This window comes from Sorex fumeus, unplaced genomic scaffold (assembly GCF_029834395.1).
Source record: "Sorex fumeus unplaced genomic scaffold, SorFum_2.1 ptg000013l, whole genome shotgun sequence".
Lineage (NCBI taxonomy): Eukaryota > Metazoa > Chordata > Mammalia > Eulipotyphla > Soricidae > Sorex > Sorex fumeus.
This window is the reverse complement of record NW_026606070.1, coordinates 29,852,532-29,924,620: the sequence shown is the minus strand read 5'-3', so window position 1 is coordinate 29,924,620 and position 72,089 is coordinate 29,852,532. Positions and strand designations below refer to the sequence as shown.

Here is a 72,089-nt window from a genome sequence, read left to right as displayed (position 1 = left end):
ATGAGAATAGTCATTTTATTGTGCTGTATTAAATGGTTTAAATTTTTTATTTACATAGGTCAGAATCATATAGTAATCATTAATTTGCTCTTAATGATTCTATTTGCCAGTTCTTAAAGTTTTGTTGGAATATATAAGCAATATAAAGTAAATTTGTTATGTGCCTAAGGGGGTAGATTGGGATTGGGAGAAAAACTGGGAACATTTGTAAAGGAACAGTCACACTGGTGGTGTTGGAACACTAAATGCTTGAAACAACTGTATAATGAACAGTTCTGTAAATCATGATGTTTTTAATAAAAATTAATAAAACAATTTTCAAAGTACCCAATGACTCTCCACCACATCTGTAGATGTCACACCCAATCTTTTGTCCTGATTTACCTCCCCTTCAATTCCTCTCCCTTCCAGTGACCACTAAGTGGTCTTATAATCCACAAGTTTATTTTTGTTTGGTTTAGCTCATCCATTTACAAAAGCAGTCTGAGATGAAAACAAACATGGTAACAAAATGTGTTTATTTATTTAGTCAACAATTATTTATCCAGCATTCCTCAGAGGTCAGGCAACATTCTTGCTGGGAATTAGAATGGTCACACCGATTGCCAATTTCATGGGCAAAATATTCTCAAGGAAGACATACCACACGACAGTGCTGGTCCCCTCAGCACTGCCAGGGGTGATCCCTGAGTGCTGAGCCAGGAGAAAGTTCTGAGTACTGACATGTGTGGCACATGAACTAAAAAAGCAGAAAAGGTAGGAGAGAGACAAGGTAGAGGGACAAATTCAGAGGGCTGGGAACAATTTCATCGATGCAGATACACGTATGCTGAGTCCTGACAAGAAGAGTTGGTTGTTCCAGGCAGAAACAGAAATTTTAAAAGGCCCCAAAGGAGGTTGATACTTTGAATTTTTGAATAACTATAAAGACCATGCGTGCTGAGTGAAGTTAGTCAGAAGAAGGACAGACATATGAGGGATGTAAAGAAACTTAGTACGGGAATAACAAACATCCAAGGGCAACAGAAACTGAGAATGGGTCTTCAGTAGGAATCTTACCATGGATTGGGGAACAGGACATACTGGGTCAGTGGTAGAAGGAGGCCAACACTCCGGTGGAGGTTGTTGTGGTCCTAGAATGTTTTATGTATGAAACACAAACACTAACAGTATTATAAAACATGGTGCTTAAGTAAATAAATAAGTAAATAAATAAATAAATAAATAAAAAGAGCACGCAGTTGGACTGGAATGGCTGAGATGGTGTGTTGGGTGGTGGAAAATATTGTTTGAAAGTAGGCAAGGTGGAGAGACAGTACAGGGGTCATGGTGCTGACCTTGCATGTGGCCAGGCCAGGTTAGATCTCTGGCACTGACTGGTCCCTGAGCATGCCTGGAGGCTCCCATGGCCCACCAGGTGTGTTTCTGGAGGCCCGTGAGAGGTCCATGAGCATTTCTGGATGGTCTGGGGGATGCTGCAGCTTAGAGACCGCCCAAGCAGGACAGTTTTTCAGGTTGAAACACAGCCCAGTCAGCTGAGAATGGCCACGAGGGGCCCCTAAACCTCGTATTGGGAAATAACCCCCCAAAAATAAACAATAAAAGTAGGCCAGAGCAATTATGTAGGAAATTATGGGAGCTAAGAAGCTATTACAGGGGCTAGAGAGATAGCACAGTGGGTAGGGCATTTGCCTTGCACGCGGCCGACCCGGGTTCGATTCCCAGCATCCCATACGGTCCCCTGAGCACCACTAGGAGTAATTCCTGAGTGCAGAGCCAGGAGTAACCCCTGTACATTGACGGGTGTGACCCCAAAAGCAAAAAAACCAAAAAAAGGAAGAAGAAGCTATTACAGAGCCAGGGAGATTGATCAAAGGGCTGGAGGACATGAGCACTGCTGGAAGTCACTCTAAGCACTGAGCCTAATTAGAGTCACCCAACACCATGGGTATAGCGCCAAAATAAAACAAAAAGAAGCTGTAGAATTGACCAAGGATACAGAAACTTAGACAAAAACCAAAGCAATGAAAGGAAAGGGAAGTTAAAGCAACAAGGAAGTGTTGGGCGGAGTGGGGATGGGAGAAGGGTTTGGGCACACCCAGCAGTGCTCGGAGGCTATTTCTGGCTCTGTGCTCAGGAGAGGCTCCTGGCAGAGCTCTGGGGACCATATGACAATGATGCATTTTGGAGGTAGAATATAGAGAGTATAGAGAGTACGGAAATGGAGAGAAAAATAACTCCTGGGCTCATCATGAGTTTCTGAATAAAAGAAGATGCCACATGCTGAGGTGAGCAAGAATGAAGAGTTTTCATGAGAAGAAACAAGAGTTCTTCTGGACCATCTGGAGTGTTAAAGGCCTATTTGTTACTTAGTTGGTGGAGAGCAAATTTGGCCTCTAGATCTCAATGTATAGCTAAGCAGAAGAGTCAAGTTCCAGCAAGAGTGATCCCTGAGGGATGGGTGTTTGATCATTGTATAACTGCAACCCAAGCACAAAAATTTGTAAGTCTACAACTGTACCTCATGGTGTTTCATTAATAAAAATTAAAAAAAAAAGAGTGAACCCTGAATACAGAACCAGGAGTAGGTCGTGAGCACCACTGAGTGTGACTCAAAAACAAAAAGGAAAAAAAAACACTGAAAATTTAGAGCTGGCAACATAAACCCAAAAGTAGATGATATCTAACCATGGGATTAGGTAAGCAGAAATAGAGTCTTCCTTTTTCAAAAAGTTATCCTTTGCCAAGGACTTGGAGTACTTAGCATTTATAGGCTAAACAAAGGAGAAGGAATAGCAGATAAGGCATGCCTTACATGCAGCAACCTCTGGTTCCATCCTTGGCACCACATGGTACATCAAGCACCACCAGAAGGGATCCCTGGGCACAAAATCAGAAATAGTGCTTGATCATTGCCAGATAAGCCTCCACCCCAATAAGAGAGGAACAAACATGGAAGAAACAGACAGGACAAGGGTCAACAGACTGGTATAGGGCGCTTGACTGCATGTGGCTGGGTGTATTCCCCAGCACCCCATATGGTCCCCCAAGCACCTCCAGGATTAATTTTTGAGTACAGAGTCAGTAGTTACCCCCCTGAGTATCACCAGATGTGCCCCTGAGAGGGAGAGAGAGAGAAAGCAAGAGAGCAAGAGCAAGCAAGTGAGCGAGCAAGCAAGTGAGCGAGAGAGAGAGAGAGAGGGAGGGAGGGAGGGAGAGAGAGAGAGAGAGAGAGAGAGAGAGAGAGAGAGAGAGAGAGAGAGAGAGAGAGAGAGAGGTGGTAAGTTTCTGCCACCAAAGAAGCCCAAAAATGCAGAAGCAGAAACCAAGTGAATGATTCGGAGTGACAAAGAAGTACCACTGACACTGATTTGGCCAAATGGAAGTGTTGATGCTCTTGACGAAGCAGTTGCAGGGGAAGGAAGTGATGTAGGATTCATGGAGAGAAGGTGGAATGTGCAGTTTCTCAGCAGCTCTCTATAAGGTGAATGAACAGAAGGTGAAGTCCAGGGAGAGCTTGAATTTTGTTTTATGGTGGGAGAGGAAAGTGACACATGCTGATGAAAAGGTCCAGGAATAGGAGATGCCTGGTCCTGGACATTTGAAGAATGTGGAGTTGGAACAAGCTTTAACTCTGGAGAGGAAGAGAACATGCATACTCATGAAGTATGGTCAGGCTCTGGGTGCAACCTATTTGACACGTGTGCTAACAAACCAATAATGACATCAGTCAGCACGCATGGTAGGCTCTTCTCCAGCCACTTTCTTTACTCAAATGCCAGCATGGAGCAGAGGGATGACTGTTTTAAACAAGCTGAGAATCCCAGGTGACTAATAGAGAGTAGATGCAAAGAGTTGATGCAATTACAGAGAAGCAGTGGGGTAACTGGCTTTGATGTGTTGAATTCCCAGTGCACAACAAGATGCTTGTGTATTAAATACTTGATGAATGACAAGGATTTAGAATCCAGATGGATCACATCCCAAGACAAGTGACTGAACTTCGACTTAAGTTAAAGCTCCTTTGTAGAATAGGAGCTTTAATAGAAACATACTAGCTTGATGTTTCAGGATTTCATGATTATGATTTTTCAAGTATCTGGTGTTGAGTTAACTACTCATATGTGAGTTTCAGTTCCAATTTACTGTAAAGTAAGAACAATTTATTGGGGTATTTTCCCCCTCTTTTAGTTGTTCAACAACTTAAGTCTGTGTCATACATTCCACTAGGTGCTAAAATAAGACCACAGGCCCCAGTTTTTTTTTAACATTCTGATTATCCTTATGAATATAAAAAATACTGCCTCAAAGTTAAGAAAGTCGGAAACAGAAGAGTTATTTATTAACATAGAGAAGTAAGAAGGTGCTGGCAAATGAGGTTGGTACATCACTGCTATATTCGTGTAAAAAAAAAATTGACCCCACTACTGATTACATTTGACTTCAATGTTACTATTTCTTAGCAAAAATTTTTTTTAAGTCCTAGTCTTATGCCAGATAATTGTACCTTTTGTATGAAAAAGATAGCAGCAGTTCTTGAGTCCCTAGAGCTGCCTTTTTTACTCTTGAGTGAGGCTTGGGCAGTCTCTTGAACATAAACTTAAACTCACAGAATGCCAGTGTCCCACAAGGTCACTCTGTGGCACTGGTGAAGGGGACAAACAGATAAGACCTCCTCATAGTTTTGTCTAAGTTCAGACAGAAATACAGTACCAGATACCCCCTTTCCCCACTTGATGCTTGTGATGGCAGTTTCTTGGCCAATTTCAGCTTTGACTTTATTCTTCGTACCTTTAAGCAATACTCATACGGACATTCACTCCTACCCACTTACTCCTACTCCTATCCACTTACTAGGAGCCCTATTTTGGGGCAACTCGTGCTTCCTTACACTATACCAAATCAAACACAAATTCAAATCCTTAAGGCATTTCCAGAGCTCTTTGATGGTAACACCCATTAGGACTCCCGATACCAGGGATTCTACTTTCAACAAACAATAAATGCAGTTTGGTTCAGCTTTTTGTTGTTGCTGTTCTCTGGTCCAGTGGTATTGCCAGTGGATTATACACATTATGTTATTTCATCCTTACAGCTATTTCTTGAAACAGATATCATAATAACTGTATTTGGCAAAGAGGAAACGGGTTAGTTGTTCAGTAACATTTCCAAAGCCACACAGTTCAAAAGCAGCAGAATCAGAACTGGACTCCAGGTTTGACGTTGGAGGTTTCTTGAGAATTCCTCAGAGAATTGTTCAGAATGGTTAGAAGGCTAGTCTTTCCATTGAACAAAGGGAAACCCAGTTTTTTCTACACTTCCATTTCTTCCCACTTACCTACTATTTAGTGATATTGCCAGGGTTCTTTAACAAATAAATTATCCCTTATTATAGGTTAAGAGAGTTTAGTATTGGCACTAATTTTTCTTTTCTCAGTACTCTATTTGGCAGCTTTGAATAACTGCTCCTCTTCTAAAAATCCTTCAATAACTTCAAGTTAAAATGTTATCACAATACACAAGGTCCCTTCTCCTCTTCCTGGTCTTTCTTAATGTCTTCCTATAATTCATAATTTAACAGATAAGTAATGTGTGCAATCTTTCCCATTTTCTAGTCAGAAGTCTTCATTTTGGGGGAACCCCTTACTTTTGGGGAACATAATGCATTCATCTCTTTCTGCCTCAGTACATATCCATTTGGTTTCATCCATGCCTTTAGAAATCATCTAACCTCCTTTCTGTTAGCCTCACTGACCTTCCCATCGACCATGAAGGCGCTTCTTATGGAGAGCACACCCCCCCACCCATGTACCTTGCTGTGATTGTTAACAAAAAACACACCACCTGCTTACTGTTCCAGTCCCTACTTTTCAAAAGCAGAGAGATGCTATTTTCCTCGATGTCCTTTGTACTTGGCACAATACCTGGAAATGGGCTGAGCTTAATACATGTTCTTTGAATTCTTCATCAAACAGGTTTAAATTCTGACCTTGTAAGGACAATTCAGCTGCCTCCAGTGCCATTTGTAACATTTCTAGCTTTATTGATGGTACTCAAGAAATCTAGACACCTCTTTTGGTAAACTGTGCATTCGCCATAAAGACAAATAGGTGTTTTTAAGATTATTTTCTGAAGATCTACTGCAGGTTGGAAGATGTTAATCACTAAATTTTTCCACTCCCCTCATCTAGAAACAGAAATTCAAAAGTTCTTTTCATTAGAGCAATGTAATGAAGGTAAAAATATTGTGAGAAAAGTTTTTCTTCGTGATTCCATACCATGCTGACTACATGATTTGGAAGCCCAGTATAAAGCAAATGTCTTTGTTAAGTAAAAAAAAAATACTAATAAGTAAAACAATAAAAATGATTACAATGTAGTAGCAAACTGAAGAGAATGACAGTATTATTCTTCTGTACCCTCCAATTTTTAAATTGATGCAAAAAAATCTTTTTAAAGATTTTATAAAACTTAAAATATAGTTCCTGGACGTTAGTTATATAACTGTTGTGATGTAATAGGTAGTTTACTTAATTTATTAAAATATAGTGGATTGTGCTATAAAGCAACAGTTACAAATAGGATAGCTTTTTTTTTAAGTAGATTTAAGGGCCCAAGGGATAGTAAGAGGTTAAGGTGCTTGCTTTGCATGCACTATGGTTCTTGGCTCTGAAAATGGATTGAATCCTGGGACCACACACAGTACCCCAAGGACTCCTGTTCTGGTAGTGGAATGGAGAAACAGCAGGTCAACTAGTTAATCGGTCATTTAAAGTTGCACCTATTGAGAAGGTACCCAGTGAAACAGGTGAGGGATGGTTGAGGGTGGGAGATAACAGGCGATAAAGGAAAGCCCCAGTCAGGCAATGCTCCTTTGGCCCCATGGGCTAAGCCCAGACAGACGGCCTGCAGGGACGTCATCTATGCCTGCAGCTGTGGCCAGATATTAAGGAAAACCAGGGGACAGGAAGCCACTGGAGCACAGCCCTAGAAAGTCCCAGTGACAGGTTATGGAACATCAGACCGCACCAAGGGGACACAGGGTACAGGGTTCCAGTTATAGCTTACAGACCAGGAAACTATACACTGGACAGAAAATGGAGTAGGGAGGATAAGACCAGGTCACTGGAGGTGAACAGGTAGCACAGGGGCACAGCGACTGGACCAGGACATCATAATCTGGAGCAGGCAACAGAGGACAAGATAAGTGATACACATCAGTAAAAGGATAGGCCTGGGTCCTAGGGTGGGATCAAGAGAGAGAGAGAGAGAGAGTGAGAGAGAGAGAGAAGAGAGAGATTTTAAAAGTAGGGCCAGGGCCAGAGAGATAGTACTTCGGGTGTGACGATTTCCTTTCATGTAGTTGACTCTGGCTCAACCCCTGGCATCACACAAGGTGCTCTAAGTCCACCAAAAGTGATCCCTGAGCACAGAGCTAGGCGTTAGTCCTGAGTACGGCCAGGTATGTCCCTAAAACAGAACAGGGCTCCATTTCTTTCTATTTCAGGAAAATAGCATATCATTCCAAATTCATTTATTTCAAGATTTAATTTCATTATTCTGATGACTGGGGGATATCACACACATCTGAGTGTAGTGCTCACATTTTCTTTCAGCTGTGGTGTATGTGTAGGGTTACACATCAGGTTGTGATATTTGTACACTTGGATGAGGTGCCTTAGAGTGGTGCTCCTTCAGATGTGGTGCAGACACACATGTTCACTGAGGGTGGCACTCTAGTTGTGATGCTCGGGCACATTCTGGTGGCAATGTTCAGCAGGACCAGAATAGATTAATGGGAAAACAAAGAAATAATTAAGACATTGTTCATGTTTGCCCATTTGGGTTTGAAGATGTGGCATTCAACAATTAGAACCCGTTTGAAACATGGTTAAGAGAATTTCACACTGTTAGGAGAAAACAGTTCAAGAAAAATTTGGGACTTGAGCTATTAACAGCAAGAGGCCACAGTATTTCCAGTGTCTGCCTCTTCAGGAAGACAACTCCCAAAGTCGGTAAGTTCTGAGTGTACTGGCATTCAATAAAAGGCCTGTTCATAAAAGGATCTTAAAACTGGTTTTTACATTGTATTTTGTAGCTATCTTTTATTGGAAATTTATTTAAAACTATCTTTTTTTTAAACTGCTTAATTTTCAAATTGCACAAGAACAAGCTCTCAAGTGACAGTTTCTGATCAAAAGGCCATCATTTTTTTTAAAAAAGTTTACAAGTTACAACTTTCTGCAAACAGCGAAAAGATTTTAAATCAATATTATACATGTTTGCTTCCTGAAAATATCTTTAATCATGATCTAAAAACATATTTAGCCAAATATAAGGGTCTTTCCTGTCATTTCTCAGACACCAGCAGGCCAATTGCCCTCCTCTGCAGCCTGGTAGTCTGTCACCTTCCTTGAGAATAGAATTCCTAGTTTCAGCACTTCAATTCATCCATTTGTCAGAGAGTATTGCCTCCAAAACCATTTCAAATTCTTCTTAACTTCAAAGGGCTTCCCAAAGTGTGACATTTTGGAAAAAAATAGCAAAATAACAAACTGAAATAAAGTAATCTTATCCTGATCTCTACTGTTAATCAACAAGTGTAACATCCTTATATATTGTTACTCATTATCAAGAAAATTGGTCTCTCTAGGAGGGTGCTAAGCTAGAATGGCAAGTCTGTGGAGAACTGGTTTATTACATAGCTGAGCTGAGCAATGATGCCCAGCCCCCTCCCTTAAACCAAATAGTTTATTACACAGGGGGAAATTTCATGGTGCTTGTGTGCATAGATAATGAAAGTGGAATTCACTGAAATAAATGTCACATATAACCCTTAACTTACACTTTAAAAATAATTAATGGCAAGAAACTAGTATATAGCTGGCATGACATTATTGACTGTTTTTTGCTCAGGAAATGCAATGAGAACACACACACACACACACACACACACACACACACACACAAGCACACAAATCAGTATTTGTAGACCTCCTTTGTAATTTAAAATGTTAATGAAATGTAAATTTTTTCAGCACAAAATTCATGAATGTTCATCTCTAGGCTGCATTGTATCCACCCTTGTAGGAGTCCTTTTTAAATTTTATTAGTACCAAAAGTCCTTCATTGTCCAAGTCCCTTCCCTCTCTCTCAACACCACAAGAAAACACATTTGACAATCACAATCAGAATGGTCACAGTAAAACATAAAATAATTTTCATTTAGAAAACAACACACCCCTTGCTTTTTTTCTTGTTGTTGTTAACAAAATCAAGTTTTTGGGTCCCAAGCTATTCATCATGAAGAGAATGTGTTTAATCTGATGTGAAGTTGGCTCCCCAGCAGTCTAGTCAGGCTGTAGAATGTTTAACTCAGGGGGCTGGTAGGCTGCCAGCCATTCTAAATGTTTTCACACGGACCAGCAATAAATAATTAAATGTGTAACTCACAGCTCACAGGTTATGCAGTCCAGTTAAAATTTCATCACTTGTGTAGATAATTAAGCTCTTTTGGCTTTGGAGGTCCTATAAATTCACCTCTAGAATTTCTAATCATAGGTGAGATGTTAGAGAAACAATTTTGATGCTTTCTGAATTTCAAATGATCGCTTTCAGGATTGATTTGCTACTTGCAAAAAAAAAAAAAGGAAGATGCTATTTGTAGTATTTATTTCTTCAATAAATGTGAAGAAATTTTGTGAACCAGAGTTCATATGCCTGGCTTGATATCTAACACTCTTTGGCTTAGACAACTGACCAACCACCTACATGACTAAGGTGAGAATGGAAGGATGAGGATGGCATGACACAAAAATTCCAAAATGTACATGTCCCCTTCACCTTCTTTCCAAATATGAATGAGGGAATGGCGCAGCTGTGTATTTAAACACAAAATCCCCAGGCTCCCCCATTTGATCCTAATCACCTCCACTGGATATCTCAAGGGGTTAATCCAGCTGAGATTTCAAAAGATCTGGATGAGAGTGTTCAACCTGCTGAAGCCACATGTTTTGTATGCAGGATGTCTCCTAAGCACCATCAGAAGCAACCCTCAGTATCCAGCCCAGAGACCCTGAGTACTGTGTATGCACCTTCTTCCTCCCGTCCCTCCATTCCCCACCCCACCCAAACTCTAATAAAAAGGTAGATACGGATTATGACTAAAGAACAAGACCCAGCGCTTATGAGAATTGGAAAAGATGGTGCTTTTCTCTACACACAATTTCCTCAAAGCTCTTTCCTAATGCAGCCTAATTGGTAATAGTTTTGGTAATAAACTGGCAATAAATCGGTAATAAACACATCATGCCTAATAACCCAATTTAACTTTACTCTTGGCAGCACATCATAGAAGGAATATTTGTCAACTAAGGCAGAGTGGTTACAAACACTTGCATCCTCTCACAAAAGTCGCTCCAAAAAGTAATTACTAGGTTACTAACAAGACTTGGAGGAGTTGGCTTTTCAGAGTTCACAAACCTTAAAATACCTCTGATAAATTCTACCGATCTTTGGAAATTACTCCCACGAAAGGTTTTGTTACCTGCTGGATGCTGCATTTGTTTTATTCATGTTCAGAGGCCTACCTGCATCTTCATGTCAGACTTTCCAAGCATAAAGATTTCAGTGTTTATAGTACTTAAAATCTGTTTCAACAAATAGTACAGCAGGTAATAGTACAGTAGGCCTTGCATGAGGCTGACACCCAGGTTCGATCTCTGGCACCCCAAAGGGTCCCAAGCCCCCCCACACACACACAGGAGTGAACCCTGAGCAGAGGCAGAAGCAAGCCCTGAGCACCTCCAGGAGTGGCCCCAAAATAAATTAATTCCAATCTAGGGGGAGCCCAAAGTTTTCAAATCTAGTATAAAAAGTTGTTCCTTTTATTTTTAATTCCATGCTGTTCTCATTTCTAACAATTCCTTTTGTTGCTGAGTGGGGAAGGATAGCTGATGCTCCAGGATCCAGGGCTACTTCCAGAGGAGCTGGTCATGTGGTACTAAGGACTGAATTCAGGCTCTTGAGCAGAGTCCTGGTCCCTTAATCTAACAATTGTTAGATTAAGTTCTCAACTGTATTAGAAAAAATACTATTCCAATATAGAAACTACCGACAAGGAAATCCAGGTACATTCACCTTTACATTTCCCCATATTAGTCTTTAGGCTAAAATTAATAAAGGCTTTAAAATATTTCAGAACTACACGTAAACCAAGATGGGGGATGGAAGGCAAATATGAACACAGGTTAGATGCTGAGGTTTTATCCGTGAAGTACAGTACTTGATAAGCATCTTTGGGGAAAACTTGTTTTGGGGCCACAGGCAGTCAGGGGTCATTCCTGGTGGGCTTGGGAAACCATATATGGTGCCAGATACCAAATCTCAGTTGGCCATACAAAGGCATGCACCCCACCTGCTGTACTATCATCGCTCAAGTCCTGGGAAGAATTTCAGAAGATACTATATAGGGCAAACCTAGGTTAGATCTCTGGCATCCCCAAGCATTGCCATTGCCAGGAGTAATTCCTGAGTGCAGAGCCAGTAGTAACCCATGAACACCGCTATATGTGGCCCAAAAAAGCCACTATAGGGGGCTGGAGTGATAGCACAGTGGGTAGGGCGTTTGCCTTGCACACAGTCGCCCCGGGTTCGATTCCCCGCATCACATATGGTCCCCTGAGCACCGCCAGGAGTAACTTCTGAGTGCAGAGCCAGGAGTAACCCCTGTGCATCACCAGTTATGACCCCCCCCAAAAAAAGCCACTATATAGAAATGGAAAATTTTCTTTTTAAATTTTTTTTAAAAAAACAGATTTCTTGTATCTGGGCTGGAAAGAGTACAGCAGCCAACACACTTGTCTTGCATGTGGTCAATCCCAGTTCAATCTCCAGCACAACTGGTCCACAAAGCATCCTCAGAAATGATCCTTGAGCAGAACTAGGAACAAACCCTGAGCACCATCAGGTGAAAAATTTTTTATTTCCCACTGGAAGCAGGATAGGCTTCTTGTCCAGATAATTCAACAGCAATAGACTGGGGAAGGGATGTGATTTAGTGGTAGAGTGCCTTACCTTATGTGCGTTAGGCCAAGTTTGATTCCTAGTTCCTCCTACAAGTACAATCACCCCTCTGCTGATGGCACCATCCCCACTCCAAGTCACCAATCGAGATACCCCCAACACACACACACACACACACACACACACACACACACACACACACACATTCACTCTCTCCAGACAAGTGAAGGTAAGGGGAAAACAGACTGATAATTCAGATTTTCACTTTACTGGAGTAACAGTTAAATTTTGTTATTTGTTAATAAGCTGTTCTGACACTGTTATTTTTTCAGCTCCGAAGCACATGGATTTGTTCTTTACTTGAAATGCTTCCCTTGTGATCGATTTTTTAATTTCTTCAGACTTGCATAGCGATTCTTCTTGGTTTTTATATTACTTTTTGATGTTTCTAATTTAAAATACCTAAAAACGCTTTAGGTTCTATCAAGGTATAAGTATTCATGCTTTGATTTATGAAACAAAACCATGTTAACATCCAGCTGTTGAGCAATGGTTTTAAGTAAATCACTAAAAGGGTGTGAGTGTGGCATATCTTCAGTACCTTCAAACAGACAGCAACCTACAAGCTTTTACTGACTCCAGAACAGATCTAGCTGGCTGGAATCTCCTTTCACTGATGGAACGTTTGAGAAGGTTAACCCATAGAACTTCCTTTAAAGATAACATAAACAACATAACCTAAGTAATGCTCTGAGAAGGACTGAAAGATTAAGGGAAGGGCCTCTGGTTTAAATGGTAGAGCCTTGCACTGTGAGGTCTTGGGTTCAACCTGGCCTTGGTGGGTGAAGTCTTAAGGCCAAGGGCAGATCATCTCTTTCCACCTCAGAAGTTTCTCACTTGTTTGATGGTCCCATATTAGTCAATGAGGTCATCAATAGTGTGCCAGCCTGGGTTCCAAAAAGTGGGTGGTCTTTGCGAAGGGAGACGCTTCATTCCCTCTACCTCTGGCTGGAGCCAGTTCCTGCAGCTGGACCTAAGACAGCCCACAGAGTACACTCGGCACATTTCTTCATTTCTCACTTGAGTGCCCTTCTTTAGTTTCCTTTCAACTGCCCACTTTATATCGGCTTCATTACACCACGGCTCTATTTGTAATGTAAATTGGGAAACTCGGGGAAGTTTTTCTTTTGGCCTTGTCTACGGAAGAATACGGAGAGGTATTCAAAACGTATTAACACAAATCAATGGCACCAATAAAAGCAAAATCTCCTTAGCAACATAATCTTGATTGCAAAAGGAGAACTGAGAGCATTTAGCACAACAGTGGCCCACATGGAATACGCATTTGTCTGGAAGAATCCAGCACAAAGCCTAAAAGAGAGATTTTGAAAAAATCCAAAATTAACTCACAGGGAACAGTTACTCTTTTTTTCAAAAGGACACAATTGGCTGCATTAAATCTACCGTGCGCTTTTGGCTCAGCAACATTGTATCACACCGCTTTGCAAACTAAAATCACAACGCCCGGCAAGCTTCACATGAGTTACAGGGTGTTTTTTGTTTGTTTTGTTTTGTTTTTGGGTTTTAGGTTTTTTTTTTTTTTGAAGGTTTTTTTCCCCCCTTCCCTTGATTTCTTTAGTAAAGCAAACAAAAAAGTCCTAAGAAATATTCATCTCACATACATTGCAGAGAAAATTGAATGGTTATATCTAAGACTGTTGGCACAAAAGATCGGACTTATCTTTTAGGTTTTCTGTGATGGATTCTAAGACAGAAACTACTGCAAGAAGTAATGGCATTTTAGTTTAGGTCTCCATTAGTGAAAGAGAAAAAATACACTTCTGAGTATTTTCACTTTGGGGGGAGGATGAGAAAAAGTGAACAGAAATTCAAACTTTTGGCAACACTTCTAAAAAAAATTGAGATGATCCAAGAAAAAACAATTCACAAATACAAAATTTCCTGCTTAGCTTTAACTATTTAAAAATAACTGTCATTTCATATTTTAACTGAAATAGAGGTGATAAACATAATCTATCTTTATGGTCTATTACAAAGAGGTGTTTTAATGAACTGAGCCATTACTGAGCATCTTAGAATTATGTGCATGTGTGAATGTATACCCACATGCAAATATATTTTCCTGTACACATTTAACTTTTTAAAAAGGTTTTCACTAGAATTTGACTAACTGAAATGAAAACATTTCTATGACAAACTGATTCTCATACAACAGAGAAATTTCAATGCTGCCAGAAAGTATTTATCTAAGTGGTGATTAAAACTGTTTCTACTATCCCTCCCCGCAAAGCTTACAAAAATGAATGCTAAGCCTAAAATATGATCACTGAAACTCCTATTTAAAGGCTGAACTGGTTTCTAAATTTTAGAAGCAAAATTTGGAGGATAATTAAACATAAACTGTAATTTTATTTCTATTCTTTTTTCCCAACTATAATGCAAGCTTAAAAATATATAAAATTTTCTTTCAGTTACTTATTATACAGAGTTCCTAAACTTATATTCATGGTCAATTATTTTATTCTCAATATTTGCGCGGGTCAAAACTAGAGGAAGAGAATGTGTGTGTGTGTGTGTGTGTGTGTTCATTTGTGTGTGTGTTCATTTGTATGGTCATTTCAACAGACTTTATTCATCTGATCAATTTTTTTTCAAGAGATTCGATTTTTAAATTCCAGGTTTCACCTAACTTGGCTTAAAATGTATTAATTATAGCCCTTAATGATCAGATGCTGTGAATTAGTCTACACTCTAGTTTGAGCATGCAATGATAGTTGAAAAGTAACAAAAACTCTACTAAAACAGGAAAGCAAAGAAAAAAGTAAAGCACACTCCTTTCAGTTCAAATTATGTCTCCAAACGTTTACCAGAAAAGCCCAGTCAATAAAGATTTAATTTTACAAGATTAAAATTACTGTAACCAACCAAAAAAGTACAACTCACATTTTTTCATAATTATAAATTATGCATTTTTACCTAATAAAAATCATCTGAGCAAAAACAATGTCTACTTAGCAATGGGTTTCTGAATAATGACAGAAATGTATATTTGTAACTCAACTGTTATTTTACTATTTTTATTTTTAAAGTGTTATTATTTGATAATTTTTCAAGCTCATTAAGAAAATAGGAACAAATTCCTAAAATCCCTTTATAATCACCACACAAATTATGAACGATAAATAGAATAATAATCTGTTCAAGATAGCCTCCCACTATCTTAATAGCAGAGTAAAATTATACATGGCAAGACTGTTATTATATTAAAAAATAATTTGTATTGTAAAACTAAGAATCTGAAAAAGGAAATAAAGCTGTATGCAATTCCTGGCTTTCCCTCTGTAAACAAAAGTGAAGAACAGATTTCCACATTATCTAGTTTGCTTCCTTCTACTGCTAGTTTTTAGCCCCACAAAGGCAAAAAAAAAAATAAGACATTAAAAGGGGTTAAGGAGCAAGGGATATATCTTAGTGTAATGCATGTTCAACACCTGCCCACCCTCCAAATAAAATGAAGTAAAGACAAGAGACATTCTTGACTACTGACAGAGGTATTTCTTAGCTTGGAATTTCTTAGCTTGCATGCTGGGTAGCAAGCTTCAACTTACACCTGGAAATCGTATTTTCAACAAAAATGAGCATTTTCTCTATTCCGAAGAAAGCTATAAGTGAACACTCAAAAAAAAAACCCACTCAGGGGCTGGAGCAATAGCACAGCGCAGCGGGTAAGGTGTAAGCGGGTAAGGCCTTGCATGTGGCTGACCCGGGTTCGATTCCCAGCATCCCATATAGTCCCCCTAGCACCGCCAGGAGTGATTCCTGAGTGCAAAGCTAGGAGTAACCCCTGAGCATCGCCGGGTGTGACCCAAAAAGCAAAAAAAAAAAAAAAAAAACAAAACAAAAAAAAACCCAACAACCCAATCAGATAATTTATGACAGGCATTAATAAAGAAACACATAACTAAGATCATTTTAGACTGTGGAGAATGTTGTGAAGAAAATCAAAAGTGATGCAGAAGGAAATAACCTGCTCAGGGTCCTACTTTAGAGAAAGTAAAAAGAGTCAGTAAAAAAGTTACTGTTGAGGAGAGAGAGGGAGATTCCTGTTTATAAAGACTTCATAGCAACACAATGAGAATGTTCTTATTACCTAATTAAACAAACTGTGACTAAAGAACAAAGAATAATTTTTTCTTAAATACAAAAAAATTCTTGGGGAAATGAAATACTCTCTCCTAGCACATTTTACATCTATCATACTTATGTCAATAAAAACCTGGAACCAGTTTTACTAAGTTAGACATTATGGAAGAAAAACCTGCATTTTTGAGGTTACATTAAGGGCCAGTAAGGGAGTGTACACAAAACACTGATGTAATACTTATCTTTTCATAAAAGGGCTATTAGGCATAGTTTCTTTTTAAAAAATTTTATAAAACTTATTCATCAAAATCAACAATATCTAGTAAAATTAGTTCACTGAAATATTTCTGCTATAAAAAGTTAGAAATACACTATTTTTCATGAGAAAAAAAGAATTTAGAGGAAATGTTTAAAAATTGGCACTATTTTTGCTTGTGCATCTGAGATGCAACTTTTTTTTTCTTTTTGGCTTTTTGGGTGCACATCTCAGACTCAGGGGATATTCCCGGCTCTGCACTCAGAATGACTCCTGGTGGTTAGCAAGGGAAGTATATGGGAAGCCAGGGATTGGTCCTGGATAGGCAGCATGCAAGGCAAATGCTCAACCCACTGTACTATTTCTCTGGCCCCAACTATATTTTTAAAGTCTTATTAGAAACTTTAAGCATTATAATGCTTGTCTGGTTTTAAATGTACAAAGCATTTTAAGGAGTGCATCACTCTCAATTCTAATTTTAAATACAAATTTTGAAAATAACTCATTTCTGCTTAGTTGTAAATAAGCAAAACTACTCAATCACTGATTATTAAACGACCAGCAATTTACTTTTATATCAGTCTTAACATGTAATAGCTTACTGATATTTCCTCTTATTGGAAATGAAGAGGCCAAATAATGATTTTAGTCACAGAATAGTTTAAAAATTCATTCAGAATTAGTATTCTGATTTTCTGCTCATAATATTAGCTATTAAGGATACAAACAAACCCTGTAAGTTCAATTTACAGGGGGTGGTGGAGGGTGTGTGAGTGACTAATAATATAAATAGTATTTAGACAACTTAAATCGCTAAAATATTTACAGGAGTACAAAAAAAAAATCAAATATCAACTTCTAAAAAATATGCTCTGAATAACAATTTAAAGTTGGCTATTATATTAATGGAAAATTACACAACTATACTTCCTTTTAAAAGGGTATTTAGGGTAGAGAGAAAATATAGGAATTAAAGTATTGCTTTTGCATGCCTATAATCCAGGTTCAATCCCAGCACCACAAATGATCATCAAGCACCAGCCAGAATGACCCCTCAGCACAGAGTCAGGAGCAAGCACTGAGCACTGGTAGGTGTAGGCCCCCAGCCCCAACACACACACTCTGCCACGCACCACCAATTGTTTTTTAAATAAAGCAACAATGAGCGGTCATTTAAACACAAACTATAGAATATTACCCTGGTTGAGGATTAGCCATGAACCTATTCTTTCCATTCGAGTATTAGACATTAACTTTCCTCAGAAATGGTGGTCTGAGAAGTTCCTTATATAATAATCTTTTCCTCACTACCTTTAAAGTCTGGACTAATAGGATCTGTTCAAAAGGAAAATACCAGTTGTACCACTGCACCAACTGTAAATATAAGAAACTCTTCTTAAAAATTTGTTTCGTAGGGTGTGTGTAGAATGTGTAAGGATCAAATCCAGAGTCTTACACATGCATGAAAAGCATGTGCAAGTTAACACTGAGCCACATCCCTCAGCCCTGAAACTGTTTTTAACAAGTACCACCTTAGCGGGCTGGAGCAATAGCACAGCGGGTAGGGCGTTTGCCTTGCAAGCGGCCAACATGGCTGACCCAAGTTCGATTCCAACGCCCCTCTTGGAGAGCCCGGCAAGCTATGGAGAGTATCTCGCCCGCACGGCAAAGCCTGACAAGCTACCCATGAAGTATTTGATATGCCAAACACAGTAACAACGAGTCTCACGATGGAGATGTTACTGGGCCCACTCGAGCAAATCGATGAACAACGGGAGGACAGTGACAGTGACCACTTTAGCAGGACTGAGAATGTCAGCTATTATAGTAAAAATGACGTCTGCCCCTGTATGTTCATTGCAGCACTGTTCACAATAGCTAGAATCTGAAAACAACCTGAGTGCCCAAGAACAGACAACTGGTTAAAGAAACTTTGATACATCTACACAATGAAATACTATGCATCTGTTAGGAAAGAAAAAGTCATGAAATATTATTATAAGTGGACGGTCATGGAGAGTATCATGCTAATGAAGTGAGTCAGAAAGAGAGGGACAGACATAGAATGACTACACTCATTTGTGGAATATAAAATAACATGAGACTGAACTCAAGGACAACAGACACAAGGGCCAGGAATATTGCCCCATAGTTGGAATCCTGTCTCATGAGCTGGGAGAGAAGGCAGCTGGAACAGAGAAGGGATCACTAAGTCAATGGTGGTTGGAGGGATCGTTTAGGATGGGAGATGTGTGCTCAAAGTACATAAAGGAACAAACGTGATAGTTTAGTATCTATATTGCAAACCATGATGCCCAAAAGTAGAAAGAAAATATGGGAGAAACTCTGCCACAGAGGCAGAAAGGGGGGGTAGAAGAGGGGGAAGGGGTATACTGGGGACATTGGTGGTGGAGAATGTGCACTGGTGGAGGGATGGGTTATTCGATCATTACATGACTAAAATGCTAACATGAAAGCTTTGTAACTGTATCTCATGGTGATTCAATTAAAAAAAAAGAGAGAATGTCAATTATTCATCATTTACAAGACTGAGAGTCTTTAATTACTCTTCTAACACCTAGCTAAGAATGCAAAAGAACAAACCTTCTTTTGGGGAGTTGGAGAAGACAGACAATTCTGAACTCTGTGGGGTGGTGAAGACTGTGGACATAATGTGGGCAGCAAAAGGAACTAGAGTACTTCAGTAGGACAGGAGAGGAAGAGGGCCCAGAGTTAAGCCTGGAAGTAAAAATTTTAAACACACTGTACTTTTGGGTTAGTGCTGCTATCCAACAGCTGAGCCAAAACACAACAAACATCTAAGGGTTATAACTGTAATGCAGAATACCATAAAAGCTGAACATCTATGTACATAATTTTATATAGAACTAATGTAGTTTGAACTCATGCAACTTGGGGGCCAACTATATTGTTATTATTTAATATTCTTTTACAACCAAATTATTTATATGGAATATTGTTCAACTACACACCCCGTCAAGCTACCGAGAGTATTCGATATGCTAGACACAGTAACAACAAAGTCTCCAATGGAGACGTTACTGGGCCCGCTCGAGCAAATCGATGATCAACGGGAGGGCCTTTACTTACTTTACTTATTGTTCAAATTGCATTCTTTGGCCTGTGTCTACCCATATAAATAAATAATCATAAGTACTCTACAAAAATTACCCAATTAGAAAATTTGTTTTTCAGGAAATCAATGCTTATTATTTAAGGTTTGAATCTTCCTTGATTTTGAAAATGTCAGAGTTGTGAGTGAAAAAATAGTGACTCAACTATAGTAAGTAAAGCTAGCCATTGTATAGTCTTATAAAAGCACCTGAGAACAATTTTATATGATAAAGTGATCCTTCTGTGTGAGAGGGAAAAACACCTCACAAGTTTGAGTGAGTCATACCAGTCATTAGGTTTTGAGTTTTACATAACATAAAGTCATATATTAAAATAAAACAGACATTGCAAGGGAAAGCCAAAAATAATGTTTCTACAGGAGAATGGTGTACTGACTGTAAAACAACTGTAAAATATAAACAAATATCATACAATTCTCTTGGTTCATATAAATTCAAGTGTACTAATTTTCTTTAATAATACTTTTCCTTGGCTAGTTCTCTAAAGATACCTATCGTTTTGGTCTAGAGTTAATAGTACAGCAGTAACATGGACACCTATAAATTCATGACTCAAGAAAGAATAGGCCTGAGAACCCAGTTATGAAACAGGGACTACTAATGAAACTCCAAGCCTAGAAAGCTAACTGCTCCAGCATTATTGGTTTATGGTACAGTTCTATAGATAAGAAATATAGGCGTATAATTAGAAAATTTAAAATAACCAATATACCTCTCAATAAAATTAGGAAAACTTAAATCCTATACTTAATACTATCAGCTATACAAATTATCCTACAATTAAGCATTTTTACAGAAATAATTTAAAATTTTTATTTGTAGAAGACTGATAACAGGAAAAATGGTATCATAGTTTTGTCTATAAGGCTGATTAATAGCGGTGCTCTACAAACATAAAATTTTAGCTGGGGAACACTGTGTTACATAGTCTACACAGTCACATCTTCCTGCTTTTTCTAAACTCAAAGGCAGACTGAGAATTCTCCATACAGAAAATTTTCACACTGAAACCACAGAAGAATACTAGAGCTTTTGAATAGCATTACATGTTTAATCGTACTACTTGAAGGTGATATGTCAAATCCTAGACAAAAAGTAAATAAAGTCAGAACTGCTTACTTTGTACTTTGAGCATGTCATTAAAAAAAAAAAGGTCATATAAATTCAAGTTGCTAAATGTTTGGAGATGGGGACAACGGAACATAAATAATTCTCAGACCTTTCACGAAAAATCTATTAAGATTGTTCCTAATGTTCCTTATAGGATAAGAGAAATGGAATTAAGCTGTTTGAATTTATAATGAATTACAGTACTTTAGAGAAGTACAAAGAAATATTTTTTTCTTAAATACAGATTATATAAATTAATGAAACTGGCATTTAAAAGGTTTAATACAAGGGGGAAAAAGGTTTGTATAGTGGTACCAATTCTTAATACAAATCATTAAGCATAGTCCATATGATTTTCAAAAGTTATTCACATTATTGCTCGATACCACAGTAGTATAGAACACGTTCTTGACACACATTAAAACTGATATAATTTCAGGTTTATAACTGGTATAATTTCAGGTTTATAAAAACAAAACTTATACACAGGCCATTTAAAAAATTTTAAAGTTTAAAAATGTATGAAGATATGTACAATCAAAAAGAGAAAAAAGAAACGTATGTACGTTAATGTACATACATACATGTGTACAGTAAAAGAAACAAACTGATCTGATTCACTTATATGCCATACTTTCAATAAAAAAGTATACATAACTGAACTAAAAGCAAATTAGTTAATAAAAACAGTACTAAATATGCCCTTCATTCCTTTAAAGATGATGTACTCAGAAACACATATTCATTCCACAATTGAGTTTTCCTTAGAATTTTTAAAAAGGAATCATTTCATACTTCTGTATACATGGGTTGGATGAACAATAGAAAGTAACCCAAGTAAGGCCATTATTAATATCATCTTGATCAAAAATATACAGATTGTGACATTACTATATTTGTGGATCCTGAGCTCTAGTAACCATTAAATACATGCATACTACTCATTGTTTTGTCTAGTCTAATAAAAAATAATTTAATCCTGCCTTACTACCTCTGAAGACAGACTTTAAACACTTTCTGATCGATCTTCATAATATGGTTACACTTTTATCTGCTGTAAACAGAGCATTAGGAATTGTGTAAGAAAGGATGTTAGGTTCCAAAAGTCAAAACAAAATTTACTGTATTAAAATAATGACTGCTAGATTTTAAAAGGAAGAAAATACAAAGAGTGTGCTTGCCAGAATAGGTAGGTAAGTAGTCTTATACGGTTATTTTTTCTCTCTTATTTTCACTGATAAATCAAATTTATTTAAGACAATTTTAAGTTATTTTTTCTGTATTATGAAATTAATAAATAGACTGCATTCTTGGTGATAAAATAAAAAAGGCTGGCCACTTTTTAATGCTAAGTTCAAATGTATTTTTTTGATAATACAAAAAAGTAATCCTTGAAAATCAGATACATAACAGAAAAGAGCACAATAACTTAAGTATTAAACATCTGTATGAAATAACTGTTGCAAAGTTTGACAAAAATGCACACTTAGAACATGCGGTTATTTAAAAAACAAACAAAAACAAAAAACAAAACAAAAAGAAAAAAACAGGGAAAAACACCACACGATTCTGTAGAACCAATGTTATGTCACCACCAGGAGAGCACCGAGCAAGGCACCATTGGAAAGACAACATACTGGAAAGTCTCTAGAAATAAAGTTAACTGCTAATCTGGTCGAAAGATTGGTGTCTTTGGTAAAAATTCTATGAGGATGACCTGCAGGGGGAAAAAAAAAAAAACTTTAAAAAGACAATACATTTTTTAAGTTAAAAGCACTTCAGTTATATTTCATGTTTCAAAACAATCTGACAGTGCCTTTAACACACAGAACACATGCATGCATGAATGAGGAAAAAGAGCTAGCATTCAGAAATAACATATCAGATGTTTCATAATATATACATTTATTTCATCTCAACAACTTTCTGTGGCAAGTACACATATCATTCTCATTTTAAGACTGATGCGCTAAGAATTACGTGTAAAATTTCTCAAAGTGGGAAGTCAACATTTGAACCAAGAACTTTCTACTGTACTATGTGGATGCCACTGACCCAATATTTATTTACTCAGGCTTCCTCCCTTTTATCCAACCCAATTTCATGTGTCTTTAAGGTTGTACAGCTGCTCTCAGATTACTGTCCCGGGATATGTGATTTCCAGATAACGGGTACTGGTCCTTTATTTCTCTCCCTTACACGTAAGTTCTTATGCCAGGGAGATAGCTCAAAGGCCTGCAGCCTAGGCCCAGCAATTCTAGGACCCTGGGTCTGGTCCTTGGCAGTCTGTGGCGCCTCCCCAGCCTGCTAGCCTGGGTGATTTCCAGCACAACCCTGGAGCATCTCCCTCCAAAACACAAAAATCCTTTTTTCCTAGATAAAAATTAAAAGTAAAAAATTGTTCCAGAGGACCTTTGAATAGAAACTAAAGAAAAGCAACAAAAACAAAACACAGGAAACACAGAAAATTAAAAGTTGACAAAAGCTAATTTTTATTTTCAGCCCCGAGGTGCAATCAAATCAATTACAATCTATAGAACAGAAATTATTTGATTAAGTTTGATGAAGGCCTTCATGCTTTTTCAGAAAATGTCTACTTATGATCTCTGTGGTTAGAGCATTTCTACGGTTAGCCAGCTAGGCAAGAAATATTTATTTTCACTCTTTAGCTTTCCTCTCTTTTGATCAGCCTCATGAAGAAGTTACCTCTGTACCTAGCTCAAAAATATTCCACTCAGGCCAGGGAGCTAGGGAAGACCTCTGTTCAATCCCTGGCACCACAGAACCTCTCCATTACTGCCAGGTGCCAGTGTGGAGGCCCCAAGAACACTGGGAATCCCCTACCAAGACGAAAAAAAACAAAATATTCTTTAACTTTACCCTGCACTCAGCCACAAGTGCCATCTTTGCCATTTTCCTGACCTGTCATTTGCCTACAAAATAATCACTAGTCTCCATTGGGCATCTTTGCGTTAGATTCCCATTTCTCAGATTCCTTATGTATAAAATACAGGAATTACACAAAATAAATGATTTTTAGTAGCTCTAGATTTTGGTTATAAAATACTTAAACTACTTCTAAGTCAGCATTCAATAAACACACCTGTAACACTTTTTGTTGGCTTTTTGTGTCAATTTAATTGTCACAAATATATATACATCTTTGGAGAAATGACACTTTAAATACATTTTTAGGAATTTAAAATGTTTTCTTTTTTCCTATTATTTGTAATGACTTTGGAGAAGTGCTTAATTATCCAAAATCCATGAAAAACTTAAACAATTTTACAAACAAAGCACATAGTCTAAGATACTTCAGAAGTTTAGTACATTTATTTTTAGTTAATGAAAGAATAGACATGAATACAACAAGTATATATTATGAATAGTTTTTATACGGTTCTATCAGAAAACAATAACACTGTAAAAAACTTTCATTTTGGGTTTAATGCTTTTCACAAAATATTTTATTTACATCTCCCATTCATCCCTGCCCCCAAAACACACAAGCTCTCCTACTACGTGTGATGAAACTACAACTTACATTTTCACAAGTCAATCTTAAAATAAGTTATTTGAATGTGCTTTTAAAAAGTTATTTAATGTACCACATATTTTTCTCCCATCATCATAAATTAACATGTTTGATATAATGATAAAATTTATATTATTTGGCTCACTGGATAGAGCTAGTCTATGAAAAAAAAAAATTTTTTTAATGCCTTTTATGTTCCAGGCTAGAATGGGATTTAACTGGATAATGAAATAAAGAGAAAACTTTACACAGAAAAATGATTTTATGAATGTTTCCAACTAGTTCAGCACTGTTTTAACCAATTTTTTATACATACATACATACATACATACATACACTATCTATGGTAGCTATATTATTTTAAAGAATAGAAAAATATTCATCAAAAATGATGCTCCAGGTACTTTATAAAAGGCTATTACTTTAACTTTAACAATAAACACTCTCTTAGATTTTCAATGTTATACTCTTTCCATACTAAAAATGAAACACCCAAGTTCAAGGGAGAATCAATAAAAATTTGTAGTTTTTTTTTTACAATATTCTGAGCTTCTCAGGAGAAAAATTGATCAAATAAATTGAGGAATTATTAAGTTAAATTCCATTTTGTATAAGTTCTAAGAATCACTGTGTACATATCCCAAGTTACATCTTTTAAGGAAACACAGAATGAGTAACATTTCATCTCCTACTTAACTTTTATAAAACAATATTCTAGTAACACTTTGAAGGAGTCTTTAAAGGCTACCGAGGTATGGGCAGTTAAAATCTATAAAGGCTAAAGGTTTCTTAAGCTCCAATGGCTTGGTTGAAAGGTTTTCTTCCCTACTTGGAAACTTGATTAGCATTATATAAAAAAAGCCATATCTGACTTGCTGCGTAACCAAAGTTGTGGTTATTCTTTATACAGCATCTAAAATTTCACACTCCATCAACACACGTTCAGGCTATTTTATCTTGGCAATTAATTTATTATTTTTCAGAACACAGTGAAGCCTTGTTTTCAAGTCATTCATAACTTTATAAATCAGTCCTGCACATGAAACCATGCATCTGTGAACCGTAGAAAATCCTTGCGCTCAGGAGATTAAGCTCCTGACACCTTTGCTGATTAATAATCATGAAAAGAATAAGATCAGAAGCAAAATAAATGATCATTTAATAGAGAAACTCACAAAACAGCCCTTTAACTTACATATTCCATCATGTTATTCGTTTCACATTTCCTTTTGCTCAGTCTCCAGTGCAAGCACAGCTAGACAAGTAGGAGAGCAAAAGAAGAAAAATGAGCTCTATTTTATTGCAGTGCACAGACTAACCCATTTGTCCACCTTTCATATTTTTAGTTCAACAAAAGCATCTGTTTCCATACTGTGCAATTCAGACTCCAACAGTACGAAGCTGCTCCCTGTGGTACTCACCTTGTGGTATAACCTATTGTTTTCCCATTCTAATAACTTCTCAATCGATCTTCGTGTCTAGAAGACAAATGAGAAAAAGTTTACTCTTGACTGGTTTTAGAAAAACTTGGTTTTGCAGCTGCTTTTTGTGTGAAAAGGAGAGAGGTACGAGACAGTGACTGAGTACAGGATGGCTAGTCCACAACACTAGCAACATTCAATACTAAATAGTAACCTGAACAGAAACAGTTTTTTAAAGACTTGTTTTAGTTTCTTAGTAAAGGTATCTTCTTGAACTTGTTTAACACTATCTTCTAATTTTAAGTCATCATTCAAGTCCCAAAAGTTAATGTTACCCAGAAATGATACAAAGTTCAATACCCATTTTTTCCAAAATTCTGTAATATTAAAGTAATAAAAATTAGTATTATTTGTTAAGGTTATTTAAATTTTAGTAAGCAAAATAAAAAAGGGAAATTCTTGAGGGGAAATTCAAAATGGAAATAATTAGTTAGTAAGTAAAAAAAGTTCAGTGAATTATCAAATCATATTGACCTTTATGTCATATTTTAAGATAATGCCGACACCATACTTGAAAAATAATGCTCACAGTTAAAAGTCTATTATTCCACAGAAAAAAATTTTCAAAGAGGGAAAATGTTAAAGTCGGTGCAAAAGTACCATCTGACAGTCAAAATCAAGCTCTCAATTCAGTACTATTGTTACAGGAATCAACTGAGAAATTCACATTTAAAAGTTGTTTGTTGTAGTATATACCATATACCACGTAAGATGAAATATTTGTTTGGAATATAAATAAAGGGGAGGATAATTCATGGTGCCAGGTGCTAGGATGAGACTGACACAGCTGCAGGTGCAAAAAAGGACAGTGTTCTCTAAGAATCAACTGCAACTTAGTGCAGCTGCAGCTTCCTTGCAAGGGAGAGAAAAAAGCATGTAGTGCTATTAATGCAGTCCAAGTAAGTACTAATGGTCAAATATGTAACTGTGAATGTCAAGCAAAGAAGAGGTGGGTAAAAGTGCTAGAATCAAGCTGGTTTTGAATAATTTGACGTTAATATTTAACGTCGCTCATGAAATCTCCGACCTACTACCTTTTAGCACGTGGAACATGTTAAGACATACAACTACGTATATGCCAATTATAATTCATAACTAATAAATTACCACTTAGATTTTCTGAAATTATGTCATAAAAGTGAGAAACTGACTACCTCTCTGGGTAAGAATACACCAATGACTAATTTATTACATTACTTTTTGAACAGTTTGGGGGGGGGGGGGGGCAAGAATTTTAAAGGAAAAAAAGTGCCCTTGTTAACAATGATCAGCAGACCTCACTTGTTTCTTTGTAAAGATAGCCTTTTAGAGGCAGCTCTCCTTTTAAATGAAAATAGGGCAGCAGTTATGGTCACACTTTTTGTTAATTTAGTTGCCAGTCAGCCCCAAATCAAAAGAAAATAAGGCTGCAGAGTGTAATTAACATTCAGTTCAGTCGTTTTGTCCCTTGTCTAGCCCCCAAGCTTTGTTAAAATTGCCATCTGAATGCTGAAGGCTGTAGGGAAATCGATTTGATTCTAATCGCACCATGAAAAGAACATGATCTAACTGCTTTCAGCCCTCCGTAAATCTGTACTAGGTCTTTAGCACAATGCAACTCCCAATTTAAAAAGCACTGAATGTCTCGTCAATGACTTTGTGAAGAAAAAAGAACAAGGAGCAGACATAAAAATTCCAATAGTTGTTTAAGCATTAAAGTTCATTTGCATCACAGCGAACCTGAAAAGGGCTGACCTCTCAAACCGCCTCTCAGGTCTATGAAGTTGTAGCCTTGACAAGCTCACATTGACAGAGCTCATTGACTCTGAAAGGCTACTCTATCAATGGTGAAAAATGGCAATAGGTTCTACTCTGAGCAGGCATCTGCCTGCCCACCCGCTGCTAAACCAATGGCAAAACCGATTCAAAACCTGAATCTACCTTGTAATCTTCCTTTCTAGGACCTTTTAATAATAGATTAAGATTACTATACAATTTGAGGTTTTACTTTTATTGACAGTTTAAAAAGAGGGAGAGGTAAAAGAACGTGGGTAGGGAAAAAAAGCTCCCCATGTCTGTTGTTTTATATTAACTAAAAATTAAACCTTAATGTTACACTGCATAAATATTACTCAAAAAAATGTACAGTAACCTCCCTCATTATTTTATTCCATAGTTAATGTCACAATGGAAATAGATCTCACTATGAATGGGGCTCACAGGATTTATTATATCGATGCATGTGTTTATAATTATATGTATCACAACTTATAAACTTAAATTATTAGTACTTGAATAAAAGGTAACTGAAAGTATGAACATTAAATTCTAAAACACTTATGGAGGAATTCTGAATTTGCTCTCCTCTAATTATAAGTTTAATGATTTACTATAATAATTGTATCTTAAAATACTTAAGAATTCCAAACAGATCCTGGTATGCCATATTTTAAATAAACATAAAAATATAAAATATTTCCACACACTTGACAGCCTGGAGTAAAAGCTGTGAATTAGTACTAACTAATCTTGCTATAAGACTTCTTTCCTGTTTGACAGGTGGAAAAAAAAAAAAAGCACTTGCACGTGCAGCTTAATTAATCATTGTACTTGACATCTCAATGATTTACAGTGAGGAGCAGGTGAGAACATACAAAACCAGAAAGGAACTCTTGATCTGAGTGGAACATTTCTAGCAGACTAAGGTGACAAGTATACAGATTCTAGCAGTCGTTAAAAAAAGAAAAGAAACTGTGCCACAAATTATTTGTTAGTAACAACAAAAGCTCAAATTAAATGGGGAAAAAATAACTACTAAAAATGTTTAATACACTTCAATTATTTTTAGTTAACAAAATCAAAATATATTTCCAGGATAAAATACAATACTGAAAAAACACATGACACTTCAGCATTTAAAAGGCAATTTAAAAGCCTTTGAACATAGAAAGCACTTTGTAACTGCAGTCAGAAATAAAAGTTAAAGTAATGTCCACAGGGATGTCAGTTTTTTCTCTAATAAATGTAAAATTCAAACTGCCAAGTTCCATACTAATGAATAAGCAGACCCACCCATATATATATAGATATAGATATATATACACACATATATATGTATATGAATCCTTCTATAACTTTCAAATTTTTTCACTGACCACCAAATCCAACATAAAGTAAAACAAATATACATCAGCAACATATATGTATAGGTCCTGTTTATATAAAATACCAACTAAAAATCCTCATTGTTTTAGACCAGTGGATTTCTGAAAATAAGTGATTTTAATTTTCTTAAAAGAACTGGGTGCTTATGAAAAGAACCAGATTGATAGTCATGGGAACTAAAAATCTTCTATTTAACTGAAAGAACAGGGGAAAGGGCAGTGTAGGCTTCAGTTCAAGCTTCCCTACGGTGGGCCTTAATCCTTTTCAGTGCTCACACCCTGGGGCGAGAAGACAGGTTAGTGGTTCTTTAGCAATGAACCCTCAGTCCTTCCACATAAGATGATCAACAAGCAATCTAATTTTATCGTGGATTCTTGTCCTCAACTAAAAAGACCATGAACACCAACTCACACCATGCAATCAGAACAGATATTATGTCACAAACCTGGTGGGGAGAAGACTGCTCCAAGGTTCAAGGCTCCCCCTCATCTCCCTCATCACAGAGCTCATTTGAACTCCCCCCCCCCCCCATGCATTTCTTCTTTTTTAACACCTTCCTGCTTATATATTTTCTCCTAGTTTAAAAGTTTTTCAGTAGTGTTACGACGTATATATTAAAAGTTCAAGTAAGACAATAAATAGACCTAACTTGACTGGCAAGCAGCAGTAACAGAGGGATAGAAATTTTGTCTTCTATTTCTACTACCTTTTATTCTTTTTAAATTTTTGATAAAATTCTGGATACAAGCCAAAATGTAAAAACTGAAAGAGAAATACAGAACAGCTAACTGGTTAGCAATATTAGGCATGACTTAACTTTATCACCTTCCAAATAAATATCTAAAATCTAGGGAAGTATCTATTGAGGTTTTATTGAGGGAAAGAGGCCTGAAATACCTCGAAATAATAAGTCACCACAACTGCAAATTAGAGTTTATGAAAATTCAAATTTGGCTTATTATAAAACATTTTTGAAGTTTTTCTAAATATCATAATGTTCGAAAGAATGAATTGTTATCCTGTAAGAACAAATTATGTGCCATTAGATATAAATAAGCCTCTCAGGACAGCAAGAAATCACTTAGAAAATCATGAATGTATTACTTCCCTATTTAATTACTACTATTACTTAATAATACTCATTACCGAGATTCATTAATTCATACCCAATTTAAAAAGTGGTTTTACAAAGAAGTGGTTTTCTACAAGATGTTAATAAAATCAATGGAGAGCTCATGAATTTTTAAGTATTTAAGGCCAAAGGAAAAAAATGTTAGAAGTAGAAGCTGTGAAATTTTTTTTCTGGATTTTTCTCAAAGAAAAGCCACTTTCAGTACTCAGAATATTAAGATTCTTTAACGAACGTAGTGAGAATACCTCACTAGTCACTACTTAGAAATATTCAGCTACTTTAATTTAAAAATTGAAATTAATGCAATTTATTACATCACAGAATACCAAAGTTCAATTTCAATTGTTCAGAGTATCTTCCACTCCTATTGAGCTTAACTAGAATAATGCGTCAAGAGTATTTCTAATCTTGTATTTTCAACTTCAAAGTATTTTCCAAGAAATACATTTATCTTTTGCATTGTGTGCAAATTTGAAATTGCTAAAACAAGTAAAACAATAATGTCAAGGCCGGAGTGATAGCACAGCGGGGAGGGTGTTTGCCATGCACACGGACAACCCGCGTTCGATCCCCAGCATCCCATATGATCCCCCGAGCACTGTCAGGAATAATTCCTGACTGCAGAGCCAGAAGTATCCCCTGTGCATTGTGCATCACAGGGTGTGACCCAAAAAGCCAAAAAAAAAAAACAAACCAATAATAAGTAATAATAATGTAATAATGTCACAGTTAAAAGTTGTCAGAAGGAAACCATATAATTTTTTAAATAATTATTTTAAAAGAAAGTCACTTGATTTATCTCTACTCTGGATTAATATAAATCTTTATTGCAGTCCTGTACATAAAATTAAACACTATATACCTAAATATTATGGCACACAAAATATCTGTATTGACCAAAAAAGATAAATGAGAATATGATCAGATTCCATGAAAGGTTTTAAGTAATTTCTCTTCCTATCTTAAGGAGATCCTTAAAAAAAAAAAAAACTGTATATGAAATTAACTTTTCAATAAGCTAGATTAAAATATCTGAAGTATTCTTAGAGCAATCATTTTAATATAATTTACTTAAAGCAGTATTGTTAGAGGAAAAGAACTGGACAACTAAGTATTTTATGTCTTAAAAATAATCTCAGTACTGAGCAGTGACTTAGGCTCTAATCTTAAAATTAAGCTTGAATATAAAAATTTTATGACATAGACTAATGGTTCTTAATTTTTGTTTTTGTTTTTGGGTCATACTCAGCGATGTTCAGGGGCTACTCCTGGCTCTGCACTCATGAATCACTCCTGGTGGTTCTAGTGGGACATAAGGGATTGAACTTAGGTCAGTCATATGCATCGGAGGCACCCTACCTGTGGTACTATTGCTCCGGCCCCTGGTTCTTAAATTTCTAAGGATTCTCTCACTACTCTGAAAAATTTAAAAAGCAGAAAATTACAAATATAAAAAAGTTGCACCCACTTTTAACAGGGTTATCCACTAATCCCTGGGAAGACCTCATAAAATACTGGTATCTCAAAACACTGTTTCAACTGACTACAGAAGATGAGAAAAACTATAGATGAGAAAAATTAATGTCAGTAACATTTTTACTATATTTCACTAAAACACAGCTAAAAGTATTAACTCACTATCCAGGATTTTTTAAAACTACAGAATTATACAAGGAAGAATTACTGGTGGGGAGTAACAGGCAGGAAACAAAACCAAACCCTACCGATCATGATGGACAAAAAGAGAAATGAGCAGGCAAGCAGTATCTGTTGATTCTCCCTTAAAATATGAAACCATGCAAGGCATCTTTCCTTTGATATTTTTTTTTGAAGTAAATAGATTTTACCTAGAGGATTTTTAGGTATGGAGGGAGAGTGAGCGAGTAACATACTCAAAAGAGAACACGGGCTTCTCCAAGGGCGGAGTCCCTACACACATCCTAGCATTAGACATGAAAGCATTAAGGTACACATCTCAAGAGGGGAGATGCGGGCGACACATGTGCTCGGCCACGTGGGCTCAAGCAGCACGTGGGCTCAGGCAGCATATGCGGGATATTCTAACAAATCTACATATACAATGCAATCTGTATTACTTTCATATGAGAACTATGATTATGAAAAATAGAACTAAACATCAGCAACTCTTGGCAAACATGTTTTTGAAGGATTTTAACACATCTTTAAAGTTTAGACTTTTTTTGAGCTTCCTCTTTCATGACAAGAGTTTAGTAATTTTTTTATTCCCTCAAAAAAGTTTCTTGGGCTGGAGTGATAGCACAGTGGGAAGGGCATTTCCCTTGCACGCAGCCAACCCGGGTTCAATTCCCAGCATCCCATATGGTCCCCTGAGCACCGCCAGGAGTAATTCCTGAGTGCAGAGCCAGGAATAACTCTTGTGCAATACTGAGTGTAACCCAAAAAGAAAAAAATAAAAATAAAAGTTTTTTATATAAAAGTGTTTCATGGCTTATAATACTAAGTTTCAAAACTATTCTTTTCTTGTGGGTAGGAGAGTACATGGTTTGAGCCACACTGAACAGTGCTCAGGGTTTCGTCCTGGATCTGCGTTCAGCTATCACTCTTGGGCTCAGAAGACCATATGGGGTGCCAGGGATCTAACCCAGGTCAGCTGTGCAAGGCAAGGCACCCTATCCATATACTATTGTCTGGACCCTCAAGCCTATTCTAAAATAAACAGCAATAAAGATATTCTTTTGGTTTCAAGACATCATGTTCAGAAGGATTAAGCCCAAGGTTTCAAACATATATATATATGTGTGTGTGTGTGTGTATGTATATATAAGCATATAAACACACACACACATATGTATGTAAAACATGTAGTACCATTGAGATATATAAACCACGGTTTAGAGACACTTTTTACATAAGATACGTTTTCCAAAGCACTTAAAATAAAATTACATAAAGATTAAATCTATTTGTTTTAAGCAAGGAACCACTAGCTAAACAAAGTTTGACATAACAAAGTCAATTTCTCCTTCTTCCTTCAGTAAGAGTCCCACCCTGATGCTCTTTTGTAGTACTAACTCATTACAAGACATTCTAATTTCTTTCATTCTAATTTTTTTTAAAATTTCTGGGTGACACCCAGCAATGCTCAGGGGTTACTCCTGGTTCTGCACTCAGGAATTACTCCTGGCGGTGCTTGGGGTAACATATGGGATGCCAGGGATCAAACCCAGTTCGGCCGTGTACAAGGCAAACGCCCTATCCACTGTACCATCTCTCCGGGCCCTCTAGTTTAAGTCCAAATGAACACACCTTAGGAATAATGTCCCTGTCCCTGCCCTCCCGTTGTTCATCGATTTGCTCCAAGTCTCAAAACGTCTCCATTTTGAGACTTGTTACTGTGTTTGGCATATCGAATACGTGACGGGTAGCTTGCTGGGCTCTCCGAGAGGGGCGGAGAAATTGAACTCGGGTCAGCCATGTTGGCCGCTTGCAAGACAAATACCCACCTGCTGTGCTATTGCTCCAGCCCAGGAATAATGTAGTATTTGAAAACAAAAAAAAAATCTAGAAACCTAAGCATTTATTTTCTAGGGAATAAGAACATGAAAAATGATTTTTCAAAGAGGTACACTGGTCTTTGTTTTTATAAAAGTATAACATAAAAGTAAAACCAATATATCAACTGAAGTTTGGTATCTTGTGATTAAAATGTACTTTTTGCTTGCATCCCCGTATTCCTTTACCTGCTTTATAGCCTCCTTTCTTGATATGAGTCTGTGTGCCCAAATAATGCAAATTTATTTAAAAATTAAACAAGTACCGCCTGCTCCCTCTTGGCGGCTCAATGGCCGCCATCCGGCAGAGCATTGGACTGTCAGGTTTGGGCCTGCAGTGACAAGACACGCGGGGCCTCACGGGATGGGTATGGAGCCGGTCCTTTCCCTCCCACCCTAATGAGACCCTGAGTCGCTGCCCACAAACAGCCTCTCTGGCTCCTGATCAAGCCGTTTAATGGCCATGGTCCCAGGGACTCAGAAACAAATCGCGGAACCCAGCGGCTTTTGGCAGAAATGTGTCCAGTCCCTGCAGTGGGTTATTGGCACTGGGCCACCCCAGGTGGGAATAGGTTTTGTGTCTTGGCCTGTTCCCCCTGGCGGCCCGGTGACTGCCATCCTCCAGAGGCCACTGGACAGTCAGGTTTGGGCCCACAGTGATGAGACATGCGGGGCCGCACAGGGTGGGGGTGGAGCCAGCTCATTCCTCCCTGTTCCAACAAGACCCTAGTCGCTGGCCACGAACGGCCTCTCTGGCTCCTGATCAAGCTGCTTAATGGCCATGACCCAAGAGACTCAGGAACAAATCTCGGAACCCAGCAGGTTTTGGCAGAAATCCCTCCAGATTTAAGTGTTAAAATTTCAAAATTTCAAAATTGCGTGGTCGCTAGTGCAGCCACAAGACATCATATGTTACTCATAACCAGCAATCGAAAACAAATTATCTACTGTTTCCTTTTCAGCAGATCTGAGTGTTGGGGTAAAATCCCAACTAATAATGGTGAGTCTGGTGTCAAAATATTGAATGTAAACAAAGTAAAGAGAGTAATGTGGAAATCATCTGCTCCACAGGTAGGGGAGGGTGTGGAATGTGGGTATACTGGGGTTTTTGGGAGTGGAGAATGGGCACTGGTGAAGGTTCGGGTGTTTCACTGTATGACTAAGACTTAAACCTGAAAGCTTTGTAACTGCTCTCACAGTGATCCAATAAACAAAATTATAAAAAATGGAAAAAAAAAAGTAAGGTGGAGTTCATGCCCAATTCAATCAGCTAATCAGTGGCTGAATAAACAGCAGTACTCCTACATAAAACAAATAAATAAAAATTAAACAGGTAAAAATATAAGTAGAATAATAGACCTGGTTAAAAACTGAAGTTTGACAAAATTTTTGATAAAAAAAATTACTTAAAGCCGGAAAGAGGTCTTGCATGCAGCAGATCCAGGTTCCATCTCCAGCACCTCATATGGTCCCCAGAGCACCACCAGGAGTGATTCCTGAGTGCAGAGCTAGGGGTGAGCCCTAAGCACCACTGGATATGGCACAAAAACAAAAACAAAATAATTCTTAGATAATATTATCACCTAAAAATCAGCTGGGTAAACTTAGGTAAAAATTATACTTTATGAGCCTGAATTTGCCAACCTCTGCAAAACTGATCTTTTAAATTCATTCCAAAATTCTTTAAAGTAGAAAATTATAGAAATCTGGAAGTTTGATTTTGTATTTCTACAGAATGGTGGGAAGAGAAAGCATGAGGTTTAGAGCTTTAAGTCTGAAAGATTAGAATAAGGTCCTAGTTCTATAAACCATGGAACCTCAAGCAGACTACTTACTGAATATAGTTTCTAAACCTTAAAACAGGAATAACATGAATGTCAAGAATTTATGAGTAATTAACTGATACATACAATAACTCCATCCTTGGCATACAATAAGCATTGTTATTAGATGTTGTCATATTTACCATAGCATAGTTGTAAATGTTCTAAGTGACTATGTTACTATGTAAGTTTTACTATATATGCACATCATATCAGGCATTTATCACAATGCTGCATGTCAATTATATCTCAGTTTCACAGTTGCATATTTATCTTCAAATTCATCTTTAAAAATGTATAACTTTTTTTTTTATTTTTATTAGTGAAACACCATGAGGTACAGTTGTGGACTTACAAGTTTTTGTGCTGGGGTTTCAGTTATACAATGATGGAGTACCCATCCCTCCACCAGTGCCCATTCTCAACCACCAATGACCCCAGTGTTCCTCCCACCTCCCCATCCCGCCTCTGTGGCAGGGCATTCCTTTTTGTTCTCTCTCTCCTTTTGGGTACTGAGGTTTGCAAAAGAGGCACTGAGTGGTAATCACGTTCGGTCTATAGCCTACTTTCAAGCATGTATCTCCCCTCCTCGGAGGATCCTCCCATCACCCTTTACTTGGTGTTCTCTTCGCTATCTGAGCTGCCTAGCGTGTACGGCTGGCTTTCAAGCCATGGAGTAAGCCTCCTGGAACTTATCTCGACTATTCTTGGACGTTAGTCTCCTATTTTGTTAGTTTATATTCCCCAGATGAATGCAATCTTTCTATGTCTGTCCCTCTCTTTCTGACTCATTTCACTTAGCACGATACTTTGCAGGTAGTACCATTTGTATTATAAATTTCATGACTTCATCTTTTCTAACAGCTGCATAGTACACTCCATTGTGTAGATGTACCAAAGTTTCTTTAACCAGTCATCTGTTTAAACACGTACAACTTTTGATATATCACTCATACCTCCCAGAAAACGTGAAAAATCTCAAAATATATTACATCCTGCTAACAGTAGCTGAGCAATTATTTCTGTACTTATTTATTGGTGCCTATAATTTCATTGCACATCATTAGAGTTTAGTTTCAGACTATAATGTTTTATCGTGTTATAAATATGAAGAATTTAGAAACTTGGAATAACAAGTAATTCAAATGTATACAAATTGCTGTAGGGGAGAAAGCTCAAGTGGGAAAGCACATGCCTGGTATGCATGAGGCCTTGAATTCAATCTCCTAAAATTATGAAGCTCAGGCACAGAAACTTCAGGCCTGTACCATCAGAAGCCCCCCAGTCCCCACTCCCAGCACTTGTATGGGTGGCACCAGTGAAAATACTAGTTTTAGGGCTGTAGAGATAGTACAGGGTAAAGGTATATGCTTTGCATGTGGCCAGTCCATTTGATCCCTAGCACTACTTGGTCTCCCAAGCATCACTGGGTACAGCCCTGAAGGTTCCCAAGCAAGACTAGAATAGCATGGGTAGTCCGGCACCATATGGTTCAAGTAGCACTACATCCTCAAGCCCTTGCTCTGAATTGCTGGCTCAGTTGGCTGAGAATTATTAGGTGGAACTCCCAAACAAAGATTTTTTTCCCCTAAAGACCTCCTTAATAGGAGTATAGGAAAATGAAGAAGCAAAAGATATTGAGAACTGAAAGCATTATTAACATAAGAAAGTCCTTCCTTCTATAGTATATTTATAGAAATAAAGCAAATTTGAGAGCATTCTAAAAAAATAACGTCCTGATTTTTGTCTTAGATCAAAAATAAGTTGTTAAAAGAATACATTTTGAAACACCTTGAACAGCCAAAGTCATACTGAAAAATAAGGATATTGGGCGGTACCTCATTACCTAACTTGAAACTACACAGTTTTAGTGATCAAAACAGTGTAATACTAGAATAAGAATATTCTCTCTGACCAATGAGTTAAAATCAAGTACCAAAGAAAAATCCCCAGATCTACGGTCAGTTATTTTTTGACAAAGGAGCTGGGTACATGAAGAGGAGTAAGGACAGTCTCTTTAACAAAAAGTGATGAGAAAACTGGATAGCCATATGGAAAAACTGAAGTTGGACCCAAATCTAACACCTTACATGAAAATCGATTCAAAGTGAATCAGAGACCTTGGTATCAAATCAGAATCCATTAAAATACATTGAGGAAAATATAGGTAGAACGCTCTGAGATTTGAACTTTAGAGGTGTTTTCAATGATAAAATTTCACTGGCATAGGCAACAGAGACAAAGATTAACGGGACAGGGGGCCAGAGCAATAGTACAGCAGGTAGGGCTCTTTCCATGCATTAGTCTTACCAGGTTCAATCCTGGCATCCCACATAAGGTCCCCTGAGCACCACCAGGAATAATTCCACAGTACATGTTAAGCGAAATGAGTCAGAAAGAGCGGGATAGACACAGAAAGATTGCATTCATCTGGGGAATATAAAGTAACATAATGGGAGACTAATACCCAGGAGTGGCCAAGATTAACACCAGGAATTTTGCTCCATGACTTGGAAGCCAGCCATACGTGCTAGGGGAAAAGGAAGCTCAGATAAGAGAAGGGAGCACCAAATAAAAGGTGTTGGGAGGATTTCCCAGGATGGGAGAAGCATGCTGAAAGTAGACTATAGACCAAACATGACTGCCACTCAATGCCTCTCTTGCAAACCACAGAACACAAAAGGAGAGAGAGAGAAAAAAAAGGGAATGACCTGCTACAGAGGCAGGGTGGGATGAGGGGGATGGGGGTTGGGAGGGATGCTGGGACCCATGGTGGTGGAGGATGGGCGCTGGTGGAGGGATGGGTACTTGATCATTGTATAACTGAAACTCAAGCACAAAAATTTGTAAGTCTCTAACTGTACCTCGTGATGTTTCACTAATAAAAAAAAAAAATTAAAAAAAAAAAGAAGCTTCTGCACTTCAAAAGAAACAGTGACCAGAATACAGACAGTATACAGAATGGGAAAGGATATTCACCCAATACCATCTCATACCAGAGACTGGCATACATCCAAAAGAGCAAAAGCAACTGGTGTTGGCATGGATTTGGGGAAAAAGGGACTCTCCTTCACTGAGGTGGGAATGCTGACTGGTCCAGTCTTTTTGGAAAACAATATAGAACTATGATTTCCAGGATGAAATGACAGGAAATATATTAACATAGCAAGATATAGTCGTCATTTAAACAACAGAAAAACACTAATAGTTGTAATAGGGAGCAATAAAATCAAATAAATTCAATTATGAATCCAGGGACAGAGATTTTTTTTTTAAAAAAAGGAGAGGCTGGAACAATAGTACAGAGGGTAGGGCATTTGCCTTAAATGTGGCTGACATGGGTCGATCCCCAGCATCCAATATGGTCCCCTGAGCAACACCAGGAGTGATTCCTGAGTGCAGAGCCAGGAGTAACCCCTGAGCATCACCTAGTGTGACCCAAAGAGCAAAAGAATAAAATAAAAGGGGCGTGGGGGGGCCACAGAGACTTGACTTTCACACAGCTGACCCGGGGTTCAATCCCTAGCATCCCAATATGTCCCCCCAGAGCCCTACCAGAAGTGATGCCTAAGCTCAATGCCAGGAGTAAACAAGCCTTGAGCACTGTCAGGTGAGGCCCAAAACAACTACAAAAAATAAAATAAAAATTCTGATTCAGACCAAAGTCGGTTGGAAGATGATCTAGTGAGAACTGTGAAAGCAGGGAATATTCTTGAGGAAAAAGGAAAACTCACTATCTTCAATATTATAAAAATAATTCTACAGAATCATTATTTCATTCTCATTAATATACTAGTAGTTAAAATTTTTTTCACTAGGAATATATCTATTTTATAACAAATCAAGACATAAAGTTTGCTTTTTCTATTTTCTATTATTTGATAACAAATGCCAAAAATATCGTAAGTCCATTTTGTTTAAGCCTAACAGTATTTCATTGTTATAATTATTATTATTTTGAAAAGCACCAATAAAGGGACCAATGACATAATACAGCAGATATGGCGCCTGCCGTGCACACAAATGACTGGGGTTCAATCCCCACTATCCCACATAGTCCCCTGAGAATCGCCAAGAGTTATCCCTAAGCAATGATCCAGGAATAAGCCATGAGCAGTCAATAAAACAAAACAGATTAAAACTTTAATTAAAATGTAACTTTTGATTTATACTAATCAGTCATAATTCAATCAATAGCTTAGAAAATATTATAAGCAGTCAAAATCCTTAATTTTTTCAATTTTTATTATCGATCATCGTATCATCCATCAACAGTAACTTGTAAATATTAAAAATAAAAATAAAGGGGCTGGAGCAATAGCAGAGTGGGTAGGGTGTTTGCCTTGCACGCGGCCGAGCCGGGTTCGATTCCCAGCATCCCATATGGTCCCCCAAGCACCGCCAGGAGTGATTCCTGAGTGCAAAGCCAGGAGTAACCCCTGAGCAATGCCAGGTCTTATCCAAAAAGCAAAATAAATAAATAAATCACTGTCACTGTCCTCCTGTTGTTCATTGATTTGCTCCAGCAGGCCCAGTAACATCTCCATTGTGACAATTGTTACTGTGTTTGACACATCGAATATGTCAGGGGTAGTCTGCCAGGTTTTGCCGTGCAGGCGAGATATTCTCGGTAGCTTGCCTGGCTCTCCGAGAGGGGCAGAGGAATCAAACTTGGGTCGGCCATGTTGGCCACTTGCAAGGCCCTACCTGCTGTGCTATCGCTCCAGCCCAATAAATAAATAAATAAATAATAAGAAATAAAAATAAATCAGAATCTTACTAATTGAAATCTTACCAACTGAAATCAAACCTAGAACCATTTCATGTGTAGGAAAAACAACACAACAAAAACCCTAAATAAATGCAAGATTTGCCGGCTGACTTCTAAATTTAAAATATATTAACTCAAGTGCCAGGATATAGCTCAAGAAAATGCCTGGTATGTACAAGGTCTTCAATCTAACCTCCAGCACTAGCCAGTATAGCTCCTGAGGAGTCCCAACAGCCCCTCATCCCCAAGATCTGAGCCGCAAACCTTTAGACCCAAATTAGCATCTCCAGGAATCATCCTGGGGCCCCCAAATACTGCTGGGGAAAGCCATTATGAAATAATGCGATTACATTAAAATTAAATATAAAATCCAACTTACTCTTTTACTGAGGCAAATAACTGGCCACATACTGCAACCTAATGTACAACAGCAACAAAGGCAGCCACAAAGTAACCATCGCACATTGACAGGAAGGTTCTTCTTAAGACAACTGTTAACTCTGTTGATGCTGGCTTTAAATTCTTCAGGAGCTACCTATTTAAAAAATAACAATACTGCAATATTAATGTCAATAAGCATGCTTCATTAACATGAATTTTTCTAATTTGTTAAGAAAAGACTAAATATAAAGGATTAAGTAACAGACACTCACTTTTCCAGTTAATGAAGAAGGGAATTCTGATTCAAATTTGTTGCTCAGTCCAAATCTATTTTTCAAAAGGGAAGAATAACATGTTAATTATCTGTCATTATTGAAAAAAAATAGACTACTTAATAATCAAAATTGTAACTTCATGAACAGAGTAACAAAGAATACTGAGATGCAAATATTGTGCAGCAATTTAAGAAATAAGCAATTTTAGGACCTGAATCAAAACTGTAGACTAACAGCCTGAGATCACAAAGAAAAATGAAGTCTTAGAGGACATTTTTGTGAGTTAAATATTAATGTAGAGGAAACGGTACAACTGTCCATTTTTTGTTGGAGTTACTAAGATTCCTAATTTTTTCCACTGATCAGTTTTTAGGTCAATACTATTCATTAATAGTGAATAACGCTCTAAGCACTGCTGGGTGTGACCCCTAAAAAAACACTGAAATACTTCTACTACTTTTAGTAGAAGTTTAAGTATGAACATAGAGGAATTAGCAGTTTCTGAAATCAGCACCCCTAACACTTACAATTACAGCCAGAGAATGCTTAGAAACACCTACTACTACGCGATCGCAAGCCTGGTTATTTTGTTTAAACTTTAAAGGACTAAGCTGCAGTACATGTATAAAGTACTCAAAGAATGTTGGGAAGATCCTCCCAGGATAGGAGAAGCATGCTGAAAGTAGACTATAGACCAAACATGATTGCCACTCAATGCCTCTTTTGCAAACCACAACACCCAAAAGGAGAGAGAGAACAAAGGGGAATGCCCTGCCACAGAGGCAGGGTGGGATGGGGGGTAAGGGGGGTGGGAGGGATACTGGGATCCATGGTGGTGGGAAATGGGCTCTGGTGGAGGGATGGGTATTTGATCATTATATAATTGAGATCCAAGCACAAAATTTTTAAGTCTACAACTGTACCTCATGGTGTCTCACTAATTAAAAAAAAAAAAAAATGGAACTGAGGTGCCTTTACTATCTTTAAATTTTTAAATGCATCCAAAGATCATAAAAATTACCTATTTCTTTGCATAGCTATTAGGAAAGGATAATATATTTATAGAAGGGGTGGAGAAATAGTACAAAGAGTAGGGTATTCGCTTTCACACAGCCACCCCAGATTTGATCTCAGTCAGTACCCAGATCCCTGCCAGGAGTGATCCCTAAGCTTGGAGCAAGAAGTCCTGAACACTGCAGGTGTGGCCCAAACACAAATACAAGATATTCACAGAAACACTGATAATAGCGGACAGCATTCTGGAAATAAAAGTTGATATCTTTACGCATGATGACTTTTGCTAGCTAGTAGCCGAAATAATTTTCGCTAATTTTATTGCGCTATACGTGACATATAACGAATTCTACTAGCTCCAGGTATACAACATAATCATTTGTGTGCAGAGTATGTGTGTGTGTAGGAGTGTCACATAAGGAGGTTAGGTAGCAACCAATGCATCATTACTTTTCTTCCTTATGAAGAAAACCCTTAAGGTTCACTTCTTAGCTACTCAAAACACAACATTGCCATTTAGGTAGGCAGTTGGCACTATTAAAAGGCCCCTTGAGATAATCTATATGAAACTGCTGGCAGGCCACAGGTTTCCAAGTCAACCATCAGTGGTGCTTAAAAGAGAAATCAATTAAGACAGAGCACATGTAGCATCATGAGTCTGAATCAACTGATAGCCATCAAACTAGTATGCAGACCCACAACTGACAGTCTCTATGATTTTCTTATCCATGAGGAGCTAGAAGATAATATTTGTATGCAAATTTACCACTTTAAAATACTTTACAATGGGTCCCAGCAATAGTATATAGCAAGGAGGGTGCTTGCCTTGCAGATGACTTGTAGATGACTTGTAGATGACTCCTGAACACAGAGTCAGTAGGTGTCACACAACCAGATGTGACTCATCCCCAAAATAAAATATAACAAAATACTATGCAAGTAAGGGAGGAGGTAGCCATGAATGGTACAACATACAATTATATGCATATGAGATTCAATATCCAACAGTCTGTCCTCTCCCCCAAATTAAATACCTCTAAGTTAAGACAGTTCTGAGAATCAAGTTGTGCACTGTACCTTTATCTAGATATTGTGAATAGATGTTAATGATCACATCTGAGACTATCTTATCATCAGCTTATTGTCAAACATCACAGCAGCACTGAAAAATGCTGCCTTTATAATCTTTCATAAATAATATGTATTAACCCCCAAAGTATAATTCCCCTGGTCCAAGCAAACACTTTCATCACACTAAACATAAACTAACAAATATTACTATTTAATACAATGTTAACATTAATGTCATTCTCTAAGATTAGAAAACTGAGCTACTCACTGAATCAGGTATGGCTGAACTTCCCCCATCTCCCTGTATTTCCAGGTACCTGGCAGTCACGCCCATGAACTGCCTCTAAGCAAATATAAGCTCAATAACAACAATGATCTAGAGACTCACAAATGAATCTCAGAAGAGAGCAATATGCTGCAGAAATGCCTCCTCACCCTGCACCAGGCTGACTTCATCTGGGGTACCTCGGAGGGGAGCGGGTGAGTCCCTCTGCCTGCCCCAACAGAAGCCCGACAGCTGCAAACTCCAGAACCCAATTGTTGCCATGCTCACGGCCTATCTTTACAGGTTTGGGATGAGCCCCTCGTACATGAGAATAAATCCGCTGAAAAACCCAGGTATACGGTTTTGTGACTGAAATCTTCAGGTTCACACTGAGTTAGGAATAGGTATCCTTCCCCATCTCCCTGTGCTTCTAAGTGCCTGGCAGTCACACCCATGAACTGCCTCTGAATGCCATATAAACTCAGTAACAGCCATAATCCAGAGACTCGCTAATAAATCTCAAAGAGAGCAAAACAATGCAGAGATGCCTCCAGAACCCAAAATCACCATCCAGTTGAAACTTTAATTCTAGCTCTATCACCCTATTTAAAATTTTAGAATTCCCAGAGACATCTTATACTTTATGACACTGATATACCAAGAGTGGCACACATTTGAACTGGTGTAAAGTAGAAGGCAACCAATCTTGATCAAAATACACACACACACACACACACACACACACACACAAGCACACAAGGCTCAATCTATAACATCTTAGTGATCTCTTATACAAAGTTTTAATGGCTCCAAGGTGAGATACAACAAATTTTCACACACTTTCCTCTAAGGAAACCTTTTTTCAATCATTTTTAGTCGATTATACCTGTAGCACTGTCCTCCCATTTCTCATCGATTTGCTTAAGCGGGCCCAGTAACATCACCATTGTGAGAATTCTTGTTACTGTTTTGGCATATCGAATACATCACAGGTAGCTTGCCAGGCTTGGCCGTGTAGTCCAGTTTGCTGGGCTCTCTGAGAGGGGCGGAAGAATCAAACCCAGGTCGGCCATGTGCAAGGCAAACGCCCTACTGCTGTGCTATCGCTCCAGCCCATTATTCCTAATAAGCAATAAAAAATAATTTTGCATCTGCCTTTTGGGCAGGCTTAGGTGGTCGTGGTAAAATTTGAAATAATGGTGATGGGAAGGTATAATGGTGGTAACACTGGTGTTGAAATATTGAATGTAATAAATTATTGTGAACAACTTTATAAAAATAAATTTAAAAAAAACTGAGCTGAAACTATGTTATTTCTATATGGGAGTCTCTGTTATGTGGTTATTCTACTGAAAAGTCACGAAAGCTAACTCCCCTTCTACCTTAAAGGTCTTGCATAAAGAAGAGGTGTGGAGAGGTGCTTACTGAACCTCTCATGAGGTCCTAATGCAACTTCATTTCCCTTAAGATGCCATTCAACAAATGTTTATTCAGTATCAAACCTTTAAATTATATATTCTCAGCTCTTGCATTATTATTTTCTCTTGGTCTGTAAAGTTTCTTTTGTCAATCTGTATTTCCCACTGAAGTATGATTATTATTACAATTAACCATCTCCTTCCACTGGTCTTTCAATTATTTTTCAGAAAAGTAGAAGTCTTCTAAAGAGTAATGACGTCTTCCTCCAAACCTAGTCATTAAATATTTAAACCAATAAAATAACCAGAGAGGCTCAAAGAGATAGAACACACACATTATATACTAAAACCTGAGTTCGATCCTCAGTACCACATGGCCCTCAGAGTCCTGGGCCTGCACGCAAACCCTAAACAACGCTGCCAGACATAGCTCAAAAATCATTTTTTAAATATTGTTTTAAGTTTTAAATTTTAACATCAATAAAGGTTTTCATTGATTGCCCAGTAAATGCTAATATGAAAAATCAATACAATGAGGTTACATTCAATCTTCTTCCATTTCAGAGCCTGGCTACTTTCCTATTACTTGAATGACTTTATTCCTACAGATCACCGTTCCTTTTCAGTCAGGCAAGTCCCAAGGAAGAACTGATGATTACAGGGCTAGAGAGAATTCTGACTTGCATGTAGAGACGTGGGTTCAATCCCTTCTACTACTATACAGTCCTCCTAGCCCAGCCCAGGAGTGATCTCTGAGTGCAGAATCAGTAGTAAACCCTGAGCACTGCCAGGTGTGTCCCTCAAAAATAAAAAATTTGAAAAAATTAAAAGAATTAAAAACCTTGGTGATTCCAAGGACATACTTTCTTTGCATTCAGTTTATCTTAGGGAGGGAGGGGAGAAAGAGAAAGGAAATGAAGGAGGATAGGGAAAGAGAAAGAAAAGAAAGGAGAAAGGGGAGAAGAGATTAAGAAAAGATCGAAAGGAAGACAGGAAATTTTATTTTATACAACTAAGACCATTTTAAAGTTTATATAAAATATCTTGTAGATCATTGCAGAAAGACTGTTCCTTTATATTTAAATCCAAACAGAATCTTGGAAAATGTCTCTTCTATCCATAACCCAGCGATGTGCATTTCACTATCATCTCATTCCTATCTACAGCCACAGTCCCAAGTGTAATTCAATCTCAGGCTCTACCTTTCCTGAGAAAGATCCTTCCTCTTCCAAATTTCTTTTGAGAATTAACTTTGGAACACCTGATCTGTCTGCTATCTGGATATCTTCTTTTTAAAATATCTGTTCTTCACCTCAAACAAAATCCTCCTGAAAGAATACTCTTCCCTTGGAAATCCTCATAAAATAGCTCATGCCCTGGAGTTCATCTTCCAGACCCATCTTCTACGTTCTCATAATATTTTAACTACACTTCTTATCTGTAGTCCTTAACATATCTTACTGTAATTATGTCTAAAGCCTACTCCATATCATGATAAGCAATGATTTGTCTGAGTGAGTAAAGTATCTTGATTATCTTTAAACTCCAAAGATATGGTCCAACATTTAATACATAGGAATACAAATATTTGCTGAATAATCAATTTCCAAATCAGAAGAAACGTCTCTTTCACTAACTCATTACATTCTTTGTTTTTTTAATGGTATTCTTTCTGGTTATGTAACATTGTCCCAAGTCTCAATAGTCATTTTCGGCATTCCAGGAGTTTTCCTCTGTATTGGAAAGTCCACAAGTCACCCTCAGGTTTGATCAAAGGATAAAGCATACCATTAAACACAGGCAGATTTATTACAGTAAAAAGATATAAAGCAAAATCAGCAAAGGGAAGAGGAAAATAGCTTAAAGTCCAGAGGAAACAAAGAGTAAGATGGCAAGAGTACTTTCTCAGTGCCAACAAAGAAGATGTGAATTTCAAAAGAAACTGATTTTAACAACATGCCGTGCCCTCAGGCTTTTAGTGGGAACTGTCACATAAGTACCCTCTACCTAACATATATAAAAATTCTAGGTACCCAGAAGAAGCAGGTGTTCCTTATAAACCACACTGTTTCTTGGCAGTGAGCCATTCTTACCAATTCTGCGATACTAGGCAGTGAATCACTATTTTCAATTCTGGGATACTAGGACCCCTCCCAAAATCCAAGTTCTCAGATACCAGTCAAAGGTCCACACTACAAAGAAAAAGCCTCTCTGAGGCCAGCAGTCTCAAGCTGGCTACATTAAAATTTGTCCATACACCTTTGGTACTCTCTAAGGACAGACATTCATGTCAGTTTTTCTCTCTACCATGATTCTTGTCTTCATACCAATTAGACAAAAAGCATCAGAACATAATTGATTACTGATCACATCTATTTAGAAGAGATTCTACAGCACTCACTGCAAAATGGTTTGGACATCGTCATCTCTTGATACTGTAGTACCTCGAAATTCTGAATTATAAAAATTTCGTATCACTACCCAATCATTTCATTTCTCCCACCTTTACCAATTTTTTTTTTGGGGGGGGGCGGCCACTGGTTATATCCTACTGCTTACCACTGGTTGCTTTTCTACTCAGTATCAATTTCCTATGACTCCACTTATTTCTCAGAACTTCACTTAATCACTTAATCACTTAACTTCCCGTTAGTCGTCGATTTGCTCGAGCGGGCGCCAGTAACGTCTCCATTTGTCCCTGTCGCGTGCTAGTGTAGCCCAATGGCATCTTTTCGCTCCGGGAACATGGAGGGCCTCAAACCGATCGTTCATGACCTTGACAAAGAAGTCTGACCATCTGGTAGGTGGGCGGCCACGCGGTCTCTTGACATCCCGTGGAATCCAATCAGTAACAGCTCTAGTCCAACGGTCGTCTTTAAATCTCATTACGTGACCAGCCCATCTGATTTTCGACACCTTGGCAAATGAGACAGCGTCCCTGATCCTTGATCGTCGACGGATGTCAGAACTCCGGATTCGTTCTCTTATTTGAGTGAAACGTGATATTCCAAGCATAGCTCTTTCTATTCTTCTTTGGGAGACCTGAATGGCGTTCTCATCTTGTTTGCGTAGGGCCCAGGTCTCTGAGGCATATGTTAATGCAGGAAGAACAGTGGAATCAAAGAGATGTGCCCGGAGCCGGAGGTTCTTCGTCCTCTTAGCTATTTCTTCGACGTTCTTGAAGGCGTTCCAAGCCGCTCTCTTCCTCCTGCGCAGCTCGGGTGCCAGGTCATTTCTCATGTTGACCTCTCGACCTAGGTACACATAGCTGTTGCATTCGGAGATGGTCGTTCCATTGAGAGCGAATGGGGCGTCAGGAACAAGGCTGTTTCTCATAAACATTGTCTTCGTAAGATTCAGCTGTAGTCAGAACTACACAATCATTTTGGCCATACTCAAATAATTACCTTTCAATTCTTGCCATTTTAATTCAATCAGAATGTTTATTCTCTTTAGTTCACACTGCCTGAATCTTCAAAAGAAAAATCACATAACTATTGTTTTATTTCTAACCAGTTCTATCTGTTTACAGTACTCTATTTCTAATCAGCTCCCTTCTCTATGTTCCACTTCAGTTATCTTCTCTATGTTCAAGCTTATCTTCACACATTTTTAAAAATAAATAACCACAGCATTTAACTCCAGCCAGAGAAAAAGGGCCATTGCATACAAGCTGCTCTGTCTTCTCTTCCTTTTAGTTTTAGATTTACTGATGTCCTCAGAAATTCACATTCTCCATAGAGCAAGCTACACAAAATTAACCATTGCTCCTGTTGCATCTCCTAAAGTCTCCCCTACGAAACACTGTATTTCTCCTCCTCTTTTGACTTCTTTACACAAAGCATACAATTTTATATCAAGTCAACCCAGACTGAAAAATCTGAACCATATTTTCTTCTCCTTCAAGGTATGATAGCATCCATTTCTTTTTTTTCCTCAATGTCCTAAAAACTTACATATTCACTACTTTTCTCTCATTTCCTATTCATTAGTCAAACTACTATAGTCTGGGCTTTAATCTACATTCCTTTACTAATGAGAACATTTTCAACAAAGTAGTTGAAAAGAAAGGTCTTTTCAGCAAGTCCTCCTTCATATAGCATTTTTTTCTTTTTGCAAAAAACTCAAAGATTAGAGTCTGGTCTATCTTGTTGGCATTGGCTACAGCAAATGTCTCCCATGCCATGCTTTATTTTTGCCAGTCCTTCTACTTTTATTTCTAATCTAGGCCAAAAAAAAAAATCATGCCAGATAGATTTAATAAGACTATCCTATTTCATTAAATATGAATAAGAAAAAATAAATGGAAAGAAAAGTTATACTTTGTGTTTGTTAATGTAACCTCAAAATAACGTGTAAGGGGTCATGAGACAGTACATCAGTTAAGGGGACCCAGTTCAATTCACAGCACCACAATAGTCCCACAAGTAATCCCAGGTATAATCCTGGAGCCTCTGCTATCCACTCACCTGCCACCAGATGTGGCCCTGCAAGCCTCAGGTTGGCCAAGTATCCTAGCACTGTAGGACTAACAGCACAGGTCCTTGCTCTGAACCTAGGCCAATTGGTCAAAAAGCACTGATGGTACCTATGGCCCTCCTGGGCACTGCTTGGGAGCCCCAAAACCAAAGTCACATTAAACAATTTTAAGTTTACACGCATACACACAAACATACATGTATATATGAATAATCCATGAGTGAATCTGCTGAAAAAAACAGGCATGCAGGACTTGTGACTGAAATCTCCAAGCTTGCAGGAAGTGAGGAATGGGCGACCTCCCCCCATATCTCCCTGTTCTTCCAGGAGCCTTGCAGGCACGCCCACAAACTGCCTCTGGCGCCATTTAAGCTCATTAACAACCGTGATCCAGAGACTCAGAAATAAATCTCTTGGAAGAAAGCAATACAAGAACAATTGCAGGAGATGCCACCAGACCCCAAATTCATCATCCAGTTAAAAAGATATTTAAATTAACCTCAGCTGCGTCACCACATTTAACATTTTATAATATCTGGAGCGCGCAGTCACATTTGCCAGCTGCACAACATCTCAAAGTCTATAGTACTGATGTACTAAGACATAGGCTTAATGGCGCCAGGGTGAAATATAACAATCTTCACACACTTTCCTCTAAGGAAACTTTAGATAATTTTTAGCGAATTATTCATAACAAGCAATACAAAATAAATTATTTAGGTCCTGCTTTGGGGGTAGGCATTGGGGATCAGAGTGTACTATAGAGTACCCAATTATGCTGAGTGCCTGACAAGAATCCCTACACTTTGCAGAGTTCCACAAATGGGCTTCTACTTTTAAGAATAGCTAATCCCTGAGCTACCAACATATGGATGTCACACACACGTATGGATGGCAGGGCCCCAGAGATATAACTAATTTAAACCATATTAACTAAACTCAATCTGATACTCCTTTTTGAAGTATCTGGATAAACAACTATTGGTAACAAAAAGCTTAGATGGAAGTAAGAAACAATAATATCATGAAAAAGTCAAGAATAACCTGAAGGCAATGGTAAGCAGAAAATTATGGAAGTGAAAGAGCCGTCTGACAGTTCATATCACAGCAGAAGCTGGAACTAAAAGTAAATAACTGTGAAAACTAGTCCAGGTAGCAAAGGGCACTACTACTGACAAAAAAAGAATAACTAGGTTACCGGAATTGTATTATCTCCAAATCAATAATATTCAGTCTCCGTAAAGCTTGGCTATTCATCCAATGGTTGAGCTTCCAGTCTTCCTTAGTTCTCATGCATTCTTATGATAAACTTTAACTGCTTAAGGTCCCTGGGTATTTCTATTCCTTTCAATCTGAAAATCTGAAAATGACACTTTATGCTATTAAACATTTCTTAAGAACTATAAAAATATTGATGAACAATGACTTCTAATGTATGGTTTCAATTTTTAAATAAAAATATCTACATGCACAGAAAAAAATTAAATAATCTATTAAACACTAATAGTAGCTTTACTAAGGTTGGGGCTGGAGCAATAGCACAGCAGTAGGGAGTATGCCTCGCGAGCTGCTGGCCCGGCCGAACTGGGGTTGATTCGTTCGCCCCTCTTGGAGAGCCGGGCAAGCTAACCAAGAGTATTTCACCCGCACGCCAAAACCTGGCAAACTACCCGTGACGTATTTGATATGCCAAACACATTAACAAGTCTCACAATGGAGACGTTACTGGGCCCACTCGAGCAAACTGATGAACAATGGGAGGACAGTGCTACTCTTACTAAGGTTATCTTCCTTCTGATAAAGTGGACAGTATTTACATTTGTCATCTATCTTCCATAACCTGATACATTAAATAATGCATACATCTAAATGCCCTCACAAATATCCTCTCCAAACAGCTCAGCAATTAGACTGGCCAATGATCAAACTGGCTGTTAACTGTCAAAAGATTTTCCAATGTTCAGTCAACATTTTCGAGGTCAAGGGATTCTGGGGAAGGAAACAGGACACACAGAGCAGTTCTAGGTTCAGGAAAGCTGGACAACAGTAAACAGGTAGCTCACATGGATGAGAACTGAGTTAGAAATTCAAGCAAATTCTAATTAAGAAAAAAAAAAAGGGTGAAAGATAGAACAGGCGACCTTGAGTGCAGCCAACCTGAGTTTGAACACCAGCACCAGACCCGGTCCTCTGAGCACAACCAGGAATGAACCCCTAGCACAGGTCTAAACTCTGAGCCAGGTGTAACAACATGTGTCCCCATCCAAAAAAAAAACACAAAACAGTTATTGTGCTAAAGATGAAGGAGAAACATAACAGAGACACAGACTATCAATTCTTACTTCAATTCAGATATCAACTAGAAATATTGATATCTGAACTTAATTTAACAACTCTCTTCTGGTTTTATTTGCCTCACATAAGGCAATTAGTCTATCAAGGCATATGTGACACAAATGTAAAACTTTGCTGTCCCAAGATTTTTAAAAAAAACAGTATCTGAATCTTTCTGGGTTCACATTTTACAAGCCAGAAAGCTGATACAAAACAGGGAGAAAACCCAAAACTGTATTCCTGTCAAGAAAGGTTGAGTTTTTTTTTTCTTTGCAAGACAAAGCCATCATAAGTTTGTTCGTCGATTGCCTCAAGCAGGTACCAGTAACGTCTCCTTCTTCCCAGCCCTGAGATTTTAAAAGAGCCATATTCAATATTTCAAAGTTAGGAGACTGAGACCCATCATTGTTACTGGTATTTGGCATATTGAGTACGACACGGAAAGTTTGCCAGACTCTGCCATGTGGGATCAAATAGTGGCTAAAATAAAACTTAACAATAAATATTTAAAATATTTTTATATTCAAATTGCCGTCTTCATTAATTGGTCATTTTCCAACATGACAACTTAACTGTATTTAGTATTATTCCTTGTGCTGAAATCCACTGTAAGTTTGTATTCTTTACTAATAAAGTTTCACTCAGGTTCTGACAGAAGCAGCACTATGGAAAAATAAAAAGGTAGCCCATCGAAGGATTTTAAATTAAACAGAAAGGTAAAATTCATTACAAAGATAACCGTGGAAGTTTTGAAGGTGGTAAAGGAGCAAGCAGTTTGAATGTGGGAGAAGAATATTACAGAATGTGGAACCAATCACTGAAAAACCCTAAGCCAGAAATAATACAGAGAATGAAAGGAGGCTAGCCAACTAGAAAGGTGAGGAAAAATCAGAGAAGTTACAAAATCTGATCAGTGTTGCAGGATATTAAAAGGGACTTTTTAAAACTCTTGGATTTTAAAATGGGGAACTCTTAGGAGGCTCAATATTGAAAAGAGACAAGATCTGATTTATGCTGTTTTTTTTTTCTTGCAGTGGTAGGGATTATGAACTATATTTTTAAAAGCTCACAATGGCAAATGTACCAAAAAGAAAAGAAGCAAAGTTAAAAGGAAGAAGAAAAAAATTAAGTGTAGAAAACAGAGATAATGATGCACCCCAGCAAAAAGGCTTTTTTTTAAATATCAGATTTTCAATGTATTTTTAAAGTAGAGCAAATGAATTTTACTGATTAGATACAGTGAAAGAGGAAAAAAAGGGTCAGGGACTATGACTATCTTTCAGTAAGTAAACAGAATAAGAAATTTGACATCAACTAAGAGAGAGTGCTTCAGTTAATTTTAAGTGAATATTGTAAGTTGTTTCAGATATTTTGAATTCTAAAACACCTTTCAAATATAAATTCAGGGGGCTGGAGCGATACACAGTGGGTAGGTGTTTGCCTTGCACGCAGCCAACCTGGGTTTGATTCCCAGCATTTCATATGTTCCCCAAGCACCACCAGGAGTAATTCCTGAGTGCAAAGCCAGGAGCAACCCCTGTGCATTGCCGGGTGTGACCCAAAAAATATATATATATATATATAAATTCAAAATATGACTTCCTACAGATATAACAAGACCTATGAACATATGAACTAGAAATTTCAGAATCAAAGTGAACACATGGGTTATGCAGATGGCAAGTAAAGACAGCACTTACTTCCTTAAGCTGAACTCTGAGCTCAATGAATTCATATTTTTAGGCCTTTGGAGAGATAAAATCATAACTAGAGAGGAGACTCACAGATTTTAATGCATAAAAATCCTGCTTTTTAAATTCATGTGGCTGTCATAGTATACAACTGAATATTGATATGACTCAAGGAAGAAAATAAGAAAGTGGAAATGTGCTATGCCTATTTAAAAGATAAAGAACCTCTTTATTGGAGTTGGAGCAATAAATAAGCACCTTAAAAAGGTATACATAAATGTTAATTCAGTGACAAATCTTAAACATTTGGGTTCATCTGGCTCTATGAAAGTACAATCTGATTTATAAAACTAGTGAAATCAAAGAGATGCTTAAATCATGTATCAAATTCACTTTATCATAACTTCATCATTATATATACTTCTATAATATTCTAGCCTTTTAATTTGGGGGTCTGCTTAAACATAAATGAGGTACTTACTGTATCATGGAACCACATAATAAAATTTTACTAATTTTCACTTAAGATTCTGTTTGCAAATGTGAGGGGTATAGTATAAAGGGCTGGACACAAGTTTTAATGTGGGAGAGCTGGATTCAAGCATGCTCTCCTAAGCATAACTGGTAGTGGTCCCTGAGTACTATTAGCCCCCAGTCAAAAGTGGCCCCACAGTCTGTGAGAAGTGGGCCCTCTCAAGAAGATTTTACTTTCAAGAATTAGTATATAATTACATATGCTATTAAACAGTAGAAGTATTAGTAGTAAAAATTGAATGAGTGATTCAGCTAATATAAATCAGCCACTTTAAATTATTTATGAAATAGGAAGATATTTTATACCTAATTTATACAGTTTTAAATATTCTACATATTATAAATTGAGTAACATAACAATTACATTCAAGAAATTATGAACACACAAAAAAGAATGGGGCTGGAGCGGGTAGGGTATTTGCCTTGCACGCGGCCAACCCGGGTTCGAATCCCAGCATCCCATATGGTCCCCTGAGCACTGCCAGGAGTAATTCCTGAGTGCAGAGCCAGGAGTAACCCCTGAGCAATGCTGGGTGTGACCCAAAAAGCAAAAAAAATATATATATATATGAACAATGAACTGGTGGGCTATAGTCCAAAAAAGCATTATATGTATATAGCATAATGGTGGACAGTTTATAAAATGGACTACAAAAGTATCATTTTCAAATAACAATTACAATTGTATCATTTAGAATGGTAGAGAAAGAAAACTGGATACTAAGATACTAAGGACTCCATTGAAACCAATCCAAGAGAATGAAACAAGCAGTTCTTTCAGGAAGTTCATTATATTCACATTCACTGATCAAAAAACTAAATAAATAAAAGTAGGCTATACCTCAGAGTTTACTAGGTGGTAGAATGCTGAACAGTTTAGAAGGAAAAAAATCATTTTTTAGGGCCATGTGAGAAAATATTAGCCTCTACGTGCTCAATTCAGTTTTAAAGGTAAAAAGCACAATTAAATGAACCAATCACTATCAAATCACACACATTTCCTAGCTACAGTGTTCTACTTTACAATGGCCCTCATTTCAGAATCTATGATCTTATGGGAAAGTCCCTTTCTGCTTCCAGCATGTTGTTCTCTTGGCATACCAAGTATGGCAACAAAACAGGAAGTGCAGGTCAACCATCAAGTCAGTCCAGAGTCAACAGTTAGGGCAGTCACACAGTTCTTTGACCTCACCCTTCACAAAGTCAAAATACAAACAAAAATCTCACAACTGGGAATAAGGTGGCACAAATGAAACTGTTAAGTTTTTCCATAGATCATTGAAAAGTTGTGCATTTGATGGTTACAGCCAGAACTGTAAGATCATCATCCTCACTCCATCACCAGCAGATCATTATCATGTCCCATGGAGACTGCTTCAACTAAGTCCTAATCTCCCAATTATAATCTACTCCCAAAACTGTTCCTGAGCCCTCCAATTTGACTTCTAGATATACTGTTTGCTACATTTTAGCTACAATGCCTAAGTACCAGAATTTCTCAGGCAAGTCAAGCTTATTTAAAGTTATCTTGGTACTTTTATTTTGTTCTCTACAACTAAGGAGCTCTTCACAGATCTCTTTCTTCCCTTCTAAATGAATACGCCTCCAAAAGATTATCCCAACACGCATTATTTTCAGTAATGTCATTCTACTGGTCTCCTTCACAGAAATTTTCTCAAGCGTAATTCATCTATTAGCTAAAAAGCCTGCAAGAACAGAGGAACTATGATTCTTTTACTCGAAACTATACACCCAGAGTCTCACATAATACCTACCACAATAAAAATACGTGTTAAATTATAGGAATCATCAATAAAACCCCTGATAATAAAGGATTAAACAAAAATGCTCTTGAGGAAGTAAAATGTCTTAAGACCCAAGTAAAACTCAATCGCAGAAACTGACCTTGCAAATCAACTTTACATTTTATACATAGTTTTAATTAGGCTGGTTCTTTCATTTTTAAGCTAGGGCTGATCAATTAGCTAGAAAGAAGAAAAAGAGAAAGCAAAAGCCCACATAAGTGAAACCAGGTCAAGATTCTCAAACCCTAATATGCTCCAATAGTTTTAAAGAACGGATAATATGGCGATTCAACTCAGATATATTTTGAGATACACTCAGGATCTTGTTTTACTGTTATATTTTTGGTTTTGTTTTGGGGGGCTACACCCAGCAGTGTTCAGGGCTTACTTCTGGCTTGGCACAAAGCAATCACACTGGGCTGGCTCCAGGGACCATATGGGAAATGAGGATCAACCCCGATCAATGCAAGACGAGAGTCCCAACCACTGTACTATCACTCCAGCCCATGTTTTATTTTAAAGCAAAATCCTTTTTAAAGAAATTCAGAGAAGTGTAAAAGAAATATATATTCAAAAGAAAACACAGGCTTCTCCAGAGTCAAAGAGCCCAGGATCTTGTTTTAAGGCAGGAAAGCTACACCACCTTTCAGACTGATTTCTAAGAAATGGTAAAATCAACTCCAAAATGTGCATGAAAGAACAAGCATGTGACAATTTGCTAAAAGTGTATTATACACTTGAATCATAAGGTAAATTATTTCTGACTCTCATACCTAATTTCTGAGTAGCTACTACTCCTCCTAATAATCAAAGCTCAAAAAGGTTAATGGTCACAGGAAGCATGTGAGAACTAAAATCAATCAACTTAATGTCAAAAGCCACTCTTTCCATATTATCATCTATTCCTTTCCAAATTGTCAGATAAGTAATGACCTACATCTCATTAAAAATAAAAATTCCTAAACTCTTCCCTTAAGGAATCTTGGTTAAGAGCCTAAAATGTATGTTGTTGCTGTTTTTAAAAATTCCCTTGGTGAATCTGAACATCAGTGAAGTTTAAGAAATCTCACACAGGGCCTGGAGATGCAATAATACAAAGAGTAAGATGCTGCACCCAAAAGGACAGAGAGTAAGAGGGATTGTGCCTGCCACAGAGGCAGGAGGTAGGATGAGGGATACTGGGAACACCGGGAGTGGAGAATGGGCACTGGTGGAGGATGGGTACTTGAACATTGTTTGACTGAAACACAATGATGAAAGTCTGTAAGTCTGTAAATATATCTCACGATGATTCATTAAAATAAAACAATTAAAAAAAAAAGATGCTGTCTGCAAGCAGGTAACCCATTAGATCTCTATTACCACATATGGTCCCCTAAGCACTGCCAGGGAGTAACCCCTGAGAAGAGCCAGGAGCTGCCCCTGAGCACTAGAAGGTGTGGGTCAAATGCTTCCTCACCTTCAAGAAAGGAAAGAAACCTTGCTCAGAGATTAAGCTGCATTAATGAATACTGAAACATAAATATAAGATTTGATTTTATAAATGGATTTTGAAATAAATTATGCCACAAAAAAATTTACACAGGAGATCTTAGAAGAATACCTAAGAACATCTGTTGCTATAGTTATATTTAAAACTTAATTTTAGAGAATAAAAATTTAAGTAGCTTCATAGATTAGAAAGCTAAACCAGACAAAAATACTGAGACTTAAAAATTTCCTTTATGTGTATATAGACTAACATTCTGTGTCCTTAACCTATTAGAACTGAAAAGCTCTCAAATACAAATATTGGTCTGGGATGATAGCTCAAAGGGACAGTGCACATGCTTTGCATGTGAGAGGCCCAGGTTCAATGCATGACACATGGTTCCCCAAGCATTCCAGGGAGTGACCCCAAGCAATGTGCCAGGAGTGGTTCTAATACCAAATAAATGTAGCACGCGCGCACACACACACACACGCACGCACATGCACACACACACACACACACAGATTCATCTCATTTACTTTACAGTCAGGTTATTTAGAATAATAGTATTTGATTATTTACTAACATTTTATATAATTTACTCTTTCATCATTATTTCCTGTATTCTGCTTAGCGATCACATAAAATTTAGTTCTTATATTCTACTTCGCTTGCACATAAAATGTTAAGTACTAAAGTACATTTGTTGATGAGGATCACCTCACACCACAGAGACTGGCCCATATCCACAAGAACAAAAGCAACCAGTGCTGGCGCGGATGTGGTGAGAAAGGGACACTCCTTCACTGTTGGTGGGAATGCCGACTGGTTCAGCCCTTCTGGAAAACAGTATGGATGATTCTCAAAAAATTAGAAATTGAGTTCCCATTTGACCCAGCAATACCACTCCTGGGAATATATCCCAGAGAGGCAAAAAAGTATAGCCGAAGTGACATCTGCAATTGTCTGTTTATTGCAGCACTCTTTACAATAGCCAGAATCTGGAAAAAACCTGAGTGCCCGAGAACAGATGACTGGTTGAAGAAACTCTGGCACATTTACACAATGGAGTACTATGTAGCTGTTAGAAAAGACGAAGTCATGAAGTTTACATACAAGTGGTATTACATGGAAAGTATCATGTTAAGCGAAATGACTCAGAAAGAAAGGGATAGACATAGAAAGATTGCATTCATCTGGGGAACATAAAGTAACAAAATAGGAAACTAACACCCAAGTATGGCAGAGATTAGTACCGGGAATTTTACTCAATGACCCGGAGGACAACCACACATGTTAGGGGAAGGGGGAGCTCAGAAAGAGAAGGGAACACCAAATAAAGGGTGTTGGGAGGATCCGCCCACGATGGGAGAGCATGCGGAGGGTAGACTGTCGACCAAGCATGATTGCCACTCAATGCCTCTTTTGCCGACCATGGCACTCAAAAGGAGAGAGAGGGAAATGCCCTGCCACAGAGGCAGGGTGGGATAGGGGCTGGGGGGGGAGGGGATGCTGGGATCCGTGGTGGTGGGAAATGCGCACTGGTGGAGGGATGGGTGTTTGATCATTGTATAATCGAAACCCAAGCACAAAAATGTGTAAGTCTACAACTGTACCTCATGGTGCCTCACTATTAAAAAATAAATAAATAAATATAAAAAAAAATAAAGTACATTTGTTGGTAGGCAGAGATCCAACACTGAGCTGTTTAGAATAAAACACCATGTGAATTTTCAACTTCAAGTACAATAAAAATTTCAAACTTCAGTTAACTAGAATATTTCTCATCTCTTTGAGAAAGTTTATCCACTGATAAATTTTAATGTTTGGTTCAATTTAAATGCTTACATTTTTATTTAGTATTACCAAAGACATGGGCTGGAGCTATAGCACAGCAGGTAGGTCGTTTGCCTTGCAAGCAGCCAACATGGCCAACCGAGTTCAATTCCTCCACCCCTCTTGGAGAGCCCAGCATGCTACCGAGAGTATCTCACCCGCACGGCAAAGCCTGGCAAGCTCCCCCTGACGTATTCAATATGCCAAACACAGTAAAAGTGTCATAACAGAGACATTACTGGCCACGCTCGAGTAAACTGATGAACAATGAGAGGACAGTGACAGTGACCAAATACATGTTCTAACTGTATTGTAAATCAAACTGATTTCCCTTCAAATTATAGGAAATAAAAAAAAACTGCCGGGAGAAAAATGTGCACCTTTTGGGCAGTACGGGGGTTTTGAGTCAGAACCAGTGATGCTCAGGAACAACGCCCAGAAATGGGGTCGCCCACATGCAAGTGCCTTAATGCCTATACTATCTCTCTGGCCCTGAAAACACATTTCTTAATTATACTTTCCTAATAATTACCAAATACTGTTTTTTATAAAAATAAGCCACTTGTCTCTTGAATGTGACTTTATAAATCTATTGTAAAAAATCGTATGTCTTCATCATAAGATACAAAAGGAAAGTAGAGTTATTCCTTTGGTAATTCTGAAAAGATCCAAAGGTACTTGCATTATCTTACTCATTTAGAGAACATTTCAGGACCTGCTAATATTCCAAGTAGTAAATGAAAAATAAAGACCAATTATACCCTCAAAGAACTTTGGAGTTGTAAAGTAGTATCAATAAAGTCTTTGAAAACAATAGGTTTAATCTTCAAAAGTGGAACACAGCTAAGTATTTCACTGAATGGGAGAATTAACATGGGGTTACAAGTTTAAATTGCTGAAACTGGAGAGATAGTACAGAGGGAAAGGTGCTTGCGTTATATGCAGCAGACCTATGTTTGATCCACAGCACCCCACATGCTCCTATGAGCTCCACCAGAAGTGCTATTTTAATGCAGTGCCAAGGTAAGCCCCTCCAAAAAAAAAAAAAAGAAAAATTTAAATTGTTAAAAGTGGTTCGACTTTGGTTAAGTCAAAGTACTAAAGATATCAGTTAGCAACATTCTTTAAACACTGATACATTTCAAGTAAATTTTTTATAAATTTTAGGAACTAGAACAGAATTTTATAGTAATATCACTCCTTTGCAAAGATTATTATTGTGTCTCAGGAAGACCTGAAATTTTTTCAAGTCACACTTCTAAATCACTCATTTTTCTACAGCATACTTGATATTAAGATAGAAGAGTAGAAATATTCAACAATCAAGATCTATTCAAAAGTGAAATCTGAAAAATACGTATTACTCTTATCATTTCAGATCTGGTTTAAGATCAATTACCGTTAATACATCATATACTTTCAACTTGACCAAAAAAAAAAAATCTGAACATATTCTCAGTTTTTCAAAAGCACGAAAACTGAACATTCTCAAAAGCCAATAAAAGCAGCAATTTCAAAAAACTTTAGAGGTACTACTTAAGCTACTTAACTGCATAGTGAGCCTGTGAATGTTGTCAGTCATTTAAAAAAGTTTTATACTACTATTACAACCCTTATTTATATTACAAAAGTTCTATACTACTATTTCAATACACCACAAAAACATATATATATATATATATATATATATATATATATATATACACAGTTTTGCCAGAGACAGTACAAGGGTCAGGGTGCTTGTCTTGCATGCACCAACCCCAGTTGGATTCCTGGCACCACATATGGTACATCACCAGGAGTGATCCCTGAGCAGTGCCATGAGTAGGTCGTGGGCAGCATCAAGTAGGGCCCAAACTAACCCATTCCTCAAAAAATACAGTTTTTAACGCAGAAAGACCAACCCATTCCTCAAAATATGTAGTTTTTAAATGCAGAAAGACTAACCCATTCCTCAAAAAATATAGCTAATGCAGAAAAAGTTAATTCCCAGAAAAATACTTCACACAGCAAGTTAGTCTCATATAAACTATTTGGAAATACAAAAACTAGTCTCAAGAGTTAAAACTGTTTAAAACTGGTAGTTTTAAAAATGGCAGTCTGGAATTCTTAGAACTTTGTTACCCTATTTGTCTCAAAATGGAAACCTGTATATGTGGAGATTAATAAAGGCTTATATTTATTGACGGCAGCTCTATATATGATGATAGATTCTTTGCATGTATTTTCTTACTGAATCCTAAATAATCTTGGAAGTCAGAGATTAAGACACATAATTTACTCAAGGAATGTCAAGGAATGTCAGGAGGGTGCATCTGAATCCAGACCTTAGACTAAAGGAACAGGAAAGAGAGAAAAGTGGTTGGGGGTATCACTGCTAACACCAATGTACAAAGGCATACCAGTTACTGGCAGAATATTCTCTGTTCCTCTACATATTCTGGAGTTTTCCATTCTTGTTAATAAGGAAATTACCTGTGAGCCTTTAAAACAAAATAAACTATTCACATGGGAGAGATGGTTCAAAGGGCTGTTCTGCATACTGGAGACCCAGGTTTGGTCCCCAGCTTCACATGATCCTTCCATTACAGCCAAGTGTGGACTCAAAATTTAAAAAAAGCATCCATACCACAGGCTATAACTCCAGTACTTGTTCTCAACTGGTCTGAGGTGGGCAAAATACTATTTTCTCCACAGTCCTCCAAGATAAAAATAAAATGGAGAATCGATAATTTCTGAGTACCTAGAATCAAGTTGACTGATCACCTCTGTGAGTACTTCATCTACTGTATTTTCAAACACTTGCCCAACAAAGTACTTAGATTTTCTTTTCCTTTACAACCAGAGCTACACCTTTTTAACAAAATATTACCATTTTTCTTTGACACTGGAACAGACAGGGAATCTGGGCAGACAATACTAAAAAAGTTTGAAAAGTCTTTTAATTGTTCATATACTCTTTAGCTTTTAAACACTGTAAAAAAAAAAAAATCCTGATTCATGGGTCCAGAGATAGTACAGAGGGTAGGAAGCTTGCCTTGCATTTGGCCAAGCTGAATCCATCCCAACACCACATATACTCCGGTTCCCTCTTCCCCTCCCAAGCAGTGATCCCAGAGTAGAGGCGGGTGTGACCCCCAGCCCCTACCACATAAGGAAAAAAAGATTAAAAAGAAAAATAGACCCTGAATCCAACTGAATAGCAAATGTACCAAAATGGTTGCAACGAAAGTCATTCTGTGATATACATTGAAGAATTAATATCCATGATATCTGTGTATTTCTTAATTCTGCTGGAAAAGCAATTCGGACTATTAAATAATTGTTATTGTGGTGGTAAACTGCATTGTCTTTCCATGGTGCCGGTGACAGCAATTATGCAGTGTTTTCACCCTGTTAAATCACCTGAACACAAACGAACAGGTGCTAAAGAAATCAAAGCATTACATAAGCACACTCAACAACATGGCTGGCCATGTCATGGACCGGAGCACTGGACTGTGCTGACAATCTTCTGCTCCGAGTCCTGATGTTTGGCTCCAAGTTCTTCACTGCATAGCACACACAGCTTCCTCCCAAAGAGCACAGTGAAAACTGGAGCGGGCCATCTCCAGACTGACGGGCCCTTCTGCTTTTTTCTTAAAAAGGCTGAAGTGAGCAGCTCTCGGACACGCGTGTTAAGTCAGGTCCACGAAGTTTGAACAGGAACTCAAAAATGAAAGGTGGGGGCGGCGACTTCCACACTTGATGCTGTGCAAAAAAAAAAAAAAACTCCCGGACTTCGCTGAGAAAAACATCACCAAACTTCCTGCTTCCGGACAGCTCATTACTGGGTTCCAGTCTTCACATTCCTGTGTTAGTCAAGGCCTCTCGTCCCCCGTATTGTTTGAATTAACACCGGACTTCTCAGGGTTGCTCATCTGCCTGCCAACCCACCAGGCAGGATGAAACCAAAGGAGCCAGCCCCAAGGAGAGCCTGGGCATCCAGAAAATCCCCCTCGAGGGTGGGTTTCGACTCAGCTGCAAACATCTTCAAAGTCTCTGGTTCATCTATTTCTTTCTCTCTCTCCCCCCTCCCCCCATGACCCCCCCCCACGTCGTTCACATTCAAGTCCAGGAACTCGCCCGGGGCAGAAACTGCAAGAAACTGACTAGACCTGTGGCCTGTGCAAAACCCAAAAAAAAAAAAAGGCACAGCAGACGCGACAACTGGGGACCCTCGCCCCCCTCCCCCCCAAAACCTCCCCGACTGTCACCCGGGGGTGGGGGGAGAAGGGGGTCTCCCAAGGCCCTGATCTGGCGGCCTCCAAGCCACATGTCACTTGGGCTCCGCGGAGGTGCAGCAGAGGGGAAACTCCTGGCAACGGTGGGGGCGCAGGAGAGGGCTCAGAGCGAGAGCACCCAGCAAGGGCAGACCCCCCAAACGCACGCCTAACCCCCCCTCCGGGAGGGGGGACCGACTCAGTCCCGGGCTTTTGGGACGGCCCAGCTAAACGGGGTGCCGGGAGGAGGGGGGAGGAGGGCGGCATGTGCCCCCCCCCCAACTTCAAAGACCTAAACCAATCCCAACCCAGCAAGTTCTCACTTCCTGGTCGCCGGCCGTCCCGACGCTCCCGGCCCCCGGCCCCCCACCCCTCATCCCCCCAGCCCCGGGACCCCGCGAGGAAGGGCCCGTCCGCCCGCGCCCTGCGCCCTGCGCCCGGCCTTACACGGTGACGTGCCCGGAGCCGCGGACCACCACCGGGTCCGGCGAGTACTTGAGCAGCTGCTCCTCCAGGGCCCGCTCCTCGTCCTCCTCCTCCTCGTAGATCTCGTCGAAATCCGCCATCCTGCGCCTCCGAGGCCCCCGGCCCCGCCGCGGGGCCTGATTCCGGGGGCTGCGGCCGGCAGCGCGGCCGGCGAGGCGGCGGCGGTGGCGGCGGCGGCGGCGGCGGCGGCTGAGGGGAGTCGCGGCCGCCGAGTTCGCTCTCGCCCCGGCGGGCTCGGTTGTTGTTTTTTTTTTCCTTTTACTGAGGCGATGGGGTCCCGACCGGCGCCGTCGCCGCCATTACCGTCAGCAATAACAACAACACAATGTCAACATCCGCCCGCGGGGCCGACACCTCCGCCAGCGCCGCCGCCGCCGCCGCAACTCGGGCAACCACAGCAACAGCCCGAACCACCCGCAGCGGGAGCAGCCGGCTACGGCATCGCATCGCGAGACTTCCCGGGAGTGCGCGCGGCCGCGTGGGCGCGTGGGCTCGCGGGCCGAAGGGCGCGCGCGTGCACGTGCGGCCCCGCGCGCCCCCGGGTCGCCGCCTTCCCTCGTCGACCGCCGCTTCCACCCGCCGCCGCGTGCGCGTGCGCGTGCGCGTGCGCGCGTGCCCGTGGTGGCCGCCCCGCCCTCTGGTCTCTGGTCTCTACTGGCGCTGGGCTGGGGTTTTGCAGAACACCCGGCGCTGACACCATCCCACGCCCAGCCTTGGGCGAAGGGAACCTGGAGTTCCGGGAACGGAGTTACCCACCACCCCCAGCACCATCACCCCCCCCCCCCAAGTCATCTCGCACCGAAACAACTCAAAATAAAACCCCTGTTTGGAAGAGAGAATGCATCGATTGCTTGTGATTGCAGGGTTATCTGATCATCTGATCTCTTTTCTTCTGTTTTGTTTTGTTTTGTGGGTCTGTGATGAGAATCAAGAGTCTGTACTTTCCCGCTTCGAGAAGCCCCACCGACATGCTGCAAACATTTCTGTTCACTCCAATGCAGGAATTTCTTAATCATATTCAAATGCAGACTAGCCCCATAGTCCCTTTAGAGTTTAACTTGTGAGGCTGGAGATGCAACGTATTTTGCTTTGTGTCTTCCAGGAAAACTCACCATAGTCGGCCTATAAAGCAAAATAGGCATTCTCTGCGTTCCAGATCCCAAGGTTTCGTTTCCTGTCCTAACTCACTCGTGGACCATAACCTTATTTTCTTCCATTAAAAGAAAGGAATCCATTAGACAATCCTTTTCCCTTGCAGTTCCTCCCATGAAAGGCACTGGGAAAGGGCTCCTGGGAATGGACTTCTGAGAAAGTCCTGGATATGCAGGACAGGCATTGAGGTAGAAATGGAGACTCCTCCTCGACCTAGAACTGCTGAGACTTCTCCAAGTTACAGCATTCATGTTCTGGCTGTTCACTGTAGATGGGTCATTGTTTAAGTTGAGAAAATGCCAAGGAGACCAATGAGGACATTGAGAAACACCAAACAATCCCCTATTGGAAGTGGTTGGAAGAAATGAGCATCATTGGCCAAGAAGAGATGATGGAAAAAAACGCTGCTGTAAACCTCCCCAGAGGACATTTCTTTAATTATTCATTCAACAAATATTTACTGAACTTCAAGTAATGTTAGGCAGTGTGCATGAGTGTGTGCACACATGAGAAAGACAGAGACAGAGAGAAACACGAGATGTAGTCCTTGACTTGTAATACCTTACCGTTAAGGCAAGCAAATAAATTGCAGCCAAGTACTCCCCAAAAGTAATTCAGAAGGTGTTCCGGAGCATTCAGGAAGTACCTTGGTTTGGTTGTAAACAATGGGTTCTGGAACCTAACCTGATGACCTGGTTTTGAATCTCAGTTGTGACCCTGGAAAAGTCATTCAAACACTCTGTTCCTCCTACAGAATAACATGTACTTAATAACTTATATATATGACTTAACATACTTGCAGTACTCACAAGAGATCCTGGGACAGACTGAGTTTGAAGCAGCACTGGGGTGCTCTAAGGCCACACCCAGCTCATCAACTCTGTGAGGAACTCTACAATTTCTGTATTTTGTGATGACTGTTTACAAAGCATATGCATAACATGTCATTAATATCCCCTGAGAACCCTCTCAAGTAACCAAAGAGGATGTAATTTATTCTTCCATTTCACAGATGTTATGCGACTTCCTCAGCTCAGTGACTCTTTCATGGTCAAAATTCAGGGCTTCACCTTCATGCCAACTCCATTAGGCCATGCTCCTGAGTTTCCTTCTTGGGAGAAACCAGGCAGCCAGAAACTGGCCTCCCGTTAAAGTTGATGCTGCAAAAAGAAGAAAGAGAAACCAGAAGAAGGAAGGTATGTTCCAGGAGTGGTCCACACTGGGTGTGTTGTGACTACTATTACCCCTTTCTGTAGAAACAGAGATGAGGATATGGGGGCTGCTGCCCCAGAGTATCTAAATCAGCCCCAAACTGACAATTCCCCAAGGGCAGAGGAAGTCACAAAGGGCTCCTTCAGTCTCTAGCACTATCCTGGGTTCCTGTCTCAGCAGAAAAAACTCTATGAAAGTTATCTGAATGGAGGCCTTTTGTTACGTTCAGGATATTATGAGTTAATTGGGCTGCTGAGGACAGTGAAAACTTCAGCCTTATCTTCACACTAATTTTGTGTGGGAGGCATGTTCTTATTCTAAGATCTGTACAACAGAGCCATCATTGTAACTCCCACTGCCTTGGTGGAAGGTGGGCTGCCTCATTTTCTGCTTCTCCTGGTTTGTTCTTTTTCCTGCTCTGAAAACCTGTCAGATCCAGCCACAGGGTGTGGGACCTAGGAACAGGGCCCAGAGGGTGAGGGATGATGAGTCAAACCGTTTCCTCCATGATCTGTTGACATCATATTTCTCAAATCTGCCCCCAATCCTCTCCACACCAGTTTCCTATAAAACATCTTCTGGGAGAAGAATCCTCTTCTCGGTTTCTTTCCACTTGATGTTCAGAGGCTTTTCCCCTCTCTGCTTTAATGAATTCCTATTCATTGACTTCCCCTTTTCACTCTTACCTCATACTCTTTCACAATTGCCTTCACTCTAGATGGCTCAAAACCAAACAGGATAAAACCTTGGTGGCCTCTTTTGTGAGGTAGCTGATACTCAATGGTTGCTTTGTTTGTTTAAGGCAAATATTACTAGACTTGAAAACACTTGCATTCTATCAATATTTAACTGGACGATCATGGACAAACTCAACTTCCTAAACTTCCTTTCATTCATCCTAAAACAGAACATGTGTCACAGGGTTAGCAATGATCCAGTGATAATACATATGCTTTCCCCAGATTCATCTATGGAATAGATGAATACTCAATGGGATATATTTAGAGGTAGGATCTTGCAATTGAAGAGATAGTACAACTGGTAAGGAGCTTGCCTTGCATGTACCCAATAACCTCCCTACCTGTCAGCCCATATCATTCCCCAAGCAGTGCCAGGAGTGAACCCTGAGCCAGGAGTTAACCCTCCCAAAAAGGTCCCATACACACAAAAGAACAGAAATAGGGTCTTTCAGAGGTAGACTTAGATGAGGTCATGAGTGCGGGCCCCTCACAAAAGTGAACAAAAAGTGTATACCTTTGACTGTTCCTTATCCCTCTCTTTTTCCACTACCCACCCAACCCCCACTCCACCCCCAACACACACACCCAATGTAAGGATAAAGAATGAATATTGCCTGCTATAAGCCAACAAGCATATTCTCACCAGAAATCATATTGGACAGATTCTTGATCATGAACTCCCTAGCAACCAGAAACTTGAGAAATAAAATTTCTGTTGTACAACAGATAGTCTTGCACATAGCTAAACTGAGTTCAATTCCCAGCATCCCAAACGGTCCCTCAAGCCCACCAAGAGTGAAGAGCCAGGAGTAAGCTCTGAATGCACAGCCAGGTGTCCCCTCAAAACCCAAACATTTCAAAAAACATAAAATTTCAGTGAAATTCAGTTATGGAAGCACATGCTAAGATGATATATAAGCTTCATTTGTTTACTCAGTCATTTAGACATTAGACAAATAACTGTTGAATTATTCCCACAAATCTAACTCCTGCCAGAAGCTTGGGTATAGCAATAGGAAGGAAACAAAATCTAATCCCTGCCTTCATGAAGGATAAAATGCCTGGGGGAGGTCTGAGACACATAAAATAATAAAATATTAGCATTGTGATCAGTCCTGTGGAGAAGTGCAGAGCACCAAGAGAGTGGTTAATAGAACTGACACTCTGAAAAGTCAAGATTTCTTTTGAGAAATGGCATTAAAACTAATATGCTAGGTGCTATACAACTGGAGGCATGGCCTCTCTGGTTCCTGATCGAACTGCTTAATGGCCATGATCCCAGAGACTCAGAAATGAATCTCAGAACCCAAAGGCTTTTGGCAGAAATGCATCCTGTTCCTGCAGTATGTTACTGGTGCTGGGCCACTCCAGGTGGGAATAGGTTTCGTGCCTTGGCCTGTTCCCCCTGGTGGCCTGGTGACCGCCATCCTCCAAAAGCCACTGGACAGTCAGGTTTAGGCCTGCAGTGACAAGACCACACAGGGCCTCACCAAATGGGGGTGGAATCGGTCCTTTCCTCCCCATCCCAACAAGACCCCAAGTCGCCGCCTACAAACAGCCTCTCTGGCTCTGGATCAAGCTGATTAATGGCCATGATCTGAGAGACTCAGAAACAAATCTCGAAACCCAGTGGCTTTTGGCAGAAATGCATCTGGTCCGCATACAAGGTGGCCGCCGCCTCAGAGCTTTTTGGAAAGACAGATATAAGCCGGCAGTGACAGGGCAACTGCAGTCTCATGGGAAGGGGGGGGCAGTACCAGCTTGTCCTTCACACCTTACTGAGGTCATGAGTTGCCCCCCACAAGTGGCTCTCTGGCATGGCTATGGCTCCAGAGGCAAAAGGACAATCCAGAGCCTGGCAGCTTGCGACAGAAAAGTGAATGGACCATGCATTAAACTACGGCACCATGCCTCCCCGGGAGGGAAAGGGTGTTTCTCCCTTCCGCCTTTCACCCCCCTGGTAGCAAGGTGGCCACTGCCTCAGAGCTTATTGGAAAGCCAGGTATGAGCCAGCGGTGATGGGGCAACTGCAGTCTCATGGGAAGGGGGGCGGTACCGGCTCGTCCTTCACGCCCTACCGAGGTCACGAGTTGCCCCACACACACACACCCAGGGGCGGCTCTCCGGCACAGCCATAACACCAGATGCACAGAAACCAATCTCGTAATTATCTGGCTCTTTGCAGAAATCCAAAATCGTGGCCACGTGACATTATATGATTCTCATAACCAGCTATAAAAAACAAAATATTTCACAATGCCTTTTCAGCAATTCTGATTGGGGGGGGGGGAGTTCTAAACAATAATGGTGCATCTTTTGTCGAAAGAATGAATGTAATCAATGTAGAGAAGAATTAAGTAGAAATCATCTGCCTCACAGGCATTGGGAGGGGTAGGAGGGGGGTATATTGCGGTTCTTGGTGGTGAAAAATGATTACTGGTGAAGGGAAAGGTGTTTGATCATTGTATGACTGAGACTTAAACCTGAAAGCTTAGTAACTTTTCCCACAGTGATTCAATAAATAAATATAAGAAGAAAAAAAATAAATAAAATTATGGAAAAAAAAAGAAAGGTGGAGTTCATGCCCAATTCAATCAGCTAATCAGTGGCTGAATAAATAGCAGTTCTTCTACATAAAAAAAAAAGAAATGAAAAAGAAATCAGAAATAAGGGCTGGAGCAAAAGCACAGTGGGTAGGGCGTTTACCTTGCAGGCGACTGACCCAAGTTTGATTCCCAGCATCCCATATGGTCCCCTGAGCACCACCAGGGGTAATTCCTGAGTGCACAGCAAGGAGTAACCCCTGTGCATCGCCAGGTGTGACCCAAAAAGGAAAAAAAAAAAAGAAATCAGAAATAGAGCTACCATCTGATCCAGCAATCCCACTTTTGGGTATCCATCTGAAAACAATTAAAACATTAACACACAAACACACACAAAAAATACACCCAGTACTTATTGCCACATTATTTACTATAACTCAGATATTGAAGCAACCAAAGTACCTGTGAGAGAGGACTGGAAGAAGATGTTCTGTACATAGATACACAATGGAATAATATAGCTCTTTTTTTAAAAAAAATCATAGTTTGCCATTTGGAGCAAAACCAGGGGATGAAGCAATATCATACATTGTCCTGGTAGCCATGTCTGTGAGTTTCAGCCTTACCAAGAGATCTCCCAGTTGTAGGAGAAAATAAATGGAGTCAGTTTTTGTTTTCTGTTGTTTTTTGTTTTTTGTTTTTGCTTTTTGGGTCACACCCAGTGATGCACAGGGGTCACTCCTGGTTCATGCACTCAGGGGCTACTCCTGGCCGTGCTCGGGGGACCATATGGGATACTGGGAATCGAACCTGGGTCAGGCCTCGTGCAAGGCAAACGCCCTACCTGCTGTGCTATCACTCCAGACCCCTGGAGTCAGTTTTTGGAATGTAAAATACCCAGTGGAGATATCTAGTAGAACATGAATAGAGAGTAATACTAGAAAGAAGGGCAGAGGGTAGGTAGATGACTGAGTGATGGGTAGATGAATTTCTGGATAAGACAAGGTAAAAGGAAGGGGCCAGGGAAATAGAATAGGGGTCAGGGTGCATACAAAGCTAAAGGCCAGGGTTGGGTTCCAGGTCGATATGACCTCTTGAGCATGATGGTATGGCCCTGGAGACTAGCACTGCAGAGGTGGCCCAGAGAATCCCTGGCACAAAATGGCCTGAGCACTGACCCAACAGTTGGGTTGACCAAGTGTCACAGGAAGTGGCCCACTAGTTCCCTTCAGCACCTTTATAGGCTCCCCTTCCCACCAAAACCACAGGGGAAAGTTGACATTTTAGAAGGAAATATGTGCAGCTGGAATACCTCAGCCAGTATTGACAGTCATGAAAGTGACTGAGACAGCCCCAAAGTCAAGAGGTGAGATGACTTAGTGAGAAACTTAGGAGGTAAGGAGATCAGGGAGGAGTCAGAGCAACAGCACCGTGGATAGGGCATTTGCCTTGTATACAGTTGACCCAGGCTAAATACCCAGTATCCCATATGGTCCCCCCAAGAACCAGGAGGAATGATTCCTGAGTGCAGTCTAGGAATTACCCCATGAGCATCGCCAGGTATGGCTCACAAACAAACAAACAAACAAACAAACTAGATCTAAGACCAGAAAACCAGATGATTAGAGATCAGCTAGGAGGAGGGACTGACAGGAAACTGAGAAGTAGTCAACATGGTGAGATAAACTGAGAAAGTGTGATGTTACAAGCAAAAAGGAAGGGGAAATTTAAAAGAAAAGAGAAAAAAAATGGTAGTTGAATCTGTAAAGATTATGTAAGGAAAAACTGGGTTGGAGCAGGAGAGATCAAACAGAGATTTAGGTATTTGCCTTGCATGCTGCTGGCTCCAATTGTATTCTGAAGACCCCCAAAAGTACCAGAAGTAATCCTCAAGCACAGAGCCAGAAGCAAGCCCTGAGTACTGCAGAGTGTGTCCCCAGACCCTGCTACCCTCGAAAAGGTGACTATGGAGACGCCCTTTCAGAGTACAGAAGAAAAAGAACAAAGACTGGCTTGACGAAGGTGACACCTGACAAAATACCACTTTGGCCATATCATCCAGGTCAACACAACAGCCACGAATCATGCTGGTAGTGCACATGCAGGTTATGACATGATGAAAATGGTACCTTACCCCTAACCATCTTCCTCCCTTAAACTCCAAGCCCCATCCTAATCATGAGAAAAATATTAGAACAAATTTCTACCGACAACGAGGCATCCAGCCTGAGTGAAACTCCCGAAGACTGTTCTGTAGGTCATCAAAGATTAAAAAAATCTGAGAAACTAACATAGCTCAAAGGATCCTGAGGAGACATCCCAAGAAAATACACATTGGTGTCCTGGGTGGGATGTGAGGAATTGCTAAGAGCAACTGTCAGCAGGAGAACAGGAATCCTCTGTACTACCTCCTCCATTCTTCTCAATGTAAACTTAAATTACTCAGAAAAATTCAGTCTACCTGAAAAACAGTTATCTGGAGCATACTTAATTCAAAAGAGAGAAGAGTAAATGGTACATTGCCTGAAGTGAAGCTACAGCTGAAGGCATGAGTGAAAACCGTATTGACTGAAGCCGGGTGTTGGGAAGGGAGGGGTGACAAACTGGGGTGGGATTACTGAACCAGAATTTCTGTCTGCCTGTCTATACCTGGCAAATACTCACACATGTGCTCCTATGGTCTCACCTTTTGGCCTTGGCACATTTCCCCCCCCCCCCAATTGTAGTGTTTGCTGGAACCTGCATCCCTTTTCAGTGCTCATATACTCCTGGCTGTGATGGGGTCAGAACATCACTCGCAGCAGCAGGGATGGCAGATAGCAGAGCAGCTAGGCTTCAAGAGCAGAGCTGCCAGGTTCCAGCTTGCACATGTCCCACGGCTTTATTATCCAGGCTAGCATTGGGCACTTGGGTTGATTCTATGTTTTGGCCATTGAAAAGAATGCTGCTAAGAACATAAGGGAGTAAGTGTAATTATATTTCTGGGATAAAT

The 72,089-nt window shown here is 39.2% G+C and overlaps 1 protein-coding gene across 1 annotated transcript; it reads right to left on the bottom strand.

The window, feature by feature from the left end:
- Positions 1-20,153: 20,153 nt before the first annotated feature.
- CHIC2 (cysteine rich hydrophobic domain 2) lies at positions 20,154-63,998 on the bottom strand. Its single transcript, XM_056111372.1, has 6 exons — positions 63,412-63,998; positions 40,782-40,836; positions 40,508-40,663; positions 25,666-25,722; positions 25,440-25,499; positions 20,154-22,426 (listed from the first exon to the last, which is right to left on the bottom strand). Exons 1-6 carry the CDS (start codon positions 63,528-63,530, stop codon positions 22,376-22,378), a joined length of 498 nt encoding a protein of 165 aa, XP_055967347.1. The 5' UTR covers positions 63,531-63,998; the 3' UTR covers positions 20,154-22,375.
- Positions 63,999-72,089: the final 8,091 nt, after the last annotated feature.

Excerpts from the sequence above, each read along its gene's own strand:
- CHIC2 (XM_056111372.1), bottom strand. The coding sequence starts at position 63,530 with ATGGCGGATTTCGACGAGATCTACGAGGAGGAGGAGGACGAGGAGCGG. Across the intron at positions 40,664-40,781 it reads CTTCTTCATTAACTGGAAAA|GTAGCTCCTGAAGAATTTAA; the intron begins GTGAGTGTCTGT and ends TTTTTTAAATAG. Across the intron at positions 22,427-25,439 it reads CGAATAACATGATGGAATAT|GTCATCCTCATAGAATTTTT; the intron begins GTAAGTTAAAGG and ends TTCCCCCTGCAG.